The sequence below is a fragment of the Toxotes jaculatrix genome, chromosome 16, assembly GCF_017976425.1.
Source record: "Toxotes jaculatrix isolate fToxJac2 chromosome 16, fToxJac2.pri, whole genome shotgun sequence".
Lineage (NCBI taxonomy): Eukaryota > Metazoa > Chordata > Actinopteri > Toxotidae > Toxotes > Toxotes jaculatrix.
This window is the reverse complement of record NC_054409.1, coordinates 24,760,874-24,818,010: the sequence shown is the minus strand read 5'-3', so window position 1 is coordinate 24,818,010 and position 57,137 is coordinate 24,760,874. Positions and strand designations below refer to the sequence as shown.

At 46.7% G+C, this 57,137-nt stretch overlaps 7 protein-coding genes across 9 annotated transcripts; 4 read left to right on the top strand and 3 right to left on the bottom strand.

Annotated features, from left to right (window-relative positions):
* Positions 1-6,163: 6,163 nt before the first annotated feature.
* atp6v1b2 (ATPase H+ transporting V1 subunit B2) lies at positions 6,164-11,429 on the bottom strand. Its single transcript, XM_041058980.1, has 14 exons — positions 11,264-11,429; positions 10,720-10,775; positions 10,212-10,310; positions 9,905-9,998; positions 9,671-9,748; positions 9,033-9,172; positions 8,630-8,731; positions 8,254-8,351; positions 7,735-7,858; positions 7,480-7,630; positions 7,318-7,400; positions 6,617-6,721; positions 6,397-6,526; positions 6,164-6,300 (listed from the first exon to the last, which is right to left on the bottom strand). Exons 1-14 carry the CDS (start codon positions 11,427-11,429, stop codon positions 6,164-6,166), a joined length of 1,563 nt encoding a protein of 520 aa, XP_040914914.1.
* Positions 11,430-11,585: 156 nt separating this feature from the next.
* On the bottom strand, positions 11,586-15,874 carry dusp11 (dual specificity phosphatase 11 (RNA/RNP complex 1-interacting)). The gene is made up of 9 exons (XM_041059777.1): positions 15,563-15,874; positions 15,035-15,110; positions 14,822-14,953; positions 14,594-14,717; positions 14,259-14,319; positions 14,138-14,184; positions 13,960-14,035; positions 12,987-13,115; positions 11,586-12,792 (listed from the first exon to the last, which is right to left on the bottom strand). The coding sequence occupies exons 1-9, from the start codon at positions 15,601-15,603 to the stop codon at positions 12,390-12,392; spliced, it is 1,089 nt and encodes a 362-aa protein (XP_040915711.1). The 5' UTR covers positions 15,604-15,874; the 3' UTR covers positions 11,586-12,389.
* A 672-nt stretch (positions 15,875-16,546) lies between these two features.
* casp17 (caspase 17, apoptosis-related cysteine peptidase) lies at positions 16,547-18,969 on the top strand. Its single transcript, XM_041059208.1, has 4 exons — positions 16,547-16,764; positions 17,669-17,832; positions 18,027-18,153; positions 18,341-18,969. The coding sequence occupies exons 1-4, from the start codon at positions 16,569-16,571 to the stop codon at positions 18,652-18,654; spliced, it is 801 nt and encodes a 266-aa protein (XP_040915142.1). The 5' UTR covers positions 16,547-16,568; the 3' UTR covers positions 18,655-18,969.
* A 1,686-nt stretch (positions 18,970-20,655) lies between these two features.
* Positions 20,656-32,220, bottom strand: tcf7l1a (transcription factor 7 like 1a). Of its 2 annotated transcripts, none has more exons than XM_041059464.1 (12): positions 31,209-32,220; positions 30,962-31,031; positions 29,778-29,914; positions 24,642-24,719; positions 23,351-23,468; positions 23,070-23,151; positions 22,912-22,968; positions 22,429-22,545; positions 22,163-22,328; positions 21,956-22,063; positions 21,810-21,858; positions 20,656-21,645 (listed from the first exon to the last, which is right to left on the bottom strand). In XM_041059464.1, the coding sequence occupies exons 1-12, from the start codon at positions 31,383-31,385 to the stop codon at positions 21,047-21,049; spliced, it is 1,758 nt and encodes a 585-aa protein (XP_040915398.1). In that variant the 5' UTR covers positions 31,386-32,220; the 3' UTR covers positions 20,656-21,046. The 2 variants fall into 2 exon arrangements, with proteins under 2 accessions (XP_040915398.1, XP_040915399.1); XM_041059465.1 differs by having other exon boundaries at positions 20,656-21,642.
* A 4,519-nt stretch (positions 32,221-36,739) lies between these two features.
* Positions 36,740-43,650, top strand: dbnla (drebrin-like a). 2 transcript variants are annotated; one of them, XM_041058615.1, is made up of 16 exons: positions 36,740-36,772; positions 39,704-39,848; positions 39,959-40,014; positions 40,302-40,414; positions 40,507-40,581; positions 40,784-40,924; positions 41,020-41,097; positions 41,181-41,332; positions 41,677-41,728; positions 42,068-42,133; positions 42,217-42,328; positions 42,413-42,607; positions 42,749-42,817; positions 42,961-43,019; positions 43,142-43,211; positions 43,302-43,650. In XM_041058615.1, the coding sequence occupies exons 2-16, from the start codon at positions 39,766-39,768 to the stop codon at positions 43,436-43,438; spliced, it is 1,458 nt and encodes a 485-aa protein (XP_040914549.1). In that variant the 5' UTR covers positions 36,740-36,772; positions 39,704-39,765; the 3' UTR covers positions 43,439-43,650. The 2 variants fall into 2 exon arrangements, with proteins under 2 accessions (XP_040914549.1, XP_040914548.1); XM_041058614.1 differs by lacking the exon at positions 36,740-36,772 and having other exon boundaries at positions 39,576-39,848.
* A 308-nt stretch (positions 43,651-43,958) lies between these two features.
* On the top strand, positions 43,959-45,856 carry LOC121195271 (cytochrome c oxidase subunit 5B, mitochondrial-like). The gene is made up of 4 exons (XM_041058620.1): positions 43,959-44,122; positions 44,593-44,663; positions 45,034-45,133; positions 45,329-45,856. The coding sequence occupies exons 1-4, from the start codon at positions 44,002-44,004 to the stop codon at positions 45,439-45,441; spliced, it is 405 nt and encodes a 134-aa protein (XP_040914554.1). The 5' UTR covers positions 43,959-44,001; the 3' UTR covers positions 45,442-45,856.
* Positions 45,857-46,312: 456 nt separating this feature from the next.
* On the top strand, positions 46,313-49,158 carry LOC121195272 (cytochrome c oxidase subunit 5B, mitochondrial-like). The gene is made up of 4 exons (XM_041058621.1): positions 46,313-46,447; positions 47,408-47,478; positions 48,335-48,434; positions 48,630-49,158. The coding sequence occupies exons 1-4, from the start codon at positions 46,351-46,353 to the stop codon at positions 48,740-48,742; spliced, it is 381 nt and encodes a 126-aa protein (XP_040914555.1). The 5' UTR covers positions 46,313-46,350; the 3' UTR covers positions 48,743-49,158.
* The last annotated feature ends 7,979 nt before the right edge of the window (positions 49,159-57,137 follow it).

The following is a 57,137-nucleotide window of genomic DNA, read 5'->3' as shown; positions in this document are numbered from 1 at the left end:
GTGTGTTTATGTGGTCAGGAATCCATTGTGACAGCTCATGAATAATTCTAGTCCTGTGCAGGAAGCGTGTGTTTATCTACCCTTTAGACTGCTTATTGACAGAACACACACACACACACACACACACACACACACACACACACACACACACACACACACACACACACACACACACACACACACACACACACACACAGCTCCATTGGAATGATAATGCCACAGATAATTAAGAGTGATACTGAATTACAAAATGGCTGAGATAGAGCCGGTTTCAGTCTAATTAAAGGTTCCTTGTTCCTCTTTTACAGAAAATTAATTTGAATGCACACAGAAAAATACATGCTGGTTGTTTTCTGCCCTGCACACATGCACACACACACACACACACACACACACCAAAATAAACAGGAATAAATGATGCACTCCTGGCAGAAAGCAGGGGTTGCACCCGTCGCACAGTGTTCCTGACCCACAGCCAGAAACATTTATCAAAACAGGCTCACAAAGGAAACGCTGCTGAGGATTAACAGGGCTGGTATCAGTGCCATCAATTTTAATTTACAGTCTGATGAATTAAATCACATTCCATACATTTATTATCTCAATTTATACTTCGTTACCCCTTTAATGCCATTTTTATTTTCATGAATCTGGACATTTTGTTTGCCTGTAACATTAAAAACCAGAGAACTTTCTTAAACTCACTCTAAAGAATGAATGGATTATCAGATTAGCTGCTGATTCATTTTCTGTGCGATGACTAATCGATTAACTGAATAATTGTTTCAGCTGAAATCACTATGATGTTGATTTCTGAGCTCAGGGTTTCACTGTAAGGCTGTCACTCAAAGCAAATGAACAGATGATCACATGAAAAGCAAATAAAGAAGCGATACACATGTTGGTTTGTGTGGAAAGTGTCACAGACACCGGAGAGGTTTGTAACACAATCGTGTGAAGGCTCCACAAAGGAAAAGTCTGAGACCCCTGCAGCGACTTTAACATCGACTGGCTGCTGCAAGCAACCACAGACACACACACACAGACACACGCACACGCACACACAGTGACACTGTGGCAGAGGACCAGTCACTGTGAGCAATCAGAGCAGTGTAGAGAGACAGAGATGCCACACACCTGTCACTATCCATCAACATCACTGCCTCACACTCATCCACTCACATTCATGTCAACCACAGAGAAGAGAGAAGAGAGGAGAGGAGGAGAGGAGGAGAGGGGAGGAGGAGAAATAATCATTTACCAAGAAATCAGAAACAGGAAACAGATCTCATCCACAAGTAAACAACGCACACACGCACACACACACACACACACACACACACACACACGCACACACACGTGCCCCTCATCAGACCAGGCCACCGCCGCCTTCCATCGCTCCATGGTCCAGTTCTGTGGGCTCTTTTGGTGGACAGGGGTCAAAGTGGGCCATCGGACCGGTCTGTAGCTCCACAGGCCCAGAAGCAGAAGGGCCTGCCGTTTGGATGGAGTCATCCAGCCGTCACGTGACTCTGACCACGTGACTCTGATCACGTGACTCTGATCTTTGTACCTGCTTCCAACACATCAACTCAAAGAACTGACTATTCACCTGCTGCCAGATACATCCTGTCCCTCGACAGGTGCCATGGCAACAATATAATCAATGTTATTCAGTTGTGACTGATTGGCACATTTTATATATAATTCTCTGAAAACAGTTCTTCAGAACACAGAGACAGATGCAGATATATGGTTGTTTTTAATTATTTCAAATGTCAGTGGAACAGAACCCAGAGGCTGCAGCTTCACTTTGGATAATGAAAATATCCTGTTGCACGCTGTTGGCATGATGGTGAAGTGTAGCATCCAGTGAATCTGGAGCTTGACTCATACCAGGAATTAAAATTCAGGGCATCTCAGTCTGTGCTGCTTCAGTTCTGACAGTTCTTTGTTTAATCGGTCATTATGTAAGTTAGGTAATGAATAGCTGGAGTACTACTACATATATCCTGAGTAGATCTTTAAAGCACGTGGGATAGAGCAGTAACTGGGATGAGAAAATGATTTACGATGGCAGATGTAGGTGGAGCTCTCACCATCAGGTGTCCAATGAGAATCATTGTTAAACTGGCGGACCCCCCCCCCCCCCTCCCTCCTCCATCAGTTGCAGCCTTGCTACGGGATTTCCCACCGCCCCGGCCCCCCTCCAAGAAATCTGGATCGAAATCAAAAGATATTATGTCTAACTGAAGGAGAACGATTTCTGACAGGTGGCTAAGGGTTTATGCTATAAGCCCATTACCCAGCAACACCTGACAATGTGACAGTGCTGAGTTAATACAATACAGTAATTTTCACATAAAACCCAAACTCAGCCAAATGCATTGACAAAATTATGGAAACATAACAAAACAAAGCGCCATGTTTACTGTGTAATGCTTAATATTCCAGTCAGTTCTTAATTTTTCTGTTAAGATAAAAACTCTCATAACTGACATGTTGTTCACATTTTCATACTGTCCCTTAAATTTGCTGTTTTCTCTAAGTAAGGATATAATTTTCTTTTTTAAATGACTGTAGTACATTTATAAGATCCCTGTTGTATTATAATGCAGTTGTTGTCTTCAGGAGTATATTTCTCCCTGAAGCTCAGTTTGCAGCTGCAACACATTTTGGTTTCTGCAGTTTAACAAACAGAGAGAGAGAGAGAAACCTGATCAGAAGCGTTGAGACGCAGCTTTATCTCCATGTCTCTGAGGCTCACGCTCAGCATCCACACAGAGTTCTGACCAGCGTCCTGCTTTCATCTTTCATAAAGCCCCTCTGAAAAAACAGTGGCCTGCATCAGACGCTTCTGGCACTTCACCGACTTCGACTCATCTTTAAGTTGAACTTTCATGCATGACCTGGTGGCATTTTGGGAAAGTAACGAGTCATCTCAACTGAACGTGGAGTGAAATTTCCCCTCCTTTAATTTTATTACTGGATCACAGAGGAAAGATAAAACTCTGCTCAGCAGGAGGGAAACTGAAGCATCACTACAGTAATACAGTCACACAGGCCAACAGCGCCTCACTATGGCCATCTGCAGAACTGCACCGTCTGGCCCTGTGCATTATGAAACGCATTTTCAGCCACTGATTAAAACGAATAAAGACAGGATCTCTTTCATTCTGTGGATATACAGAGAAGGAAAATATATCTGAGCCACTTAAACCTCATTCAGTGATTCACCGTCAGGGTTTAACCACCTGTGATGTACATGGAATAATAAAAAACAAAGAATAAGATTGAATTTACTGCAGCTGTCACATGATGTAAGCGGTTTGCTGTTAATTGGCAGCTATCAGCTATAGCTGAATGATAGTTTGAGTAAAGTTTGGAGTCAAACATAAGTTTGCTCCATTTTCTGTTTTGTCTTTGTGGGTTTTCAATTATCAGTCAGACAAAACCTGATTAAAGAGTTCTGTGATACTGTGAGTGACTTTCCTTATTGTCTGACATCTCACAGACAAAATAACTCATCGACTGATTAAAGCATCATCACCTGATCAGTAAACAGCAAAAATAATCATTACTTTCGGCCCTCATACTGAAAACTAAAACAATGATGCGTGTTTCAAATTCATGACAGAAACAGCCCACGATGTCTGCGGGTTAGTTATCAAAGCCAATGACTCCTTACAGAGTCCAACTTCAACAAAACACAAGCAGCTGAGAGCAGACGGAGCTTTATCACAAACCGCACACTGCCACAGCTCTGATGACTTCCGGTTTCACCTGGGTTCACCTGGTTTAACCTGCAGTTTAATCAAAAACCACCACAGAGTGTGTGGTCACCAACTTCAACACAACAGCCTCGGAAACACACAATACAACACACACATTCACTTACACACTCAAACCCCACGGCGGGAAATTTAACCGTCAGGAAACAGAGTCTGACTCACCTTATCTGACGTCCATTTAACATGTTCCCTCCTTTTCTTCTTCGTTTCCAGCGGACCAGGTGCGTCTCACAGCTTCCCTCCTTCACAGACCCGACTTATAAAGTCCCACTGCACCTGCTCGTGTCCTTAGTTCTGTCTTCATTGGCGCCTTCTCTGTGAAACACCTGAGCAGGTGTCGTTAGCAGCGCTGAAAAACGAGCTGCTGCTGTTTTAATGGAGATAACGTTGTACTGTCCACGTGAGGACAGAGAAGAACGGAGAGGACTCACAGTTCACCTGCGGACTGGTGCATTCACAGACACACGGTGACATCAGGTGACCGCACCTGTCGGTTTCAAACTTTGAATCAAAGGAGCTAACGTCACCTGTGTTACCGCCTTTTCACCGGGGAGGGGCTACACTCAGCGCCTCCCCGGAAATACAGTTTAAATCACCATGACGTGAGCAATGACAGCGACGAGTCGAGCTAAATGCTAACACCACCATGCTAACATGCTAGTGATTAGCAAGACAAGCTAACATTGGCTAATCCCCACTAACCACAGGCTGCAGCTGAGGCTGATGGGAGCCGCGCTGGTTCTGCAGGTGTCTGACAATAAACCAAAGTACAGGACAAATTAAAACGTGACCTGATGATGGCGCTAAAGTCGGAGGATCACCACAGTTATTAGAGTTCATCCTGAGGGGAACATGAACACCTGAACATGAACACATGAACATGAACGCCTGACCAGCACTGACTTTCAACAAGTCACTGACATTCAAAATACTGAGGAGCAGACTTTCATGAATCACAGGTTTTCAATAATAATGAGACAGCAGATTTTATTTCATATGATACTCGATGCACCAACAGGAAACATTCAACGACAATGCATGCATGATTAATATATCCACTCCATATGCACACACTGTTCAAACAGAAATACATAATCCACAGATATTTGGAGGCTGATGTGTTTGGACAGTAGAGAAATTAAAGATTATACACTCACAGAAAACATGAAACACCAAGTAATCATCACTTCAAGCTTTTGGAACTGGAATAAAAGAGCAGAGAACAAACAACGATCGTCCAAAGAAACCACAGCAACATCAAGCGTGAAAGGAACGAGGGGACATTTTGTTTAAAGCTCACAGCATCCTCATACATTTCATCATCGTTTAAATGCCCAGAACTCAGTCTCATATAATTTAATCTCCTGGCTCTCCCACTACAGACATGGCTTTCTTCAGAAGTGTGTGTCAAAGCTAATGTCAAATGGAAAAATATTCTTTCAAACACAGTCTTGTATCTCACGGCAGTAACATGACAGGTCTGTCAAAGTGTCACAATCGTACAAGGACAGAAACGTGCTCCGACTGCTGGAAGAAAACATTTTAATGAAATGCCTGCAGAAGCCTAATGAGCACACGGCTGTCAGCAAACCTTTACATTCACTCAGAGACACTTTTTCATGCAGGGGCCGAGACGCATCTGCAGCATGTACGGACGGATAGATGCTGACTTTACTGTTGTCTGATGAGGCTTTAATTCATAACTGAGGGATAATACTGTACTGTCAAGTAGGCTGATATGCTGTATATCTACAGGATGAATTTCAGTTATAATAAAGTAAGTTTAAGAAAAATGATCTGAAAATATCAAAACATATGAATATTAAAGAGCAACTTAACACCTTCTGATACTGTTGTATAATCTGACCTCCAGTGGTTTAACTTCCCGCAACACTGCAGTGAAAACCTCCACAGTGCTATTAGTGGGTACGTTTAAAGAAACGTTTGACATGTTGGGGAATATTCTTCCTGTCTTTCTCCAGTTCAGACTGACACACTTTGTCTGGCTCTGTCCAAAGGAAGCAAACCCATCTACCAGCGTCTCCACTGATCACAGATTAACACCTTTTATGTTACTGGTTTAATCAGGGGAGTTTGTGCTGGACTGCCACAGAGGGAAAGAATATTTCCCAAACGTCCACCTGTTCCATTCTCCCTGCAAACACAGAAAAACCTCTGTGTGTATTTGAGTATCTTGCTCCTGTCTCTGGTTGTTCAAGCAGGAATGGTTTGTTGTCAAGGCCACATGAAGGTCACAAGTGTCAGGACAGTTACAGCATCACGTCATATGTGACGGCACAACATTATACTGTATGTATGCAGTGAGGGTTCACTGAAACGGATGGAAGCAGCAGGACTGGTAGCGTGGAAGGTTAATGTTTGGCTTCTCGGGGGTAAAACTCAGCTAAGGTGCTCTGAGGGATCCTCTTCAGCATCTCTTTGGGGAAGATCCTCATGAGCTGCCATCCGATGTCCAGAGTCTCAAACACACTCCTGTTTTCATAGGCACCTGGACACAGGAACACATGTGCATGTGGACTATCAGTAAATCTACCTTATGTTGACACAGTGTTGATCCAGCAGTAACTGAGTGGCTCCTCTGTACCTTGGGAGATGAAGTTTTTCTCAAACTTGGTCAGGAACTCCAGATAGAGCAGATCATCAGCTGTCAGAGCCTCCTCTCCCACCACTGCCTTCATGGCCTGGACATCCTTCCCTATGGCATAACATGCATACTACACACACACACACACACAATACATCTTCAGAGTGGGATGGAAAAGGCCAGTATATGCAGTATGAAGCAGGAGTGTGTGTGTACGTACGAGCTGGTTGGAAACATCAGAGTGGTCTCTGCGGGTCATTCCCTCCCCGATGGCTGATTTCATCAGACGAGAGAGAGACGGCAACACGTTGATAGGAGGATAAATCTGTCGACATCATGATATATAAACACACAGTCACTGGCTGCTCGCACACTTCCTGTCCTGGCACCAGAGGAAAAGTGTTTGAATATTTGGGTAGTTAATTTCCAGCAGAAGGTTCTGACAGTCAGCGTGGTTGGTTTTCTGTTGCTGTTTTATCATTGTTCAATAGAGCAACAATGCAGAATAGCAGCCTGTCGTGTGGCTAAATTAGAAGGATCTCCATGAAACGCTTTGCTCATTTCTCTTTGATGCTGGTGACAATGTGACATTTGTAAAATCTAATCCAGCTCCATGCTGATGAATTTATTAAACCATCATAATTACAGTCCTTCACGCTGCTGATGTCCACGCTGACAGGAAAAAAACAGGCTTCTAATACGTGGTTTAAAAAACAAAACTCTCAGACCTGACAAGACTAATACAGATCTACGAATGCCGTCCAATCAGCAAGCACAGCTGCTGGTCCACTGACAAATGAATTCTCTCTGCACAGTAAGTCCAACTGCAAGTCCCAAATCAAGATCAACACGTTCTACGTCCTCACCAACAAGTCAGGACCAAACTGTGACTGTGACCACCCCAAAAGTGTCTTTTCAGACCTGTCTGTTGTGAAGTTGTCTGTCCACATAGATCTGTCCCTCAGTGATGTAACCAGTCAGGTCAGGAATAGGATGAGTGATGTCTAAGAGACACGAGAACACACTGTGAAAACAGCACTACAGACATTACATTACAGTAAGTGTGTGTAGCAGTGTGTGTACCGTCATTGGGCATGGTGAGGATGGGGATCTGGGTGATGGAGCCGTTACGTCCCTCGACTCTGCCAGCTCTCTCATAGATGGTGGCCAGATCGGTGTACATGTAGCCAGGGAAACCTCGCCGGCCCGGCACCTCCTCTCGGGCTGCAGACACCTGAGACACGGGCCGGACGAGTTGCACGCGTGTGAGTAAATGCACAATTTATTTCCAATTTCCTGAAGTCATTTCAAAATAAATGCGCTGAAATTGCTGCTGACCTCTCGGAGAGCCTCTGCATAGGAGCTCATATCAGTGAGGATGACGAGGACGTGCTTCTCACACTGATAGGCCAAATACTCTGCTGATGTCAGAGCTAAACGAGGCGTAATGATTCGCTCGATGCTGCAATAAAGGAGGTAGTTTATGAGACTGGGAGCTTATTCCCACCTGAACTCCTGATGTAAACATCTCAGAGTCGTGGTTAATGGCTCAACTGGAGGAAGAAACTTATACAATTAAGTGTGAAAACACAACTTTCACTGGAAGAATTTAAAAATACTTCAGACAGTGAACCTGCGAACATCTGACTTATAAAACTCACTCACTCACAAACTTATATTTTCTGGTTCCCAAGCTTCTTGTTCACAAACGTACCAGAGCTGAAGCTGACATGTAAAACAGTGGACATAGGCGTCTTTTGTGTGTCTAATCTGTCCAACTTCCAACATTTCAGGAAAAAAACCTTTTTCTTTAACATATAACGTCTTGGAGCTCATGATATTTGGTAAAGGTCATACGTGGGGTCGTTGGCCAGGTTGAGGAACAAACACACGTTGTCCATGGAACCGTTCTCCTCAAAGTCGGACTTAAAGAACCTGGCTGTCTCCATGTTGACCTGTTAGCAGAGGGAGAGGAACGTCACTTTCTCTGATGAGAAAACAAATCGCTTCACTTAAAGCTGGAAAATGTGTTTTGCTTCTTGTTCTTCCACTGTGTGTACAGCTCCTACAACACCTGGACATACCTGCAGGGTTTATGACATCATCACTAATTTGGAGCCAATCAGAACCCAGTATGAAACTTAAACAGTGTGAGTGAGTAAACAGGGAGTTAACTTTAAGCTCGCTCTCCGCCTTCAAAGGGTCTGAATTTACTGGGGAAGTAAGCTCTCACCCCCATGGCTGCAAATACTATGGCGAAGTTGTCCTCGCTGTAGTCCATCACATCCTTGGACTTCTTCACCAAACCGGCCTGGCGACAGATCTGAGCTGCGATCTGCCGAGGGAGGAGAGCAGGAAGAGGAACATGGAGAACGTCGTGCACATTTCACACTCGCTAACATCATCAGACCAAAGTCATTTCTACATCTTCAGCCTGATTTACACAAAAACAGCTCAAGAAGCGACACAATTCATTCATCAGTGTAATTAATCAAGTTTAATGGGGATTTAGCTCCAAGGATCTGAGACACAGGACGAATCAGTCATCAGTCACATTAATAAGCTTCCTTCCACTCTGAAACAGCAGTGTGTGTGTGTGTGTGTGTGTGTGTGTGTGTGTGTGTGTGTGTGTGTACCTCATTGTGCGGCAGCCCTGCAGCAGAGAAGATGGGGATCTTCTGCCCCCTGGCGATGCTGTTCATGCCGTCGATGGCAGATATTCCGGTCTGGATCATCTCCTCAGGGTAGATGCGACACTGAGGGTTTATGGGCTGACCTGTCACATGAAAACATATTCACAGATTTCTACACATGGAACATTAAAGCAAAATTAAAGCAAATCCTGAGCCACTAGAAATTCTCATGATATTATTCAGGTTTGATTTAAAACTGTCCACTGAGGAGGTTTGGTTCTCATGCATGTTTGTTTGTTTGTTTGTTTGTTTGTTTGTTTGTTTGTTTGTTTGTTTGTTTGTTTGTTTGTTTGTTTGTTTGTTTGTTTGTCAGCAGGATTTCACTGAAGCACTGAACCAAACTTGGTGGAGTCAAAGGAGCAGATCCAGGATTTTATCACTTTCCTTAACATTGTTTCTCAGGATATAATGTTTGGATCCTGATAATGATCTGAATCAGCTGGAAGAAAATGCTGAATCCATGTCACTTAGAGTTTTACTCACTATGTTTTATAAGATAAAACCATAAATCAGTAAAATTTGCCTCATGTTCAGGGACTGACTGACAGCTTTCCTGCAGCCAAACTGGACACTGGACGTACCCATGATGTCCAAGAAGTCTTCAGCCAGGACTGCTGGTCCTCTGTCGATTGGTTTACCAGATCCATTAAACACACGACCTGCACACACACATACACACACACACACACACACACACACACACACAGCATTATCTTACTCTCAAACATCTATGTTCAGTTCGGTTTGACAGTTAAAGGTGAAGGGAAGTTTGCACCTGAATGAACTGGACTTATATATTGTTTTGTGTGTCGTACCCAACATATCCTCAGAGACAGGTGTCCTTAGGATGTCCCCTGTAAACTCACAGCTGGTCTTCTTGGCATCGATACCTGCAGTCCCCTCAAACACCTACAGGGGGCCCAGTGGAGGCACAAAGAAGAGAAGGAAGGACAGAGACAAAAGGACAAATCCCACGTTAAATCTTCTTTCTCTGTGATGTCCCATCTACTCTGTTCTTTCTTATTTCATTTGTTCGGTTTAATGTTTAAGTAAAATTCTGCTCAGATAAACTGTGGAGGAAAGTGAGGAAGGAGACAGGGACAGGGTCTGGGAGCTTCGTACCTGCACCACAGCTTTGGACCCCGTGACCTCCAGCACCTGCCCACTCCTCTTGGTACCATCGGGCAGGGTGAGATGGACGATCTCTGCATACCTGGGGAACTGATGGAGCACAGCAGGACCACGAGCATCAGAGACACGATGTCAAGAGATGGCGGTTACCAAACTGTCACTGTGCGTCAGGAGCATGAGTGTATATGGTGAGAAAGAAGTCAGTGTGTGTAAAAGTGTAAAGTGAGTGTACATAAATAATAATGTTGGTGGTCAGAGCTGAGACAGAAGGAGATCTGAAAAGCTCTGCCAGTCATTTTCCCACTGTCAAGTCTTCAGTGGGATCATGGGTAACAGCTAAACATCAGCGAAGCTTTGACCTGAGCCGAACACACTCCTCCATGTTTGGCTGCTTGTCGGTCCTTCTCCCTCTCAGACTGTCTGAGGTTACCTCCCCGTGCTCTGCTGAGAGGGGTCGGCACTGCCGAGGCCCTGCTCGGCTTTGAAAGATCATCCTCACCTTCACCTGGTCCAAGATCACCAGCGGGCCGTTGACTCCAGACACTGTCTTATAGGCTGAGAAGACAGAACACGAGAGCATGGAGACTCAGTCAGAGCTTGGACAGAATTTCCACGACGATCAAAACAAACAGTGAGTGAAGTTTCGTTTCCCTCCTGCTGTGTGAGCGTCAGCTGACTGGCTGATGGAGATCAACATCAGCCAATCAGCTGGTGATTCTCCTGGTGTTTCTATTATTTTGTCCACCTCATTTCTATCAGTGAGACTCAAACCTGCTCCTCAGTGAATCTACAGTCTCACTCCTGGGAATCACAGGAGAAGCTGCTCACTGTGAACTTTGACCTTTTTCCTGATCGATCAAGACACCTGTCGATGCTCAGTCAGTGCGCACACACTCAGCACGTGACTGACAGGGGGATGAGTGACTGATGATCGGTGATCGATCAGGACAGAATGCTGCTGTTCTCATTCATCTGTCCTGACAGGCTGTGCTGCAGGACTCCTACCTCCGCTCGTGGTGATATGCAGGCATAGAGGGACTCACTGAGGCGGGGCTGCGAGATATAATCCCGGCTCACGGCCATCACATGCTCCCGGGAGGCGGCGGCGGCGGCGGCCGGAGCGGCGGCCGTTGGTCTGTTCCCGCTGACGGCCGAGGAGAACTCGCTCATGGCTCCGTTCACCATCCCTCTGAGCGCCTTCATCGCCATGTTTCCACCTGCCGCAGCTGCAGCAGCGTCCGAGTCGTGACAGCCTCGGCGCATGCGCAGTAACCACACCAGTGGTTTCTTGTCCTATAAATAAATCTCTAAATCAATATACGGCCTCAACAAACGGAGAGACACACAACACAGCACAGCACAAACCATATCAAACATTTATTTACTGAATGTCCCTTTACAGCAGTAAAACCACAGAAACACTCAGATGTTTGAACCATATCCATTCATTTTATACTCAGAAAACCAAGGTCCATCCTCTGATGGAACTAATCGATTAGTTGGTTGGCAGAAAAATTAGCGGTCAATCATTTTCACAGTTAATTAATGATTTAAGTCCATTGTAAACAAACTGCTCCCGGAGGAAATCTTTAATGAGAATAAACCGAACGTGGCTTTTTCTTTTTGAGTCACACGAACTGAGGCGTGAAGTCGTCTCTGATCATTTCTGCCTTCTGATAGAAAAAACTACAGATGAGAAAATATTAATGAAGATGATCCTTAGTTACCTAACTGCAGGGGAAAAGGAGCCACTGGTAAAAAACTGTGGAAAAAACTAAATGTACACTAAATCTAAAAGAGTCCAGAGCTTTAAACATCCCAACATTTATTCTCAGGCTGATCTGAGGTCAGTATGGACGAGGCAGCGTGAGATCTGAACGGACTGAGGGTGGAGGACCAGCTCAGACTCATGACCCTCAGCTGAACTCTGCGTGGGCATCTCCACCTCCACCCTCCACCTGCTGTTTGGGAGTGAAGGTGAATGATGATGATGAGAGGACTGTGTTAGGACGGACATTCTGTAAAGTGAGTGAACTGAACATCTGAACACACAGATCAATGAGAGCAGCTGATGTGCAGCGTAAAACCATCATCACGTCAGTGAACCAATAAAAGAGTCTGATCTGTGCTGGACTTAAACCTCGGAGTCCTGGTCCTGTCTGGGACACGCTAACAGGGGTTATATCTGTTCATTCCGTGTCTGTGGTGGTGTCTCATTTTGGGACCGGCCCACCCCCCCTCAGATCCATCATAGCTGTTGGGCTCATTGGTCCAGCGTGGGGAGTACTGGGGGAGGGGGGGAGGCAGAAGTCCTCTTCCTCTGTCCTCCTGCAGACGGGGGGCTGGACTACTCACTGGCTCGTGTGGGGAGTATCTGGACCTGCTGTCCTCTGAGCAGGGGGGTCTCCACCACTGACTGTCAGGATGGGGGGGCGTCCATTGATACGGGTGGGGAGGGGCTCCCATTAATGGAAGAAAAGGAGGTGGAGGGAGGAAGGGTGGAAGGGGGAGAAGGCCGCCGTGGGGACGGTGATGATGTCCATGCTGTTTTATTCCTGGGGGAGGGAAAGATCTGCAGGAGGAGGGAGAGAGGGAAAAGGTCAGGACTGAGAGAAAAGAGCAACTTCTCTGTAAACAAACAAATAAACAACTAAAGGAAACAAGTGCGATGTATAAATACACAGATCCACCTTAAAATAAAACGTATCTGTATAGAAGGGACCTTAATTACTGTTGGAACCAAAACAGCTGCTTGCTCCTCCTTACCTGTGGCTCCAGGTGTCACTGACGTGTGGTCTCTCCTCTCTGCTGCCAGAGTCCAGTGAAGCGTAACGTGGCCGATGCACGGCACAGCCTCTCGTCGGCTCCTGCTCCGAGTCGTCCATCCCTTCATTACTGAAAACAATCACACGGGACAAATCAACAAACCAAACCACAGAACAGTGGTGGAAATCATGCGTGGCACAGACTCTTCATCATGGCACAAACATGAAGCTGTGGCCTCTGGTCAGAGACGCGTGTGAAGACGGAGGATTAACGTCCTGTACAGATTCAGTTCAGTCTTCAGGGTTTTACAAGTCCAGACTCGTTTAATGTGAAGAGGTTACGACAGCTGATCCTCTCATTCAACACAAGAAGAAACGCATCAACAGATCGAATCACAGAGCTGTGTTGTATCAGGGTTGTCCAGCAGGGGGCAACACAGACACATACTACAGTGCAGTGTGGACAGTGGGACGTCTTCCTGGGACCACCGCCTCCCACGGGCCCACCACCGCCTCCCACGGGCCCACCACCGCCTCCCACGGGCCCACCACCACCTCCCACGGGCCCACCACCTGGGGGAGGTGCTGTGGGACTTTGGTGCATTGTGGACTGGTCAGGTTGCCCCCGCAACCCAGATAAGCCGCAGATGATGACATGACATGACACTGCAGTACATGTACACGGGACCTGATCAGGCTTACTTTAAATAAAAAATAAAAATAACCAGGCAAGAAATAGATAACACAAAAGAAAAGCAAGATAATACAAGTAAATACTGAGAAAATACTAGAATGTTAAATGATAAAGTTGAAGGGTGCAAATGTATATTTACCATACAGATATATAGTGTGAGCTTAAGTCACTTTCAGTATATGTGATGATGTTGCACAGTAAGGGGATATTTCACATGGTGGTGGTAAAAACACAGTAAAACTCTGAGTATTTACAGTGAATATGTCTGAGTCTGCATCACCTCCTCTTTGGTCCACGCTGCAGGTCTTCCAGATAGTTCTGTCTCTCGATGGCGTGGCCCCGGGACGAGTTGAACACTGAGAGCAAAGAACGTTAAAGACGTTTTACTTCTTTTCTCAATCGCGCAGCAACGAACTGTCGGAGAGGTTCGCAGAGAAGACTCTGACGTCAGTACTCACACTCTACGGCCTCTTTAGGATCCATCCCATCCACATCGATCAGATACCTGCAGATCAGAAACAGCTGTTTAACACGGTCCACGGCTCCTGCTGGAGCTGACACCGTGCGGCTCATACTCACCTGCAGATCAGATAACCGGTGCGGTTCAGACCGTGGGTGCAGTGGACTCCGATCAGCTTGTCTGTGATGGAACAGCCAGTTAGCAGGTGCATCCAGGTACAAAGCAGACAGTCACATTAAAGGTGGTAACAGAGCTGCTGTGCTGAAGTCTCTGTGTCGTCCAGACATCAGAGCAGGAGTGTTAGTGTTTCTGTGAATTCAAATATTCTGAGACACGGCCCTGATGTACGGAGGCGCTCGGTCCTAACCGAGAGGGACCTGTCCACCAGTGAGAAAACAGACAGGGAGCCAGGGCAAGGACGCTAACACTGAAAAACCTGTTCCTGTGTCCTCACCATTGTCTGCGTTGTCTCGTAGGAAGCTGCGTACAGCTCGTTTGAAGCTCAGGATTGTAGCGTCGCTGGGGACCTCGTGACCAGCTGTGAAGATCTTCACAAACAGCAGCGACTCTGGAACGTCCTGCACAAAAACACACGCCCCTTATTTCACCGTTACCCACTGAATTTAAAGAGAACCCTTTAAAATGCCGGCTGAGATCTGGCCGAGTGTTTTCCTGAGTTCACCTGCACTTTGTAGTAACGTGTGGTGAAGGTCAAGTCAATGATCAAACCCAGTTCCTGACCATCTTTGCTCAAAGCGTCCAGCAGCTCCCACGGCCCGAAGACGTCCGAACACGCAAGCTGCTGGTTCAAAGACTAAAGACAACACACACATGTTCGTGAACATCCGTCTCACTGTCCACGTCACAACAAGCTGCTGAGTCTCTGACCTCTGACCTGTTTCAGGGGAACTTTGAAGGCGATGAATCGTGTCCCGTCGAGTCTTTTCCCAACAGCTTTATAATCCAGCCACCTGAGGACAGGTTACACACACACACACACAGAGCAGAGACACACACTGTGTTAACTCTGACAGATGTAGAGGAGAGTCTGAAACAGCGAGCGTGGACTGAAGCTGCAACACGAACAAGACTGAAACTGAATCTGCATTTTTCCTCATGTCAAACAATGAACATACAAACAGGTTCAGCCTGATCAGCTGAGCCTGTTGATGCATCAGCTGATCGGCCTGATCAGCTGATCCATCTGATCAATCGACAATTAAAACACTTCAGTGAGACACACACACGTTCATTCATCACCATGAACGAACACACACACACTGCTGTTTTTTATGTTTACCTGTCTGCGTTCAGCTTGGTTGTTGTTTTGTTGTGTTGTTGTTGTGTGTGTGTGTGTGTGTGTGTGTGTGTGTGTGTGTGTGCCCCCCGCGTGTCTCTGAGCCGGTCTCTCCGCGGTACTCACCGGTCCGGGACGCCGTTTTTCTTCTTACTGTGTCGGGACATTTTCAAACTGTCAATCTGTCGCTGTTTGTTTGTCTTTGTCGGTTTTTAACAAACTATTTTAAAAGCAGTAAAAAAAAAAGCTGAACGCCGCCACGTGCAGCCACAGACACGGGTCACCTGCCCACAGGTGTTTACCGACCGGAGACGGTGCAGCGTCACAAACACGGACGACAGGTAGAGAGAGAGACCCGGGACTTTCACACCGCTCACGGCCTCACGTTTACCGTCTCCGCATCTTTTATTCTCTCAGTTTCCTTTTCTCAGAAACAACTGCGGTCGCGTGGTGATGATGTCACGACACGTAATCTGACGCACGACTGCGGCTGGGCGCCACCTGGTGGCCTCGCAGCGAAACACAGAGAAAAGGACAGAACCTGAAAGAAAGGACCAAAAAATAGAGAGAACACTGTGTTCATTCATTTCTGCTGAATTCATATATTTATACATTATTGTGATTTTTTTACATTAATTCACAATCTTCTATCAGAAACAAGAAATATGTGAGAAACATGGAGATAAACGTAGAAATGTAAATAAGAATCATTCTCTTCACTCATGTTCTCGAGTCCTGATTTTACATTAGAACGTGTGGAGAACAGGAAGAGAACAGCTCAGGATCAGTGATGGAGGCGCAGCCTATCAGGTCTATGGATCCTGACATTGTTCCTGATAAGATGGTAGGAATGGCTGAGGTGTGAACATCTACACCTGAATGACCAATGAGGAAATTAGTCTGTTGAGAATGATCATGAGTTATGGAAAAGGAGGAGGACCATGACCTGAACAGCGTTTTTTCCCAGCACAGGAATGAGAAGGATGAAATGACATAACTCTGAGTGACGCCAAGCAGAACAAGAGGAAACTCCATATATGGTCACACAGGGGAGACTGAAGGTGTGCCTACAACTTTATAGCTGTGCAGGGAAAGGTTCAGAGACAGAGACTCAGAGTCTAACAGAGACAGGATGGATCACAAAGGGCAGAGTAACAGAGCCGTGCTGGTGTCGGTGGCACAGTTTGACCACGGGGTGCAGCTGGGGAGGAGGCCTGGAGCTGAGAGGGACGCCAAGAGACTCCACCGCATCCTCAGCAAACTGGGCTTCAAGGTGGACATCCACAGTGACCTGAGCAGTGAGGAGATCTACCAGCTGTTTCAGAAAGGTAACGCAACACACACTGTGCCCTCTGCACACATCAATACACAACATCCATGTAACACAGAGACATTGATGGTCCATGGCTGTGCAGAGGACACGAGCCTGGACCTCTGCTCCTCGTCCTCAGCTCCACTGTCAGTTTTCCTCCTGTCCTATTTCCTCACAATCACCGAGGAAAGACTCAGATTCCTGTGAGATGCACTGATGGGGAAGTGGTGTTTCACTCAGTGGCTTCGTCCTGATCAGGAGCAGGAAGATGTCAGAGATTACTGTGTGTCCTGTGTCAGGTCGGACTCAGCTGTTGTCAGAGGCTCCACAGTTTCTACAGACTCAGCTCAGCTTTTGCACTCAGCTCTCACTTTATTAGTCCACGTTTAAAAACAACTACCTTTTAATACCACAGAGAAGAAAGCAGCCAGACGATGAAGGAGAGAGAGACTCAGACGTTTCCTCTGTGTGCGTCTGGCATCCTGCCTTCATCTTTATATAAGAGCCATTGTGTAATCACTGCTGAGCGTTTAGCATCAGGACAGACAGATAACCTGTGAGTTCAGAGTTTCATGGCTAATTATCACTAATAGATAAAACTGTCACATAAAGATGATTGGTCACATGATGGAGCTGTGACGGAGACGCTCGTCTCTGTCAGAAAAACATCTGCGTTGTGTGAATCTGAAACGTGCCACAGTAGAAATCCTTGTACGAGCCGTGACACACAGAGGCTGAACATTCTGTTCACACCCTCATCAGTAAACACACACTTCAGACTGTGTTGTCACACCTGTACTTTGATGACGCTGTGTAAAGTCAACATTTGATTACATGTTCCTCTCGTCTGTCTGCACTGTGACTAATAAAGAGCAAAGGGTGTAATTGACTGTGTGTGTTGTTGTGTGTCTGTGCTGCAGAGAGCCGGAGGCCTGTGAAGGATTGTTTCCTGGCCGTCTTGTCGTCTCACGGGGAGGAGGGCTGCGTGTTCGGAGCTGACGGGAAACCCGTCCAACTGTCTCGCATCTTCGCATGTTTCCACAATGAGTCTATGGAGAAAAAGACCAAACTCTTCCTCATACAGGTGAGACGCAGCAGCAGGAGGAGACGTTACTGTCACCAACACAAAAACAGCCACACAAAGATCATCAGGCTCGTTACTGTCACAGGAGAAGATCAGGGCTGGTTGGCTCACTCATCAGTCAGAGTCAGACTGAGACCCTCACACAGCCGAACGTCTCTACATATCATATCTTTGTCTTGTCGCTGTCTCTGCAGGCCTGTCGGGGAAACGGTCTGGATGGCGGCGTGGAGGTGGATTCAGCAGCTGATACCACAGTGGGCAGCTTCTCACTGCATCACTCACTTCCTGTAGATGCAGCTGTAATGTACGCCACGGCACCAGGTAAACACCGGTCCATCCACCACAACCAGTTCTTGGAGAACTAGAGACATTTATCTGAGTCTTTGTTCTGCCAGAAATGTAGAAATGTAACTTCAAATGTCAAATCACATCCTTGCTTCCACGTTCTTCCATGTTCCATTGGATCTTCTCCTCCGTTTAAACCCTCCTCCCTCCGTCCCCTCCTCAGGTTACGGAGCTTTCATGCACCCACTGGGATCAGTCTTCCTCCAGACTTTCTGCACTTTGTTAGAGAAGAAAGGCAACCGTGACCTGGAGCTGACCCGTCTGATGACCCGCCTGTCCCACAGTGTGGCCTACACCTTCCAGGCCAAAGGTCGCCAACTGGCTGGGAAGAAGGAAATGCCGTGCTTCGTGACACGACTGACCAGGGAAGTGTTCCCGTTCGCTGAGCCGGGGAAAGACAGCGGGGCCTCGGGGCTCTCCGCCACGTCCCTGCTCGGCCCTGAACACGTCAGAACACGGACTCCTTCCATCAGTTAGACGGCAGCGGCGGAGAGTACGTGACTGCGTCTGAATGTGTGTAGACAATAATTATCACCACAGATATTCACACAATGAGAGGAGATAAGCTCCCACACACTGACGGCAGCTGATGTCTCTGGGTTTTTCTCCTCACACACACACACACACACACACACACACACACACACACCTCTGACTTCCTGCAGAAAAACCCACACATGGCATCAAGGAAACAGCTGCTGCACATGTGCACATACTGTACATACCTCTGGGCTAAATGCCATGGATTTAAATGTGACATATAATTTATTGCTGTTTTGTATGTGAATAAATAAAAACATCATATTCTAACTTATTCCAGTGACAGTGTGTTTCTGTCTTTAGAGAAACAGGTCTCAGCTGTGCTGGGAGAGGTTCAAGTCTTAACATGAAATTAATTTCGGGAATGAAATCGTGGCTAAAGCTCAAACAAAGTGAAAGCAGAAACTTCACCTGTTACTTAAAACAAAACTTATGACCAAAGGCCAGAGAGTGAGTTTACTGATGTTTACTTCACCAGCAGCTGAGTAAGAGTCATGGGATCATATCAGCCTGATGTCCGAGGTCCAGTCTGATTACACCTGTGCTTTATGGCTCCCACCAGCAGAAGGTGACACCGCAGTGACTCCAGAAAATAATCTGATCCCTTCACTCTCTGCAGATGTTACTGTGATGTCCATCAGTCTACACCTATTAATCAACAACACACCCAATAATCAATAATGATAAAGGGAAAACATGTTTATAAATGTATTAAAAATGAAAGTGTGGCCTGAACTTTCTGTGGACTCAAGATTACTGACGAACAAATGCAGATAAGATGATTCATTAAATGTGATTAGAAAAAGGGTCAGAGTTTATCAGAGATGTGTTTATGAAATCCATCAACACGATCCACACAGACTGTATAAGATGGACGAAACACCCGTGACGTCACCCACTGGTTCCGGGGAGTCGGTTTTGTGACCAAACCATGGGCATTGGAGCTGCGCCATCTTGGATTTTAGTGGGAGAGGAGGCGGTGACTCTACGGGTCAGCCGGCCGAGAACCCGGCCACTTAGCTCGGAGCAACATTTAACATTTACCGGCTTTCACCGCTGCCTCCACCCACTATCCACTTACAGTTACAGCAGCACACAAACAACAGCAGCCGCTGACTGACGGTTTAAACAGAAAAATGAGACCAAATAAAACTGTAGCCTAGTATTCCCGCAATAAACAGACTCTGAGAGCACGGAACACACCGCAGCAGCGTTCCTAACATTAGCTGCTCCGGTCCTCTATCTGTATCGACATTGAAGTCATAAGCTAGCGGCAAAATATGCTAATACATGCTAATTAGCGCAAACATCCAGGTAAAATAATGAGAAATTTACTTACCGAAAAAACTGCAACACAGACTCCTTCGACGGTCGGTTAGTACAGTCTACACTAAAACAAGCCATACTGTCACAGAAACCTATCCGAACACTGGCAAACAAACACGGACACAGCAGCCCGTGTCGACCGCTGGAGGTAGCCGGAGACCTCTGGATGTAGCCGCCTAGCTCAGCCGATGCTTTAGCAAAGAGCTAACTGCCAGTGCCTGTCTATGGGGCTGTCACTCAACGTAACCACGCCCTAATTTATGTAAGAATTTTAAGCCTAAATAACACTAAAACTGGTTAGGGTTAGGGGTCAATGGAGCATTGCTCACTTCTGGAGCCAGCCCCCAGCGGCAGCCGAGGATCCTCACTGCTGAAACCTCCCCCCTTGTTTCCACAAGAAACTGGTCAGATTTACTACAGCTGAAGAGTCTAAGTAACACTGAGTAACATGTGAGTCGTGTGTGTGTGTGTGTTCAGACTCAGAAACAACCTGACTTTTGTTTTAAAGTGACTTCATCACCTCCCTGAGCTGTGTCCCAGGAAACACTGTCACAAGCAAGTATCACTTCCTGTAGGTCGAACTCCAACTCCCAGCACCACACAGGCAGCAGGTCAGAACTCAGTGAATATTTATTAACACAGAGGAGGAACCAGAAAATAGACACTCATTACTACCAAGTGAAAAAAAGCATTTTGAAAGAAACAAACCCCTGTGCCACACCTCGCTTTCACTTACAACAAGATCATTTGTAAAAAGTCATTAGAAAAAGTGAGTTTTCAAAAAAATACAGCGTTTCATGTTAGATGCAGTCAAATATTGACCAATTATCTGCCCTGTTCATACTAATATAAAACGTGATACATCTATAAAAAAGCTTAGAAAACAGGCTTATTTACAGCATTAGAAACATGGTACAAATCACTGAAGTGTGTGTGTTATGTGATTTCATTGTGTTTTTTATTTGTTGTAATGATTCACACAGTGAAGGCAGCACACAGCTCCTCACAGCTGATTGGTTCTTTTCAGTGAGAACGGCTGCGACTGAGTTAAGGCACCGTGAGAGCTTGCTGCTGATTGGTGGGAAGAGGTAGGAGGCGGGGCGAGGAAGGGCTGAGACAGGAGAGGGGGAGGAAGGGGAGAGCTCCTGGAAGAAGACGCAAGGGGGGAGGAGGTGGGGGTGTCGGAGGAGGAGGACGGCGTGGAGGGTCCTGGGGTGACGGTGTTTCGGCTCAGAGGGTGGGGGGTCCTGTGGGGTTTGGTGGTGAGGGACAGCGGCTGCAGCTGCTCGGTGTAGGGCGACGTGTGTCCGCTGTGGCTGTAGGACGAGTGTGTGTGCTCAGTGTGCGTCGGGGCCGGGGCGGCGGGCGAGGCCAGCGCTGTGGTGGGTGTCGCCGGGGAGTCCAGGGAGGAGGCGGGGCTGGCCTGGGACAGGTGTGTGTGCGTCAGGTGGGAGATAGTGTGCGGCTGTGTCAGGTGAGGGCGGGCGTGCGTGTGTGCAATCTGTGAGTGAGGCTGCATGAGTGCGGTGTGTGCGGGGGGCGTGTCCTCGGGTCCAGGTGGGGTGCGAGGTTTCTTCAGCTGCGGGGTGAAATCCTCTGCTGCTGCAGGAGAGACAAACACACTCATCAGTTCAGTGGAAACACACGTCCTGACAAACCAGCTCACTGTTGACCGAACCTCCCGCTGCCTTGGTGCTGCTGCGGCGAGGCAGCGTTAGGGAAGCTGTAACCACCGTATCACAGACGAGCTCTGACTCCTGACTCACCTTCAAGCTGAGTTTCACTCTTCGTCCTCTTTCTCTTCTTCTTTTTACCCTGAACAAAAACACAAACACGCGGTCAGCTGATGGACTCAGGGCTCAGCGAGGTGAGTATGAAACAGTCTGAGCTGATGAGAGCAGGATGCACTCACGTAGTTGTCTCTGGCCGACCAGCCGGGGTACAGCTTCGAGTGGAGGAGCCTCTCCTGGCGAGCCAGTTCGTAGTATTTAGCCTGTTCCTCCTTGGACAGAGAGTGCCACTGTGGAGAGGAGACGACGACACACCGTCAGCTAACACACACACACACACACACGATACTGTCACTGCAAAGCACACAGTGAACTGTGAGCACACTCACCCTCTGTCCCAGTATCTGGTTGATGGTGGCGCTCTCCTTCACTTTGCACTGAGCCACCACCTTGGGCCTCTCCTCCCTCATGTACAACATGAAGGCGTTCAGTGGTTTCTTGATGTGAGGCTTCTTCTCCTCCTCTTTCTCCTGCTGGGCGTCAGACATCAGCTTCCTACAGAAACACGGAGGTGAGGAGGAGAACGCAGGACGCTCACTCAGCAAACGGCTTATCCACAGAACACAGAGAATTTCAGTCACTCTGATGTTGTTACCTGGGCTGGCTGCTGCATCCAGGCTCCTGCTTCACCCCCGTGGGGACGATGGCCGGGTGGGGAATGGACGACTGCGGGGTCGGCACCAGGCGTGGGGAGAAATTACTGGACACCAGACTGCAACAGAACACACAGCGAACCTTCGATTTAATACCACTGATCATGAACCTCTCTGCACGAGCTGCAGCTGCTGGAGGTTGAAACCACGATACCAGGGCAACGATCGTCTCACTGATCCACACAGAAAATATCAACGGCCCGGACACAGCGGAGCTGTGAGCTGCTCTGAAATGCTAACATGCTGATGTTACGCTGGTACATCTTAGTTTAGTATGTTAGCATGCTAACGGTTGTGGCGTCCAGCTCAGGCTGGTGGGAACGTCATCAGTTCTGCAGGCGCCTGGTCAGAAACCAAAGTCCGGGGCAAACTAAAATGTGACCTGATGGTGGCGCTGGATGGAAAGTCAGAGAACACACACTTACCTTGACAGAGCAGCAGGTGTGAACCCCCCGGCGATGGGATACATCGGCTGCCCCTGCCTGCAGACATACAGACACACACTCAGGTGCAGCCAACGGTCGTATCAAGGTCACAGATGCTGTGTATTTGTGTGTATTTGCAGTTTGTGTGTTTCACTCACAGCCATCCAAGAGCGTGTGGGATCTGAGCCATGCCTCCAGGAGAGACGGGGTAGCAGGCAGCATGAGGGGTCCTCGACATACCTGCAGCACAGACAGCCACGCAGGTGAGACTCACACAGGTGAGGTATATTTACCTGTGTCTGTGAGCTGACGTCAGCTCAGAAACACTTAGCATTAGCTCTGTATTGCACAGATGTATCTGGTAGAGCACAGCAAAGTAAAGTGTGTTTCCAGGTCTAATTAGTGTTCTGAGGATTTGATTGGAGGACAGTCTGTTTACCTGTGTCAGGAGGGAAGCCAGGTGAGGCCCTCTGAGGGGAGAAGGCCTCTGGGCTGTAGGACAGCAGTGGATGGAGGTGGGTCATGTGGGGGTGCTGCACTACCGGCACACTGTTGGACTGAACGCACACACACACACACACACACACACACACAGAGCAGGTGATTACTCAAGCTGCACTGTAGTCTTCTGTCCACCAGGTGTCAGAATTCACCTTCTTTTAGTTAGTTTTTCTCCACCTTTAACTGTTTATCATCAGGTAAATGATCAATAAAGATCATTTACCTGATGATCAATAAAGATCATTTACCCCCCCCCCCCCCCCCATCTGAACTCCCCCATGTCCAGCCCACAGCTCTCCACGTGGGTCATGAACAGCTGCCAGGCTTCATAACAGATATCAGATCAGAGTGAATGTGACTCTCTCTCTCTCTGTGTTAGATAACCATCTTCAGTGAGTGCAGCTCGGTGGCATTTCACTTTCCCAAGAATCACTCCTGTGGAAGAACACTCCGCCTGTAGATCACACTTTAAAAATCTGATTCTATTTACAACTCACAGCAAAGCTGCTGCTGATGATTAACTGTTTTTCAAGGAAGTAAAATATTCCAGGAAGTTGAAAGTCCCAGTTTGATGGAAGTCATAACATCACTGATAACATTCAGTCCAGTTCATCTCTGCTCTTCTCTCTCAGAACTGTGCTGAGAGAGCTGCTAATCACCTGGAAACTGCAGAGGAACTGGACTGAGCAGCACAGAGCCAACTGTCTGCAGTGACCATCAGCTGCCATCAGAGTGAACACATGAAGGAGTGACGTGAACAGGAAACACAGCTGAGGAGAGGGGACCACGCAAACTTCATCCCTCTCCTGAACAACACGCCGGGTCTCTGGCTCTTTACACATGAGCCTGTGCAGGACGAAGACTTCAGCACCACAGTGACATGAGGCCCAGTGTTTAACTGCCAACCCTGCTGGTCTGTGAGCCTCTAAATTAATGATGAGATGAAGATAAGGTTTTATTTTCTGTCATTCATCGGCTTTGTTCCCTCTGCTGTCACTTCCTCTCTTCATTCACTCTCTAGCTCGCTCGACCAGCGCCACTCTCTCTCACACAGCTGAACATCAGTGAAGTGATGAAGCAGAGTTTTGCACATGAAACAGCTGAGATAAATTATTTATGTCGTGACTAAAGTCAGTGGTGCAAGTACGATGCCTGCTGTGTGTGTTACTTTGTTCTGCCCACCCAAACTGTGTGTGTGTCTGTGCGTGTGTGTGTGTGGTTGGTCTTACCAGGTGTGTAGGAGTAGCAGAGTCTCTGACAGCTGATCTTCCAGGGACGTCGAGCAGAGGCCACTGAAACGGCAGGTACTGAGGAGAGAGAGCAGGAAGGTTACCAGCCATACGACGCATAAAAACAACAACAACAACAAAAACAACACACATCTTCCAAGCTTGTACAAACACAATTTTACCTCTGAACTGGCAGAGTGCATTTTCACACAGTGATGGATGAAGGAGACAGTGAGTTACGGTGTGTCTCTGCTTACTTCACAGGTCCATCTTTTACACAGTCTGTGTAGGTATCACAGTATCACCTGGGTCATACTGACTGATGTATTGATTATCTCTGATTGGTGCGTCCATCTCTCAGGGAATTTAACAGTCACACACACCTCAGACACACACGCCTCAGACACACACGCCTCTGACACTGAGCTGAAGGTTAAATGGAATGATCAACAGCACACACACGTATGAAGTTTGGAGACGGTGTGTTTGCTTTGCGTCTCTGTGGAAGCTCTGGATCTTGAGTTGGACAAAGAGTCCAAAACATCTGCCTTTGTCCTTCTCCCATCCCCCACACATGGACCAGACCACAGAGTCCCACTGCTGACCAAGCTGTCTGAAAACAGGGACCCCCGCCCTCTCTCCCAGACACAGTCAGACCCCGCAGAAAAAAAAACGAGGCCTTTGGTGCTCATTCAACTGTGAGTGACGTCAACAGACTCACAACTGTGACCTCTGACCCCAAAGAAGAGGAAAGAATCCGAGAAAACATGGGTCACCTCCAGACTGCTGAGTGATGGTGTTAATGAGCGTTTCCATGAACTCTTATCCCTCAGTGTCACGGTGGTAACTAGTATTACACAATGAGACTTTATTAGCAGCATACAGTGCAGCAGGTAGAGCTGGAGGCTAATGACAGGGTCACTGTGAAGACAGATGTCTTTTAAAGGGCCACGCGTCTTCAGCGTTATCTCAGCTGAGGCCTGGAGACTGAACGGAGTGGCCTTTGATCAGGCAGGGAGGATTTAATGAAGGACGATGTTGGCTTTGCATTATGGGAAATGTAGGATCTGGTGTGTTACAGCTTCACCTACACCACTGATTAAAAGTCAGCAACACTACAATTCAGACAAAGATTCTGTTGATGTATAAGAACATAGTGAGAATCCTCGAGGCCTCACCAATACATCTCCTCCTCGTTAAGCTGATTCTGTCTTAAGACTGAAGCTGCATCGTTTACATCCATCCATCTTTGCTGCCATATTTCTGCACACCTCAGTGCGTCACTGTGAAACCACGGTGCCGTGCATCCTCACGCTCTGTAACCAACAAAACTGCGAGTGGCCAAAGACGCCACCGTACACGTGAATGAGCTCACTGCTTAACAGGGAAATAATAAATGTCCTCAGTCAGCACAACAAGGAACCGAGCAGCCTTCAGTTCAGTGGGAAACTCATTACATATCTCCAGCTCATCTTCCTCCGCTTCAGACGTGCACACAAACACGCATGTGCGCGTCACGCCTCCCCCTCACTGCTGCGTAAAACCCCAGGACATTTGTGGACCATGCTGGGACATACACACAGGCACAGCACTGTATACATACAAGGGTGCACACGCACACACACGCACACATGCACGCACACACGCACACACTCCAAAAATCCTCTTCGCTAGAAATACAAACACAGCAACTCCACAATGCAGCCTCACCCGTCCCCCATTCAGAGGCCAGAGGAAGCTCTGGCTGAGAGTGCTAACTGGATCCAGCTGTTGGAAATACCAAGGAAATCAATGTGTATACACACACACACACACACACACACTCCTGCACAGTCTATTACAGAGGGAAGCATAAAATCACTGTGGCGCTGTGTGTAGAAGGAGAAGTTATTAGGCTTACTGCTGTTTACAAAACACTGCATGGCGCGCACACACACACACACACACACACACACACACACACACACACACACACACACACACACAGAGCTCATATTCAAGACAAAAGGACTGAAGATCAGGCCACTGCAGAGCAACAGATGTGAAAAAACACAACTCATCATTCGGAATCAGCTGAAGCTTCAGTTCACTAAATCTAAATCCTGAGCAGATAAATCCAGGTTTGTGTTTAAGGTAAATATAAAGGTGACATGTCAGAGAAAACCATCATCTGAATCTGACTCTGAATCTGGATCTGAATCTGAATCTGCAGGAAACACTGCAAACAATCGTTACACATCAGAAAAACACAAAGTGCAGCTACACAACATTTAAACAAACAAAGCTTTGTACAAAACCATTTACAGTTATTACAGATATCCTGCTTCCAGACAAACGTGAGGTGAAAGAGTGTGTGTGTGTGTGTTTGCATGTATATAGGAGCATGTGTATGAGGCTGTTGTTTTAGACAGGTCACCCTCCCGGTATTTTAAGACTCTGGAGACAATGTCGAGTAAACAGTGGAATTCTGGGATTGTCCAGCCTGCTGAAAGGGTCCTACTTAAACTAAACAAGCACCGCTACATTCATACACACACACGAACACACACAGGCATGAAGAGTAACGCAGATGGTCAGCTTTGTCAACACAAAGCCGGGAGTCTGCAATCTGCAGCCTGATCAACACTCACACAGACCAGTTCGCTTATCTGTCCTCAGCCCTCCGCCTGCCATTCACTGCTGCTCAGGTGTGACACTGGTATGAACGCTGGTGCTGGTGCTGGTGCGTGTGTGTGTGTGTGTGTGTGTGTGTGTGTGTGTGTGTGTGTGTGTGTGTGTGTGTGTGTGTGTATGCATGACTGGTTTAAAGATTCGGCACACCTCTGAGCCAACTAGGACTTTTTCCTCCTTATAAAAGAGGCAGCTCCAGCTCACTGGTGGAGTAAAGGTGGACACACACTGACTAACTTAATACAACTTAAAACACAGTGTGTGACCGGCTTCAGATGCTGATGAAGCTCAGCTCACTGCTGCACATACAAACAAATCAAACATGGGCAAACACAGAGGAGGAGGAGGAGGAGGAGGAGGAGGAGGAGGAGGAGGAGGAGGTGGAGGTGGAGGTGGAGGAGGAGGAGGAGGAGGAGGAGGAGGTGGAGGAGGAGGAGGTGGAGGAGGAGGAGGAGGAGGTGGAGGTGGAGGAGGTGGAGGAGGAGGAGGAGGAGGAGGTGGAGAGCAGACAGCTCGTCTCTGCACGCTGCCTTCTGCTTCCTGCCTGAGGTACATGAGTACAGTAAACAGCCTGTATTATGGTTCAGGTAGCGTCCAGCTAACGATAGCTTGTTTACCTTGACTTGCCTTCAGACTGGCAGGCTCATCTCCTCCTCCGCTCTCTCTCTCATAAACACACCTCACACTCTTACTGAGAGAGAAGAAAACACACAAGGTCTCCACTGTGTAAAGACAAATGTGAGGGAGGACTGGAGCCGAGGGAGACGAGGAATAACTGCGTTGTCTCGAGGCAACACACAGTCAGAGCACAAACACTGGGTGAGACAGTGTGTGTGTGTGGAGAGGCCACGGGCAGCGTGTTAGGTATAATGAGAGGTAACGACCCCCCTGTGGAGCCCTGCATTAGGACCATTCAGACCCTGCTAATGACAACAATGACCCATGAACACAGGGGAGGGCATTACAAAGCTGAGGAATGCAGGTGTGTGTGTGTGTGTGTGTACGGTGTGATTTCCCAGAGTCCAAGCTGACGTCTTTACTTGTCTCTGTACTTTGTCTGACCACTGGTCCAAATCCCAGAGATTCAGTTTAACATCATATTTGTCCAAGAAAGAATCAAATCATTTCAGCAGTTATCGACCCCTGAAAATAAAAAAGGATTTCAACTACGTGGCTTTGTCACGTTTACTTCTTTAGTTAGCTGCTGAACATATACTTAATAAACTTGATTTTCTAAAGGATGTGCTCCAGGAACAAACTCCTCACAGAGGCCTGCTGAAGCCATCGCCGAGGTGGTTAAAACTCACAAATTCACACAAACACACAAATAAATGAAAAACACGGAGGACGTGACCTCAGTGTCCTCGGTGGCAGCTGCAGCCCTGCCCTCTGCAAACCTGAGTCCACAGAAGAATCCTGTTGGTTTAACTGCACATCAGGACCACACCACCCTAAAGACATCAGACAGTGAACTCCTCACACTACCTCAGCACGACATTTTATTGCCTGGGGCAAAACATACTCAAATGTCCTCTGTAATAATATGTTGCTTAAAATACTCTTAAATTCCTCACTCTGCTAACAAGGCAATTTTTAGATTAGCAGCCATGAGTGTTAGTTTATTAAACCATCACCCAGTATCCCTATAATCCAGGCTGAGCTTCCATAAAGCTGCAGGAACTGGAAAATTGGGCAACACACTGTCAATCCCCGCTGTGCAACTTCCAGCTAAAGCAGCTAATCTGCTGCACAGCTTCAGCCATGATGTGAGCTCGTTCCCTGCTGCAGGCAGGCAACTCCACCAACAGACTGTGTCCAGGCCTGTCTCACCCTGCTCCATCAGAAACCGCCTTATCACAACAGGCACGCACACACACACACACACACACACACACACACACACACACACACACACAGGTATCCAGGTCTCGATCTGAAAAACAATAAAATCCTCACAATGTGGAGCAGCTAGAACCTGTTGCTGTCTGGGCGAGTCGGGGTTTCAGTTACACCTGTGAACAGATTAATCTACGCGATGTCAAACAGACAAACTCTGTAACACTGAGCACTGAACAGGTTTACGCCAAATCAAACAACACTTCAGACGATCACACCTGCACTGACAGGAAATCTGTGAATTATGATTTTAGGATCATTTTAGGAACTCTGACTATATAATATATATAATAAACAGACAAACGGTGAGTGGATGAGTGTGCTCCGTTTGGGACTTAACTTTCCTGCCGGGTGATGCAATCAACAATGACAAACAACACAGAGATAGATGCAACTGCAAAGCCACCAAACCTCAGAGCAACTACATCACTGGCCCCTGTGAAGCTGAAGATGTGTGTGTGTGTGTGTGTGTGTGTGTGTGTGTGTGTATGTGTGTGTGTGTGTGTGTGTGTGTGTGTGTGTGTGTGTGTGTGTGTGTGTGCGTGCGTGCGTGCGTGCGTGCTGTCCTACCGTCCGGGCACTTGGTGTGAGGGCCCCGTTGGTGAGGTAGGGACTACACAGGTCCCGCAGGTCTGGGATCATGAAGAAAGGATAGCCAACGTATGGATTGGGCTGGAAGAGACCTCCGTCCTGCTGCCTCCTCAGCACTGGGAAACAAGTCCAACGTCAGTGTGTGTTACATTTAAAGGCGTCACTGCAGCGGACTTCACACATAAGGACCAGTTCTCTCATCACGGAGAGCGCTGCTCAGCTCGGGCTGATGCGGTCTGAGGCTTTTAACGGGCAGAGAAGATGCTGTTGAGTTCTATAACTGGAACTAAGCATCACTGCAACTATCAATTCATCTTCACTTTAGACTATTAAATGTCAAAAAGTAGTGAAAAGGTAGGAAGTAAGAAACAACGTGTAGAAAGTAGTAAAACACTTTAATATCAAGTTAAACCTGTGTTTGACACAGGAAGTGGAACCAGTGAGAGAGAGAGCAGAACATCCTGCTTTACTTGTCCTTAGGAAACGATCGTTGGTTTATTGATTAGAGGTGATCTATGTACAGCTACAGTTTGATGCAACAGTTCCATCCAACCTCTGCAGCAGAGAGCCATTAAAATGAGCCTTTCTTCAAAAACAAATGTTATTTTACTTTTTATTTCATTGATTAAAACAGAGAAAATATTAAACACCTTACGAAGTCACTACTTGGTGTCTACAGGACATCAGGACACCAGAGTCTGCTGATGTTTAGCTGAGTCCATCCGTCCCTTCCCTCGGTCTGTGCACTGTTTCCTGTGTGTCTGGCTGCCACACACCCCCAAAGCCAAAGGACTGAGACCCAAAAGAATACTTTGGGTATAAATCCGTGCTTAACATCTGGCAGGCAGTCGTCAGTACTGACTGTTTCTCTGTTTCCCTTTTTTTCTGTTTTTTAATTCCATGCTGCAGGGGTTTGATTTTCTTGCTTACATTTCAACCGTTAACAGAGTTTGTAATTTGTTTCTGTACATGACAGAGCCTCCGGCAGCACCGCCATCACCCTCCAGACAAGTATAACCCCAGCCTAATACTCCAGAGCTCCAGCTCTGCTCTCAGTGTGTTGACTTTACTTGTACAGTCAAGTCTGGGAGACGTGAAGGAGACATGACTTGGAGGGAAACGATGACAGGCATTGTGAGGGATAAACCACCGGGAGTACATACCTTCTTCAAACAGCTGACTGTGTCTGGCCCTGCTCTCCAAGTCTGGGTCGGGTTTGGTTCGTCTGTCTGCCTGCACGTAAACCACACACACACACACACACACACAGGTAAACAAAGCCAGGCGGACACGGTGGAGATGGTGGAGATGGTGGAGGAGGCACACAAACCAGCTTTGTGTGGGACACACTGACAGGACTGTGGAGAAAAGTTGGTGTGGAGCATTTCTGGCCCCGGTCACTAAACTCACCTCCGAGTCCGAGCTGCTGTTGGTCTCGGACTCGTTGACCAGGGAGGACTTGACGTCGTCCAGGTCCCTCTCCGCGGACACATTCCGCTTCTCCTCCTGCTCCCCTTCGTCTTTAAAAGCGATCAGTTCGTCGTTTGCTCCCAAGTCGTCTCCGTCTCCCCCGTTTAGCTGCGGCATGTTTGGACGCTAGCTCCGCCAGCTAACGTTACAGGTTGAGTTGTTAGACCTAACTTACAGTTTGTAAAAAAGAAAAAAACATCCACAAGACCAGAAAGCCTTTCAGGAAATCTTTAGCTAACGTTAGCGGTGTGCCAAACGCACCCCAACCAGTGGCGACGATAAGGCAAACGATGCTGTTTATCTTTTATTTTGTTTAAAAAACAATAACTAGCTAACGAGCTAGCTAGCTGCCTGCTGCGTTCACGGACGCTTCAGTTTCTGGCGTCGAAATTCCTGAGGTGTGGAAATCCTCCTTCAGCTCGTTTCCACCGAGACAAGAGTCCGTGAAATGCAGCGCATTGACAGGAAAAGCTCCAACCGATTATAAAACGGTAATAAAAACCACTCTTATCCCACTCAGTGCCGCTGACATCGTAAAAACCGAGCGCCGTCCGCCTGCACCGAAAAGTTTACGTCCCCTTCTCTGTGCAGTTTCTCCAGAGGAAAAAGTCGAGGCCCCTCTCTGGTTTAATTCCTACATCGCTGGTCCGGTGTGAAACGTGCATAATCCCCACAAACGCTGTTTTAATGTGGCCGTTTCCGCATTTCACAGCCTTTGCTGATTCAGGGGGGTTTGGAGGGTTGTGGTGTGGAGGCGTGGGAAACGGACGGACCGCTCGGTGCTGCCGAGGTGGACTGGAAGGAAAAGACTGACGGGCTGTCGGAGTACACCGGAGGGAGGGGAGGGGGGGTCCCTCACAGACCCCGGATCAGTTCAGCGGCCCTGAAACCCCGCACGGGAGAGCTGGCTAAACTGATCCCTGACCAGGCACAACAGGTTGATCCCATTTGTTTGCTGAGGAGGCACAAAGAGGAGGGAGGGAGGAGTTTAGATGGAGAGAAGGGAGAAGCGTTCAGAGCTTAAAGGAGCAGTTAGACACTTTTCTGAGCCGGGGAGGGAAATCAGCCCGTTTATCTGCTGCAGGTAAAACTTCAGTGAAACAGAAAAGTCAAAATCTAACAAGCTTCACTTCTTCTCCCAAACCTAAGAATAAAAACTATTTATCAGACTTATTTGGACTTTTTCTTGTTTGATAATTAAAATGATATTAAAACATTGGATAAAGTGGTAAAGTTAAAGTAGTTTATTTGCATTTGAACATTTAATGGGACGTTACAGAACTTTTTTAGTTTTCCTTTTTGTGCATTAATCAGGCTGCAGACAAAACGACCCTGATGTGATTTACAGTCTGTCTGAACATCTTCACTGTGTGAACATCCTGTTTCCTGTTATTTCATTCCTGTTTCTATATTTAGACATAATGAATATATTAGATTGTTGTTCATTATTCCTGGAGTTTTAACAATTTCACACATGATATGAACTTTTTAAAAATGATAATTCCACAGGTCGAAAACAAACCAGCGAATAAAGAGATCAGATTTTTAAAAAGGATGCTCAGTATGGCAGATGTAGGGTTGATCTATACCTCTGATTGGTTATTCCCCCTCTGATCAGACACGTGATCGATCATGTGATCAGTTGAGAGCTGCTCTCTTGGCTGTGAGTAGGAGGAAGTCCCTGATGGATGTGTCTTATTGCTCAAACTCAGACAGCAGCTGTTTCACTCTGGAGCTGGATCTTTAGACACGCCTGTTCTGTCTGTGTTGAGTTAAATTTGAGAAATCAACGTCCAGGTTCAAAACTTTTTACTGATTTCCAGCTTCATATGTTTGCAGTGGTGGAGATGAAGTAGTTGCATCATTTACTTGAGTAAAGATAAAATCACCTCTCTGTAAAATGACTCTTACAAATAAAACTCCTGTATTCAGAGCAAACTTCAAAGATCCAAATTTTTAATGTCACTTCTTTAATTTCCTCAATCTTATTTTCTGTTATTTGATTCATACAGCTCTTGTTCTCCTCCCTGTGCTGTTACAATATGAAGCAAAACAGAGACAGAAAAAAATCAAATCCTCTGAGAAGAAATTACTAAAACAAACTGTGAGCATACATCAGTCTGCACAGTGAAGCACAAACATCAGTGACCACCAACGGGAGAACGAGCACCTCAGAGAAACTGACATGCAGCACCGTTTCTACAGGTCTACGTCCTGTAAATCTCTGAGTTTGTCCACAGTGGTTAAATCACAGCTAACAACTCCACAGTCAGTGTCAAGTGATTAACCAGGTACTGAAGTTTTATTTTTTAAAAAGGTTCAATAATTTCCTGAAACAGCTGCTCACAGGAGGAAATGCTGCTTTTGCCGGGGACTATTTTCAGTGATAATCCACATTTGGTGCTGCAGTGAGTGTTTGGGACAGCAGGACGGTGTGTATGTGAGACTGAGTCAGAATAAACTACAGTATGTGTGCGTTGATGGTGATGAAGGAGCATGTGACCCAGTTTGTGGAAACAATGGAGCTCCATGGCCCGGAGGACTCAGATCCATCGGGCTGTGATTCACACACACGGCTGGTTAACAGGAGGCATTCAGTGCTGGTTCTGATCACGACTTTTCCTGACACAAAGAAAAACCAGTGAACGTCACTGGAGTTACACTGTGAAAACGTATTGTTTCTTTCAACATTTGTTTTATGCTGTGTGGAAGAAGTGTAATGTGTTACAAGAGACTGTTCCCATTTGTGCACAAAGAAACACGCAGGAACATGTATACTTAATTACACACACACACACACACACACACACACTCATAAACATACACATTACTGCTCCCACTTGCAACTCAATAGTGGCTTCCCTGTGGAGAGCAACCTGGTGCCAATTAGGATCCATTGCCTCGTGACCCTCCCTCTGTGTCTTTGTGTTTGTTTTCTCCTCTTTGCTCTGAACTCTCTTTGTTCAGCTCCGCCTGCAAGAAATTTCATTTCTATACTGCTCATGTATGTGGAAGTTAACGCTGCCTGAATTAAGCTTTTGCTAGTTTTAATACTGAGGAAAAGTTTCGAGAATAGCACATATTTTCAGACAGTCTCTCCATGTGTGTGTTTTTAACGTGAAAAGTGACCAAACAGTTGACAGAGCTGAGAGGGAAGTGCAGTCCTCTGCTGCTTTCTCACCTCCACACAGCTGAGCACTCAGCAGCCGTGGTTACACGCACAGTTATTCAGTCTGACTGAAGATTTTTGGGCAGCTGTTCACGTGGGATGTGGTTTAACACGGTGTCTGGTGTTTACATGCACCCGCACAGTTCATCAGAAAAGCTGAGTGACATACGTAAAAGTGATGAATATCTCATGCATTCATCGTCCTCAGCAGCTATCTCATCTCTTTGCCTTGTGTTTGATCAGGTGAACGAGGAGGACATGGACAGGTCAGGACACAAACTTTGTGTTTCCACCGTCCACTGTGGCCACGTCCTTACAAACAGCAGCGCTCACTTCAAAAACAAAAACGTTTCCACTGAACATGATCCAGGCAGCGATCGTGTTGTCATGTTGTATTTATCGAAACAAACTCATACCAGAAGCGTGGTCCCCGGGAGACAGGGTTACAACATTTGGCAGCTGGAGGTGCCTCTCTTCAATACTTTCTCTTTCTGTCTGGTTCCCTGCAGCTGTCAGACCGACTGAGGCACATATTCATCCTTCCGCCTCGACCTTCTTTGAGTTTCCTCCATTAAACACACAAAGCATACACTTGGCTTCCTTAGGAACAAAAGAGGGATTTCCTCCCCATCGACAGGCTCTCAAACCTTCACACACACCCATGAATGTATACTATACAAGCACAGATGTGTCTGTATTCTCAGATAAACGGCAGACTGTGTGGTGGAGGTCAGCTACATATCCTACAGAAGGAGGCAGATTTGGGGGTTACGACTGAACTGAGGTATGCAGCCTCTTCCCTCTTCCCCCATGGTCCTGCATAGCTCTGGGGGAGAGGATCATCAGAGTCTGGAGCTGAGCCAAAGACTGAACCCTCTCTGTAACCCCCTCCTACTGATACACACAGCTGCTGGTGTGTGTGTGTGTGTGTGTGTGTAAGTGGAAGTGTACAATGGCTGTTTCTAGCCACAGCTTGTGTAATAGATTTGTAAAAATCCTTCTCTGTCACGCCTCAGTCTGTCTGACAGGGTTTTGTTTTACTTTGTTTTACAGTGCTGTTACCGAACCCTCCACCAACAGACGTCTGTGAGCGCTCATAGGCTTCAGCGTCGTAACCTCTGTTCCTGCTCCTCATGGTGGAAATGAAACTGGAGACCTGGGCATATTCCTGAGTGCAGATGTGGGGATTCTCTCTCTATATATATATTTTTTTTCCTCTTCAGCTGATTAGAGACAAAGAACACCTTTAAGAAAAGTCCTAAGGCTGTCTAATATCTACAGGTACGGTGAAAAAAGTCAAATTGAAATGAGATGTAGCTCTTGTTAAAAATGAACTCAGGAAGATTTAACATGCAGGGGAACGGACAGGCGCAGTATCTGAACTAGTCTGCATCCAGGACCAGTGATGGAAGCAGCACTCGGATCCTTCACTTGAGTCAAAGTACCATTAAAATAAAAATGAAATCAGTAGAGTATAATCAGCTGAATGCAGTTAAAGTGTCCAGCCTCTCTGTTTTTGGATTTTACCTTTGGCCTGGTTTTCCTGCCTGTTGGTTGTCGACCACTGCTGACCCACTCTTTGTTGCTCAGCTTTGTCCTTAATGTTTGGAGTCAGTCACAGTTCAGGCTGAGGTGTTCACACACTGTTTGATTTGGGAAGTTTCTGTTAAAGGGTAAAAAAAAAAAACCAGAAGTGAAAAGGGCAAGAAAAAGGTCAAAGATTTGAAATTTAATTTTAGGAAACAGAGGTCAGTGAAGTGTTCACTTCCAAAGGAGCAGCCACGAGCAGTTAGTGATGATAACTCTCCAACATACAGAACATAAACTCTGTCTTCTTCTTCTACAGTGGTTTCATTCTCCACCAGCTGTTTATCTCCATGCACCCAGCCCTTCATATTCACATCATCAGTTTTACTGGACGACCACCCCCCCCCCCCCCCCCCCTCAGGAGAGGTGCATTCAAATGAATAAGAGGGCTGCATTGTTTGGTGTAGTGCTGTTGTGTGACCATGGTCTTATGGTAATAATTAATTAAATCACTAATTAACTGCTTCTGTTGTGTCTCTGAAGTTTAACTTGACTCGATTCTACTTTTTTTAGTTTCTGATCACGAAAAAAAAAGAGTTTCAAATGTTTTTCGAGATACAGTCTCATATCAAACCAACCCGGTCCAACTGGTTCACATTACTTCTGACGGGTGGAGCATCTTACAAACTACACGCATGTTGCATTACATTTGCTCAGAAAGTCACCTCTGTGTGTGTGTGTGTGTGTGTGTGTGTGAGTCTGTGTGTGTGAGTCTGTGTGTGTGAGTCTGTGTGTGTGTGTGTGTGTGTGTGTGTGAGTCTGTGTGTGTGAGTCTGTGTGTGTGTGTGTGTGTGTGTGTGTGTGAGTCTGTGTGTGTGAGTCTGTGTGTGTGTGTGTGTGTGTGTGTGTGAGTCTGTGTGTGTGAGTCTGTGTGTGTGTGTGTGTGTGTGTGTGTGTGTGAGTCTGTGTGTGTGAGTCTCTGTGTGTGTGTGTGTGTGTGTGAGTCTGTGTGTGTGAGTCTGTGTGTGTGTGGGGGGGGGGGGGGTTGGATGTGTTGTAGCTGAGCATGTTTACACAGCTCAAAGCTCTTTACAGCACAGAAACAGAGGAAATGAGACAGTGTAAAAGCCAAACTCAGTGTGAACACACACTCTCTCCCACTGCACGACCGCAGCTCATTTACAAACTGTCTCTAAAATAAGGAAACGCCGTCCTCACAGTTTTTATGATTTAAAGTTCACCTTTTGTCGGGGGGATATGTGAGATTCTGACTTCTGTACTGAGTTTAGTGGAAGAAAACATGCGTGTACGTTAAATGAAGTGGTTGAGGAGTGAGGTCACCTCCAGCTGTTACTGCTGGAGGAAGACAGCTGCTTAAAGAGGCTCCGTCTGCACCTGGAGCTCTTCGTTAATGTCATCACATACAACAGGAAGTTTGGACAGTGACTCTCTTTACTCTTTAATCACACAGCAAAACGTCATTTTAACACATTTAACTCAGAACGGCAGCTTCGTTTCTCTGCGGCGTTCATTTCTCATTTTCTCTAATTGTTTCTCCGTTGTTCCCCACGGTCACGTTTTCTTCCACTGTGCCTACATTCAAATCCCAGTAGGAACCATTAAGTATTTTACTGGTTCCTGATTCATGTGAGTAAATTACACTGTAAACTACCACACACACACACACACACACACACACACACACACACACACACACACACACACACACACACACACACACACACACACACACACACACACACACACACACTCATAGCTGAAGAGCAGGAGAGGTGTGAAGGAGAATGTTCATGTTACCTGTGACAGCCACAGCAGATAAGGGAGGGGGGATCAGGCAGAGAGGGGAGCAGGGGGGTAAAACTTTGGTGGGGGTGGAGGTGAGGCTGGATGGGGGGTTGCTAAAGAATTGACAAGGGAGAAGAGGGGGGGGGCTTATAGCCCCAGGAGGTAATTTGCTCATGAGCTTCAGTCCATCAATCACCCATTCATTTACTAACAGGATCGTCTGCCAGCCCCTCACACACTGTGAGTGTGTGTGTTAAGGAAAACACTGCGTAATTAAATTTATGTCAACAAGCAGTGTAACACTGGAAAATTGGATTAACACCTGAGAGCATGAGGAGAGCAGCGTTATGGCCCATTCACATGGATTGGACTGTAAATGGAAATGAAACGGGAACAGGAACTTTGCATGTTAAAGTTGTAATAAAACCAGAGTGGACTCGTGGAAAACCTGGATCACCACACAAACTGACTGAGCTACACACAGAAGCAGGAGCAGTGACGATGATCACACTGATCCGATTTTATTCCTCTGTTTGAATCTGTAACAGTCAGAGATCAGAGGCAGAGTCAGAGGCCGGGGTGGGACACACACACACACACACACACACACACACACACACACACACACACACGCACACACACACACACACACACACACACACACACACACACAATGCTATCACTATCAGTGCTCCAGGCACTGTTTCACTGATCCTTAAAGGGAGTGATCCCTGTTCCTGGTATTGTACACGACAGACGATCCATCACTGATGATAAGGACAAAAATATCATCACAGTATTTTCTCTGACATTTAATTCTGTCAATGATGAAGAAAACACGTTAAACATGTTTGTCAGAGCCGAAGGCTGCGCACCGTGTGTGTGACACGCAGGTAACGGTTCACAGATGCAGACAGTCTGTGCTGGGAGTCCTGTATGATGGTGGACTTGGGTGTTTGTGTTAGGTTTTACTCGTTTCAGTGACCTGGAGGAGGCTGATGAAGTTCCTACGTGCTGTACGTTGGAACTACATTTAAAATTCCCTATGTTAAAACTCCCCCTAGTGGTAAAATATGTAGTTTCTGGAAATTCAGTTAACAGCTGTGTTAAACTTGGATGAAAACAAAAAACAAAGAAAGAAAGAAAAGAAACAAACAAAAAAAGTGTGTCAGCACACCCTGAGAAAGGCCGGTGTGCTGACATGAGTCAGGAATGGTTCCTTCTCTTCCCTTCCAGGAGCAGCTGCAGCTGTAGAGGAACCCAGACTGCATCATATCATCATGTGCATCCATCAGTGAGCATGTGTTTGGTCTGTGGGGGGAAACTTTCCCTGGACTGGCCCCAGACCATCGTGGAGAAGCCTGTCCCCTGTTCCCCTGTCAGCAGCAGGTGTGTCAGTTTCCTTCTGCTGTTCTGTTTTGAGAGGAGCCGCCCTCCACCTGTGCAGGTTACGTTTAAAGGAACAGTTTGACCTTTTTACACAATAAATACAAACAATCACATCCTGTTAGCTGTCATCCACACACACACACACACACACACACACACACACACACACACACACACACACACACACACACACGCATGCACACACAGACACACACTGGTTCTCACTGAGGCCGTACAGACAAAAACAGGGAATCATATGAATAAATGTAGATGTTCTCGTACAGATACGTTACTCTGCTGTTGATGAATGAGTGAGTGTAACTCAGAGGTGAGTAGCTGCTGTAAGAATGTGGCTGATCAGGTTTGGAGTTTCTTCCCCGACTGGTTTGACATGTGAGAGGACGAATCTGTTCTGGGAATCACAATAAATCAGAGTCACAGTGATTCTGCTCTGATCCCAGAGACTCTGTTTTCTTTTTATGCTCCTGGAGTTTCTTCTTTTTCTGTGGGTTTTCGCCTCATCTCCAGAGACTGTTGACTCGTCTGTGTGAGTTTGTGGATTACTGGCAGCCTGGTCGGACAGTGGATGAGGAAACCTGGATTAAAATGGCAGTGAATCTGAGTAAGAATGGTCCTGAACTCATGGCTGCGTATAAAGAAGTGGTGGACGGCAAGTTGAACACAAACTGGTGAGTTTAATCTTTTAGAGCAGACAAACTTCACTTGTTGACAGAGATCTGGAATCATCTGTCCATCCACACCTGTGCTTCATGATACTCTTCTATAATGATGTTTTCAGGGTGCTGTTTACTTATGAAGGGAACAGTAATGATATCCGTCTGGCAGAGAAGGGAGGTGAGTAAATCTCTTTTGAATTTATTGTTAGGGTTTTCTGTTTGTCCAGTGCTCACTCATGGATTTTCCCCTTCTTTTAGTTTAAGTAAGTCAGATCTGTACATGTACACATCCAGGGGGCCTCTGGATGAGAGGCCAGACCAGTCGCCCTATATCCAGAGTTTCTCTGAGAACCATGAGCTGGATGACTGAGAAATGTCACAGCCACATTCAGACCAGGATCAGACATTTAGTGCAGGAAGTGTCTGATGTGAGTACCTGCCTGCTGCATCTCTGTGTGTGTGTAGATGGCGGATTAGAGGAGATGGTGGAGGAGCTGAACAGTGGGAAGGTGATGTACGCTTTCTGTCGTGTGCAGGACCCCAACTCTGGTCTGCCCAAATATGTCCTCATAAACTGGGTAAGATATGCTACACACACACACACACACACACACACACACACACAATTCACTTTGTTTGTGTGTAATATGTGTGATCGTCTGCACAACAGACAGGTGAAGGTGTGAAGGACTCTCGGAAAGGAATATGTGCCAACCATGTGAGCTCAATGGCCGGTTTCCTGAAGGTGAGTCTGACTTCATGCTGACACCAGTTTACATCATACATACATCTCAGCGTTGATTTAAAATCTCCTCTGCACACTAAATATTTATGTTTCAGATCATCTTTAAAGTGTTTTAACAAAGTGTCCATGTCCATCTCCTTTCTGTCTGCGACACTGTCAAACCCGGAGCGGCTGATTATCCCTGACATGTGTGTGATCACAGGGAGCCCACGTGACCATCAACGCCCGGGGAGAGGAGGACGTGGAGCCGGAGGCCATCCTGGAAAAAGTGGCCAAAGCATCTGGAGCAAATTTTAATTTCCACAAACAAACGGAGTACAGAGACGCACCCAGAGGACCTGTGGTGAGGGGACATGACACACACGTGTGTCACGTGAGGCAGAAATGTGTGTGTTTAAGCATAAAACTCACATCGTCGTCTTTCTGCTGCTTTCTCAGGGTTCAGTGTATCGGAAAGTCAACGCTGCAGAGGAAATTCAACAAACCAAGAAGGACGACTTCTGGGTCCAGACTCAGGTTTGTCATCATGCATGTAAACCACTGCCACACACCCTGAGTACCTATAGTTTAACTGAGAATAACACGACTCTCTCCCACAGAGGGATGCAGAGGTCCATCGACAGGAGGAGAACAAACGAGCAGAGCTGGAGAGACAAAGGTTGGAGAGAGAGAGGAGGGAGATGGAGGAGAAGCAGGCGAAGGAGAGGGAGAGGAAAGCAAAGGAGAGAGCTCAGCAGATCGAACAGGAGAAGTGAGTCAAACACAATTTGTACAATACATACAACAACCTGAACTCTGACGGGCCCTCCACCCTCCATCCTCCGCCTCGTGGCTCTGGGGCTTGTGGATGGACTCTGTGTCAAAATGTTCATTCATTCATTGTTCCAGTTTAAAGTTGTTGTAAAGTCTTTTGTCAGCTTCCAATTTTTCTATGCCTCAAGTATCTGACACACAAAAAACCTATGGTGAGGGCGTATCGCTCCATCAGTGAAGAACTGTAAATGTGCACACACAGCACCACCACCACAACAACAACAACACAAAACCAGCGAATCACAGCCACTGCTTTGCTTTTTGTGTTGATGTGGACGACAGGATTCAGAGGCAGAGAGAAGAAGAGGACAGACAGAGGGAGGAGCAGCGGCTGGTGAGATGACTTCAAATCAAACACGCTGCTTAGAAAGTCGTGTTTGTTGCTCTGGGTCACACTTTCCTTCATCACCATCAATACACACACACAGACAGACACACACACACAGACACACACACTGTCCTGCTGCCCCAAACACTCACTACAGCACCAGATGTGTATTAATCCGCTGCTGAAAATAGTCCCCAACAAAAGCACAGTTTCCTTCCTTCTGCCATCTTGTGGCTTGGATTCTTATTTGATTACACATCTTTAACACTGTGGATACTGCAGGTTCCACATGTTTGTATATCAATATACAAACAATGTGCAGATAACATCACGTGTCTGTTTTAGAACCAGCAGGAAAAAGAAAAGAAGAAAACAGGCATCAGCGCTGCTGCATCTGTACAGAAAGCTAACGTGAGTATGAACAAAGCCCCTGACGGAAGAATCATTCCATTATTTTGAGAAGTTGCTCAGGAAAATCTCGCTGTCGTTCTCAGGAAGCCAAGTCACTGATTTCTCAGAGATCGTTTAATCCAAGAGACATTTTCAGACAGAGGGAGCAGAGCTTTGAGGCCAACGACAGACAGTCTACTGCTGCGCTCAGGCCTGGTAAACAGCACAAATCCAACGTGAGTAACAGCTGGTGAAACATGAAGTGATGAACTTTATTCATGGTTTCACTCTGTCCTTCAGGGAGGCTGCAGAGTCCGTTTCTATCTCAGAAAACCTGTGAGGAAGAAACAAAGGTGCAGCCACAGAATCCACCAGCTCCAGCTGTGGCCCGCCTGTCTCCTGTCACACCTGTCTCACCTGTGCTGTCTCACTCACCTGCTGCACATGTGTCCCATTCACCACCAGAGACCACAGGCTCACCTGTTCAGCCTGCAGGTCAGACACAGAGATTTCTGTTTGGGTTGATAAACATAACAACACAAGTGAACGGCACAGTCCACTGAGCAGACTCTGTCTGTCCCCTCGTATGGACAGATCAAACAGACATGTCTCTCTTTCTGTCACTGATCCACACAGACACAGCTTTCACAGAAGAAGACGAGTGGTCCGATGAGTTCGATGACGATGCAGATGAAGGTGCTGCAGGTACCATACATGATCTGTTCTCCTATAATTTCAGTGATGCTGAACATTTGAAAAACCAAAAGAAATTTTACAACCGAAAAAGTATTTCCATTTCATGCTGTTTTATTTCACACACGTTTCTCCGCTGTCGTTTCTTTACACAGATGAATTTCAGGATGATCTGTATCAGGCAGAGAACCTGTATGAAAACATTTACCACACAGTGAGTGGGCTCTGACCTTGTCTGTCATCACAGCATCATCGTGTGAATGTGAACGTTTCATGGTAAAATGATCAAGAGCCAAAATAATGTGAAATGTTTTTATGATTTATCTGAAATAAAAGGACGAAGAACACGATGCAGACGCCAACGGGCAGAACATCTGTGCCAGAGCTCTGTATGACTACCAGGCTGGTAGGTGTACACACACACACACACACACACACACACACACACTCCTGTGTATTTTCATGCTGTTCTTTTACCATCACTTCTCTTCCACAGCCGACGACACTGAGATCACCTTTGACCCCGACGACATTATAACCAACATAGACAAGGTGGATGAGGGTTGGTGGAGAGGTTACGGACCTGACGGACACTACGGCATGTTTCCCGCCAATTATGTGGAGATTCTCTAGCTGTCGTCAGCCTCTTTCCTGTTAATCACAAAGTTCTGGCACAAACATTTGTATAAAACTGAAAACCTCTCAGGTGACAGACAGGAGATGATGAAGATGATGAAATATTTCTCAGAAATAAACGTGTTTGTTGTGTCTCTGTTCAAATCTCTCGTTGTTTAACATCATGGGATTGACAGACTGTTGTAAGAGTCCCAATAAATATCTTTAAATCAAAAAAACAAAAAGTTCTGAAACTTGAATGTGTCGTGTCTGTTGAAGCGGGAGAGTTTCAGACTGTGTGCTGCAACACACACAGAGAACACCGTGTAAATTTCACATGAATCAGCTGAGAAACGTGCAGAGTCACACAGCGTCCCTCAGGAAAACACCGTGAATGAGACCGTGAATAAAAAAGCGGAAGTGGACAGAGAGGAGGCGGAAGCAGCGGAAGGACAGAGGAAGAGCACTCCAGTCCAGCTGGTGGCGGTAACGCTTCATTACCACCACAAAACACCAAGAAGAAGACGAAGACGGCCAGCTGCACCTTCCTGCCCCAGCGACCGGAGACTACACAGGGAGAAATGGCTGCAAGGTTACTGCTGCGCCCGGCCCTCAGAGCCGCCACCGCCTGCCGGGCTGCCCGGGTCCCTGGCCGGGTCCCTGCCCTGGTCCCTGCCCTGACCCGCAGCATGGCGACAGGAGGTGAGGACGAGACCAGCAGGGGACAGGGATTTATCAGCTGATCAGTCAGTGGCAAGGACAGATAAGATTGACGGCGGAAGACGTCCCGGGACGTCCCTGTGACAACATGGTCTTCACAGCAGAAGATCAGACCAAACTTTATTTAAAAAACTGCCAATTTAAAGAGAACCGGCGCAAAGTTTAAATCACAGCCGACGTTTTCGGCAACAGAACTGGGATGAATGAGTTTGTCTCCGCAGGCTTAGACTGAAGTAACCGTGTGTTCACAGCACTGATCATATGTAATGTAAGGAATCCAGCTTTCAGTTAATCACAGCAGCAGGTTTCATTACGATGAGGTGTCATCATGTTCGAGGTCTCCTCCGCCTCTGTGCCACACCTGAGTTCACAGGTCTGCTGGATGTGATGTGTGTTTGCTTTTTGCTGATGTGGTGGATTTTTATTTACAGCTTATGTGATTTTGTTTGCAGGGATTCCCACTGACGAGGAGCAGGCCACAGGACTGGAGAGGATCATCATGGAGGCCACGAAGGAGGGAAAGGTGCCACAGCTCTGTTACCACAAGCTTCATTAAAGTGAAGGATTTCTGTTCTGTTCTCTGCACAGGACATGACTGAGATCAGTTTGGGGCTGAAGTGCTCTGCTGAAATTAGGAAAGGAACTTACAACCTAGAGATGAACGGAGGAAAAAGAGAAAGTGTAACCATAAAACTGCTCCTGAGCTTTTAAACATTAGAAACTTTAGACTTTAACCTAATCAGCCATTCAGTAAATGGAAGGCAGCCATTAACGTATGACCCATACAGATTCCTGAGTGGATAACATTTAATGAGTTTTACTGATTCTTTAGTTATTATCTTGCTCCACCCGGATGATCAGTAACCCTGACCTATTCCCTGTCTGTGCCTCAGGATCCCTACAATGTGATGAAGCCAAAGTGGTACAGTGGTACCAAGGAGGATCCAAACCTGGTTCCCTCCATCACAGACAAGAGGATTGTGGGATGTATCTGTGAGTTCTGAACATTATTTGGCTTCTTACATTTAGTTTGGCTGAGTGAGGTTAGATTCAGCCTGTGTGGACCTCAGTGTGTTTCATCAGACCACACAGGAGAGCCTGCTGTTTGTATTCAGTCACATCAGCAGCTTTCAGACGTGTGCTGGGGACTGTCACTGTCTCTCACTTTGTCTCATCTCCTGTCTGCAGGTGAAGAAGACAACACGGCCGTGGTTTGGTTCTGGATTCATGATGGCGAGCCCCAGCGCTGCCCGTCCTGTGGGTCCTACTACAAACTGGTGCACTATGATCTCCCGCACTAACTTATGAGACAGCTCTGTTATTACCGACATGTGTCACACCGCTGTGTGTCTGCACAGCTTTAGCTTCTCTTTGAAATATTCCTTCGGAACGAGATGAAGAAGAATCAGACGGCGACGTTCCCATTGTTCAGTTTCCAGGAAGATGTGTGGGCCTGTGTATTTCCTGGTCCTATGTTAGGAGTCCTTGTCCGATTGGTCTTTGACCCGTTCTGTCTCAGTACTTGATCCACCTGCTAACCTCATCAGTCTTTGCTTTACATGTTACCTTTACAGAGGGATCACATGTGGTTTGGGACACAACTGTTTCTTTGAAAACATTTCCATTCAGCTGCAGTTTACATTGACTCATGTACTGTACACTGTTACACTCGGTCCACCTACTCCTTTTATTGAACCAATAAAGTTTCTGAGCTCCTGTTTGTGGACGTCTTTGACTCTTTGGACACTTTTCTCCCTTCTTGTCCTAACTGTCCTAACCTTTGTTTAACTGCTTTTGGAGTTTCACTCCAACAACCTCCTCTTCCTGGCTTTGCTGGGATGATGGTGTGTGAGTGGGGAAGGTGTTGCCAGGTGACAGAAACACTGAAAATATAATTCATGTGATTGTTGTGCTTGTGTCTGTGGAGTCGTTCGCATGTTGTTGTTCCTTTATTAAATTAACCTAACGCTCTGAAAGCACTGCAGGCTAAAACAACAGTCCTTCAACAAACCTCCACGAAGCTTCACGAAGCTTCAGGTGTTCAGGTTTTGTTGGAATGGGTTCAGAGAGCTGCAGTCTGTTACATTCATTCATCTGTTACACGTTTTGTTTCTCGAAGGCTATAAATGACGTTAAAACTGAGCGACGGCGTTATAAACTCAGACGTCACCATCGAGCGACCATATTGTGGTGTCAGTGAAGAAGGAGAAATGGCTGCAAGGTTACTGCTCCGCTCAGCGTACAGAGCCGCTACAACCTGCCGGGCTGCCCGGGTCCCTGCTCTGACCCGCAGCATGGCGTCTGGAGGTGAGGACGAGACCAGTACCGAGACATTAAGACCCGAAGGAGCGGCGAAATCTGACTTTAAAACGGCGGTTTGTCCGCGGCCAAGGCGGAAGATGTCCGCCCGCTAGCCGGTTAGCATTAGCAGCGTTAGCAGCGCGGGGGCCGTAAAAGGTCAAATGTGATTTTTAGTAAATGGTGTTAAATAAGAGTTTCAGCGGCTGCTGCAGGCGTTCAGCTGTGTCCGGTGTCTGCGGTGAGTGGTGTACGGGGCAGGAAACGGCATAGAATGGAGTCATATAAACAAAATCCCGCTCAGGTAACGTTAGCTGAGCTATGCTAACGATGGTCGATGACTCGACTTCAGATATGAAAAGTAAAAGTGTGAAGTTCTCTGTTAATCAGCTGTTTAGACTAATAGTTTATTAGACCAGGCGGTTTAACTGAGCGCGACCTTTCCACGACAGATCACGCAGAGTGACAGGAGAAGTTAAAGTAAGAAGAAAACACAACTGCACAAAATAAACGATCCAGCAAAGTTCAGCTGAATAAAGAATAAACCGGAGAGCGAACAGTTACAGAGCTGTGGGGAAATGAACACGCTAACTGTCAGAGGTCAGTCAGTCAAAGCTTCTCTGCAAACGTCTGCACCGGTTTCATGTTGGAGAGATTTCCGACGGTAAGAGAAGTAAAAACAGGAGTAAGGTGAAGAAAAGCTCAGTTACTGTCTGTTCGCTGCGGAGGTTGGATTCACTGCCTTCACCTTCAGAAAGCAGCGCGTCAGCGTCATTAACCGGGAGCTGAGCTGACTCGGTTAGTTACTGAACATCTGTCAGATGTTGAGTTTTAACCAGGACTGTTTTTAGAACAGAATGTTTCACAGCATTGGTGTGTTAGGTCGAACAGCGTTGTAGGCTGCCTGTAACACTGTGCATGTTAGAGGACGGCTGCTGAAGAAGACCTCTGCCCTGTTAATGTTTGCAGGGATTCCCACTGATGAGGAGCAGGCCACAGGACTGGAGAGGATCATCATGGAGGCCACGAAGGAGGGAAAGGTACGATAATACCTGTGAATAAGCCTGGATCTGGTTTCTGTCCTTTGGTCTTATCAATCAATCAATCAATCAATCAGTCACTCAGTCAATCAATCAGTCTTTACTTGCACCTCTCATACAGATTAATACAATTCAGAATGACAGTTAAACCACGGAACAATTTGAGACGAATGCACATGAACACATGAGCCGGCATGAATGACACAACCCACCAAAGTGTTTGAGCTCATTCGTAGATAAAGATCTCAGCGTGTGGACTGATCAGTGCATCCACACGGCTGTTACTGTGCTCTGGGAATGGATAAGCTGCAGAGGACAGATATGTGGGCGTCCACACTGTGGCCTGTGGAAGCAGCGTGTTGATCAGAATCTCCTCCCCCTTCGGCTGAGACACTTCACACAAGCTGTTCCACTTTTAAATAATTAGTCTTTTAGGAGATGAGAAATGTCCACGGCCAGTTAATGGTGACTGTGGAGCGTGTTATCTGTGCCCAGCAGGCGTGTTGTGGGACAGGCTGGGAAATGAACTTCTGTTATCTCAGACATTACGTATATTACTTGTTGTCAGGATGTTTTCTCAGCACGTGGAGTAATGAACTTCGATTGTCACAGTTAAATCAGCGTCAGTCTGTTGTGTCTGGGCCACGGTTTAAGTGCAGCATTTATTAAATAAAATAATTCATAGTGGTGAGAGAACGGGGGATTCAGGCTGTGGCTTTGATAGGCCTCATAAAATCTGACATTAAATGAAATGTGAACCTGGCACAGTTACACAGGGATGTTCAGGTTCTCGTGTCGTTTACCTTCAGAGAAGATCAGTTCATCTGACCTGCTGTAACCCTTCCCTCTGTTTCAGGATCCCTACAATGTGATGAAGCCAAAGTGGTACAGTGGTACCAAGGAGGATCCAAACCTGGTTCCCTCCATCACAGACAAGAGGATTGTGGGATGTATCTGTGAGTTCTGAACATTATCTGGCTTCTTACATCTAGTTTGGCTGAGTGAGGTTAGATTCAGCCTGTGTGGACCTCAGTGTGTTTCATCAGACCACACAGGAGAGCCTGCTGTTTGTATTCAGTCACATCAGCAGCTTTCAGACGTGTGCTGGGGACTGTCACTGTCTCTCACTTTGTCTCATCTCCTGTCTGCAGGTGAAGAAGACAACACGGCCGTGGTTTGGTTCTGGATTCATGATGGCGAGCCCCAGCGCTGCCCGTCCTGTGGGTCCTACTACAAACTGGTGCACTATGATCTCCCGCACTAACTTATGAGACAGCTCTGTTATTACCGACATGTGTCACACCGCTGTGTGTCTGCACAGCTTTAGCTTCTCTTTGAAATATTCCTTCGGAACGAGGTGAAGAAGAATCAGACGGCGACGTTCCCATTGTTCAGTTTCCAGGAAGATGTGTGGGCCTGTGTATTTCCTGGTCCTATGTTAGGAGTCCTTGTCCGATTGGTCTTTGACCCGTTCTGTCTCAGTACTTGATCCACCTGCTAACCTCATCAGTCTTTGCTTTACATGTTACCTTTACAGAGGGATCACATGTGGTTTGGGACACAACTGTTTCTTTGAAAACATTTCCATTCAGCTGCAGTTTACATTGACTCATGTACTGTACACTGTTATACTCGGTCCACCTACTCCTTTTACTGAACCAATAAAGTCCTCAAAGTATATTTTTCTGCTCTGACTCTTTTTTTTGTTCAGTCATTTCTCTTGTATCGACCAAATCCCTGCACGATGGCAGACCTCAGATCAGTGGCTGAGACGTGTTTGATGATGAGACTTTAAATATGTTGTAAACTTCCACTTCACACAGTAGCTTCATCTGTGAAGCAGTCAGTGCCACCGTTGACCAGCAGAGGGTGGCGGTTACAAACAGTTTCTGCTCATGGTGCCAAAGCTCCCAGTGAAAATTCATAAATACAGTGAAATGTAAGGCTGCTTCAAAGTGGCCACAAAGGACGTTACATGTCATCCATCTTCATTAAAGTCAGGGGTAAAAGGTTCTGGTTTTCAGACAGTTTCTTCCACTGTTGACGTGTCTTTGTTCTGAAACACAGACATACAGAACGTCCCCAGACTTCAACAGATGAACTGGAAAATAAAGTTCAGCCCAAAGGCCAGAATGAAAAAGGAGAGAGTTCATGAGAAGGAGCAAGGTAAACAACAGAAAAATGCAAACTCCAGACTGGGCCTCAGAAATGATCCACGCTGTGCAGCGCTCTGACGTGTTCTGAGCAGCAGGAGAATGAAGTTCATAAACTGTAATTAACAGATTTATTACTGGCTAATAAATCATTTACTAATGCTTAATTGATCAGCTGTAAGATATTAACAAGAAAATGCTCATCAGGGGCCCAACAACCAATTGTTGCCCCCAGGAGCTTAATCCAGCTGTGATCTGAACCTCCCCAGCATCCACCCAGTGGTGAATGACTGAGCGACAGACCAACACCACCATCCTTAGAGCCTTGCTGCTGCCGTGGATAAAACAGGTGTAATAAATATGATTTTGGCTTTTAGGAAACGTGGCTGACTGCCCCAGGAGAGATCGGCCAAAGACAGACTTCAGATCAGCGCCACGCTGAACGGTATGAAGATCTGTTGGTGTCAGGAGGGAACGCTAACATCGACTTCCCCCAGATACCCATAAACCACTGATCCCTGTGACCTTTACACACACACTGCAGCGACATTAAGAGCAGCAGCTCATTATTCTGTGTCAACACCTTTTCTGAACAATGAACACAGAAAACCCAGAAGGCTTAAGTCTCCTAAATCACCTGAATATACCCGAGGACCTTCTCAGCAGAATTCTTCATCTTTACAACCTTAGTACAACTCAGGACTAACAACCACTTAGTTTTCATCGTCTGGATCTTCAGGTTTTCAGAAATGTCAAAACAAGTCAACACTAACTGCTTTTCTCAGAACATGGATCTGAGTCTAAGCTAAAAGCCACAGCAGCTACATGAAGCAAAGACACGTCCACTCCTCAGTCTTGGTGAGAGTGAACACACGCAGTGTGTCAGATCGTTGTGTGTTTAGCTGTAGACAGGCTAATTGCACCTTGTCAGTTCAGGTTGATCCTAAATGGACTCCACAGTTTAAAGGTTTCTTTTTGCCTCTAAATGCAAAGTGGTTCTATGCTCTCAGCTTTCAGTGAGAACCTGGCTTTGGTCTCAAGGATTCAGTAAGAGTGAAAACCTCAAACCGGTTCAGGGGAACCAGAAAACAATGAAGTACGCCAAATTAGCTGCTCCTGTCAGTGCATCACTGGATTCCTGTGAGAAAACACGAGGAATCTCTGGAGTTCTGCAGTTAGAAGAAACGTTTATCTGTGGCTTCTATATGAGCAGTCGCCACATGTGTTGATCTGCTCCAACAAAACAAAAGAGCAAACAAAACACTTGATTAAACTGTGTGGAGTCTGAAGCACCAGCCTCACTTCAGCATCCAGGTAAAAAGATTTCACGCGGTGTCGTCATGCAGAGCTTGGAGCCCTGAAACCTCCTGCTCTCAGGCACTGGAGCTGATTTCACAGCGTCTGCTGATATTTGTGCAGCTGTGGCTGGACGTCTTTTCCTCTTCCTCTGGAGGAGGGGAGTCCTTTGGCTCGGCCTTTTGCTGTTCTCGACAGCCTGACTTCAGCTGGCACACAGAACAAAACACGGTGGGAAGACAGCCCAGTGCCTCCAGGTGCACAAGGTAGTCAGTGTATTTAAAACAATGATTTTTCTTTCTTGAGTTCTGGAAAAGGATCACGAGTTCAGTCCAGCAGATCCACGAAGGCGTGGCGCCTCTGGCAGACGTGTGCAGCGATCTGATGAGGCACGTCTTCTTTTCTGTTCAACCTTTATTGTGAGGCGTGCTGTAAAATGTGCTGTAAACAAACCTTTTAGTTCAGTGAAGGCAGTTTACATGTTCCTGATGACGTGATGAAGTAATGACACTATAATTAGCCACGGCCGTGTGTAGCAGCAGCTGCTCTGCTCTGCCTCTGCTGAAGAACGTCGACACGGACGTGAAACTCTGCTGCTTCTTTGCCGTTTGGTTTTTTTTTTTTGCTCCTGGTTTTAGACGGTGGGGAGTTTTTTTTAGTTCATATTTGCTGAGTCTGGAGCAGCGTTCATGTCAAACAGCAGCTCTGAGCAGCAGCATGCCGAGCTGCACCACAGCTCCTGCACCACACTTCAATGAGCCCCGAACAAACTTCAGATTGAGAAACTGACACTTTGACAGTTTCTACAAACTGAAGTTTGAAACTCAGGAAACACTGAAGACAACATGGGACCAAAAACACAAGTCATGTGTTAATCCTCTTATTGCTGCTGTTGTACCGATCCACTGAACATGCATTCGACCCGTGTTGGGCTGTTCATGTGAGGCAGCTGTCACCCTGCTTCTGTTAGCAGACTCCATACATTTAATTGTTGGTATCACTGAATTAATTTCCACTCCTGGTTGGGAGGAGGTCCCCCCCCCCCCCCGTACAGCACCTGTGTCACTGTCAGTCTGATTGGTGCATTATAAAGATGACAGTGCAGAGATGAGAGGAAGTGAAGGGAGAGGCTGAAGGGGGACGACATGCATCGAAGATCCTCAGACTGGGGATGATGCCTTTCATGGTTACCACGAGTCCAACCACAGAAAGCTATGGTGTAGGTTTGATTTATAGACACAGATTTTCCCTGTAAAGTCAGTGCACGCCATCCTTTAACAGCGAGGACGAGAACTGTTAGTGGAAAGTTCTCCAGGTCGAGGTAGAACAGAAGAATCAGGGTTTTTTTATGTGCTAATAAAAACAGGTGCATGAAAGAATGGAAGAAGAACACAGGACGCGTAAACTGCAGTTTTTTCAAGGTTGCAAACGAATGATCTCATCCAGAAAAGAAAAGTCAAACACTGATATCAGACTTCAGTGATATTTAAATTCAAACAGAGTAATTGACCAGTTCTTGGACTTGCAGCGTCTCTGGTGGCAGCTCATGGATTCCCTCTGTCACTCACCTCTGCAGCCTCTCATTAGTGACATTTGACTTATAAAACTGACATGCAGTCTCTTTCACTTTATTTAATTGGCTGTGCAGCTTCCTCCCACCTCGTACTGCGCGTCTGTCTCTTTCAAGTCGTCCTCTGTGGCAGCGCTCTCATCTCGACTGTCAGTCAGAGGCTCTTTTCGACTGCCGATCACTGTGTTACGTCTGTGACAGCGAGGTGTGGGTGTACGCGGCGAGCTTTAAGGCCTGCACATTTTCATCTGGTCGACCACAACAGATCATTGACCTTTCACGTGTCCATGTGCAGAGACTATCTCGAGGTTCTCAGATGATCAACCGTTCCTCTGGACCGTTCGTGTACCGGGGGTCACCAGTTCGACTCTTTTGATTCACTGAAGAATAAAATGTATTGATGTATTGATTGGTCTCCTCGTGTGGCTGCACTTTATTTGGGGTGCACAGGAAGTGATTTATGTTGTTATCTACACATTGTGAAGAATGAGGTAAAAGATCTTTACATAATTAGTAGTTAAACAACATCTGGTGCCAGTTGGTTAATTATGTGTAAAGTCACAGAAACTCAACACCATTGGCTGAGAATCAGCTGTTGTTTCTGCAGAGAACGAATGAGACTCCGTGACCTTAAAGCATCGTTCACTTCCAGCCACCTGAAACTAAACTGAGTCTAAAACGAAAATAAAATATAATTTCTCCTGAAAACCACAGTGGTCAAACAGCTGAGAGGAGTACTGAAGGTTGAGGACGACGACTGCTGCTGCCTCTCGTCTGGTGCACGGTTCAGGCAGAGGATGAGCCAGAGGAGGCATTCTGGGTAATTAAGCGTAACATGTGCTTTCACAAACAAATGATAAGACACAGACACACACACTCGTGTATGGAGGGGAGCAGGGAGGAGGGAGGAGGTGCGGGGATCACGAGCAATTGAGCATCACTGTCCTTTCGGTTGTCATAGAAACCCTGTCTCCCGAGGGATTATGGTGTTTCAGAAAGCTCTTAAGTTCCAGCAGCTCATCGCCTCTCGCCTCAGCTGCACGTCACCCATCATGTTTGCAACAAGTCACAGGTCCTGCAACACGTTTGGTGGAAAACGCTGCTGCAGACTCACGACAGCGTTACTGACCCTCGTCTGCTCCTCTGATGGACTCGAGCTGTGTGTTGTCCAAGGTCAGCTACAGGTATCAGGAGGTTAAACAGGAGCAAAGAGAAGAGACGAAACATTTCTGGGCTGAAGACGAAGGTGGAACACAAACTAAATCTTTAACCGGCTCAGACTCCTGACTCTCACTGGCCTTGTCTCCCATCAGCCTTCACTCCCGTCTCTCTCTCTCTCTCTCGTCTCCTTAATGGAGTGTGAGTTTTCATGCCTTCAGGCTGAGACAGCTGACACTGAGCTACCTTCTGGAGACGCAGCCATCGAGCCTGACCAGTCAGACGAGTTTCTTTCTGAGCCCCTTCTGGGTCAAAGCACTGTGGAGCTCCGGGGGCCAACACAGAGTCTGATAGAGTCTCTCACCCGGCTGTCAGGGGGGGTCAGCTGGAGAGGGACACACAGACATGGACTGTCCGTGTGACTGTGTGTCCTTTTACAAGAAACGCGTGTAAATTTATCACATGTAAAATTCATCTCACAGGTTCATCACGAGTGGATGTAACTGCTGCAGACACCTTCGCCCTCGTCTGACCTGTCGAAGTTTCACTCGCAGTGAAACCAGCTCAAATAAACGAGACTCAGAAATGTAAGAAATCTCAGCGGAGGACCACAGTGTGCTCACATCAGCCGGAGATAAAGTTTATTGCAAAATTTATTGCCTGTAATATTGGAGCTTTTAAGTGTCTGTCAGTGTTTAATAACTCCACAAACTGGAGCAAACTATCACTGTTATATGAGAAGTATTGATTTTTCTGAGGGTCGGTCAGATGAAGCTGGGGCAAATCAAATTTCAGAGATCAGCACAGACCGAGCTGAACCTCAGACAGTCCGCTGCTCCGTCCACAGAAGATGCTCCATCACAGACACAGTGATTTCCACGTTTCCTCACGATCGACAGCTTGATGATCAGAACCTCAGAGGATTCACCACAAGATGCGAAGCCCCTGACAAACCTCAAAAACAAAAAGGCCAGACTGCAGTTTAAAAAACAGTAAATGTATTAAACTAAAAAAAATATGAGTCTGTATTTTTATGAAGCTTTTATTGCGACGACGAGACGAACGCTCAGAGAATTGATTCGCAGTCATTAGCTCCACTTACTGTAAAACTCCAGGGACGGAGGTGGAGCTGAGGAGGCATATTTCATGTCATTTCTCTGAAAGCTCATTATTTACTCTTTAGCTCGTGGAGCTGAAGTGGTGCCACTGCTTATGTAATGGACCTGCTGGAGTCTGTAAGACACACGACTCTGAGGGTCTGAGCTTCAGATTTACAGGCTGCACTGTAACCCTGCGGCGGGATACGTACAGTAGCTGCACCTGAAATTACACATTCACACATGCACAGAAAAACGAGCGCTCGCATAAAAGTGCTTGGAGAGTCGGAAAGCACCGCGATGAGTGTTAATCTTTAATTCAGTTTGAGTTGGGAGAGGAGCCCCTGGCCACGAAGGCGCTGCAGCAAACACTCGCTGAGTCTCTTTCCTGTTTCTCCCTTTTTTCTTTGCTCCTCACTTCTTGCTTCAAGAATTTTCTCCGAGTTTGAAACTCCACCTGGACCCAGGTCCTGACAGCACAGCCCAGCTGCAGTTCTACATGGACGACTGTGATCGCATGAGCTGTGCACAGAGTCCACTTCACTGCTTTTTAAGTTGTCAGCACTAAATGAATATTACATCTTGCAGTGTAAATGGCTGCAGGGCTAATGAGCAGAAAGTCTGTTAGAAGCTTCAGGGCTGATCTGCTGCGTGGCTCCGCTCTCTGCTGTCCAACAGGACACAACTGAGACATATGGAAAAAACATTGTTCCAGAAACCTGATCTTATCTAAAATTCACATGTAAACCCTAAATGAATGAGTTATCAGTTACACATATGTGATATAAATATGAATGAGTCCATGGACTTGGAAAATAGTTCTGGTTCTCACTGACATCTGTCGTAGTTTTCTCGGTATAACTGAGCATCAGGTATTAAATTGACTTTAAACCCTGCGGAGACGCTGCCACAGCTGGAGAGAGAGCTGAGGCGAGTGGGTAACGATGAATGAAAACATGAATCACTCAGATCTTTAGCATAAAGCGAACAGTTTGAAAAGAATGTGAATCTCCGTGTTTTCAGTGGCTGGTCTGACTCATGTTGGAGGACGAAGTCTGATGCTGGTGTTTAACTGATGATTCTCTGTAGGTTCATCACTGTCACACACTCATGTTCTCATTACATCCATTGTTATTATATAAATATGAATTATCGGTGCATCGATTCGCAGGACGCAGGCTGGAGGATGGTGGAGGGCGGAGCTTAGCTGAATGGGAAACACCTTGTGAGAGTGGTGTGGCCTTTATGACCTGTGATGATCAGGTGTGACAGAGATGATGTGGTGAGATGCATTCTCTCCCTCTCTCCCTCTCCTCCGTCCTCCTCGACTTTCACACGCCTCCACACTGACACACAGACACACACACACACAGACACACACAGACACACACTGACACACACAGAATGTCATCACCATTAAAGAAAATGTCACGGCCAATCAATGGCAGCCTCTGGTGTTCCAGTGAAGAGCCCCCAGTATTTTACACTCTCACACAGAGCGCCGTGGCGTGCTTCCACACTGACGAATGACTCAGTCACAGGTTTCCTCTGAGCCTCACAGCCCGACAGCAAATTGAAATCCTGTGATGAAAAAGATGTGGTCCCCAGAAGGGTCATTTCTGATAATGTCAAAGAGCATTCCGAAAGGTCCATCTCTGATAATGTCAGAGCTGTGAAGGTAAAAGCATCTTGAGAGCGACAGAGAGATAATGAGGCTGGCAGTGGAGGATGATGGGAGTCTCTGAGATATAATTGCTGTGGTTTTATCGTCTGACAGACACTGTTGGTCCAGTCTGACCAGTCAAAGGTCAGTCAAAGGACAAACTCCAGTTTACAACTCGCGATGGAGACATGATGGAAATGTGACATCAGTGTGAGTTTGATGTGTTAATGTGACGAAGGCTCAGTCTCCTCATCGCTCCACACACACCTGATGTTTTCGCCTCTTCACAGGAAGTGACGAGTGGCGTTTAAGTCACATGATTCATATACGTCAGTGTTTATTCGCTCAGTCCGTTTCTGTTTAGAAACCAACTTTTCTCCTCAGTCACGTGGAAACGTTTCAGAATTCTGCAGGATGTTTTTTTTTTAGAATTTCCTGTTTAATGCACATGTGCTGCATCACCCCTCATCAGTCCGGTCCAGGTTTGGAGAATCTGGATAATCTGCTGGTTCTGTTTTCAGCCGTCTCATCGTGACGTTCCTCTGAATCTAACCAAGCAGTTTGCCTAAACCGGACCAAAGCTCAGGGTCATGATGAGTGAGTGTGGAAGCCACAGCCACCGTCTCCGCTGCCTCGGGATGAGAGGACGACTCCTCAGGTCACTGATCATTTTCACATTAAAAGGAGCTGATGGCTTCATCAGTAACTGAATGAATCGAGCC

What these genes read in the sequence shown, in the direction of transcription:
- dusp11 (XM_041059777.1), bottom strand. Translation starts at nt 15,603, where the DNA reads ATGTCCCGACACAGTAAGAAGAAAAACGGCGTCCCGGACCG. An exon ending in AAAAACGGCGTCCCGGACCG is followed by an intron (nt 15,111 to 15,562) that starts GTGAGTACCGCG and finishes ACCTGTCCTCAG; the next exon opens with GTGGCTGGATTATAAAGCTG. An exon ending in TCAAAGTTCCCCTGAAACAG is followed by an intron (nt 14,954 to 15,034) that starts GTCAGAGGTCAG and finishes TGTTGTCTTTAG; the next exon opens with TCTTTGAACCAGCAGCTTGC.
- LOC121195271 (XM_041058620.1), top strand. Translation starts at nt 44,002, where the DNA reads ATGGCTGCAAGGTTACTGCTGCGCCCGGCCCTCAGAGCCGCCACCGCC. An exon ending in CCGCAGCATGGCGACAGGAG is followed by an intron (nt 44,123 to 44,592) that starts GTGAGGACGAGA and finishes TTTTGTTTGCAG; the next exon opens with GGATTCCCACTGACGAGGAG. An exon ending in GAGGATTGTGGGATGTATCT is followed by an intron (nt 45,134 to 45,328) that starts GTGAGTTCTGAA and finishes TCCTGTCTGCAG; the next exon opens with GTGAAGAAGACAACACGGCC.
- atp6v1b2 (XM_041058980.1), bottom strand. Translation starts at nt 11,429, where the DNA reads ATGGCGATGAAGGCGCTCAGAGGGATGGTGAACGGAGCCATGAGCGAG. An exon ending in ATGCAGAGGCTCTCCGAGAG is followed by an intron (nt 7,631 to 7,734) that starts GTCAGCAGCAAT and finishes CCCGTGTCTCAG; the next exon opens with GTGTCTGCAGCCCGAGAGGA. An exon ending in GACAACTTCACAACAGACAG is followed by an intron (nt 6,722 to 7,317) that starts GTCTGAAAAGAC and finishes TGATGTCGACAG; the next exon opens with ATTTATCCTCCTATCAACGT.
- tcf7l1a (XM_041059464.1), bottom strand. Translation starts at nt 31,385, where the DNA reads ATGCCGCAGCTAAACGGGGGAGACGGAGACGACTTGGGAGCAAACGAC. An exon ending in TCACACCAAGTGCCCGGACG is followed by an intron (nt 24,720 to 29,777) that starts GTAGGACAGCAC and finishes CTCTCTCCTCAG; the next exon opens with TACCTGCCGTTTCAGTGGCC. An exon ending in TGGCTTCCCTCCTGACACAG is followed by an intron (nt 23,152 to 23,350) that starts GTAAACAGACTG and finishes TCTGTGCTGCAG; the next exon opens with GTATGTCGAGGACCCCTCAT.
- casp17 (XM_041059208.1), top strand. Translation starts at nt 16,569, where the DNA reads ATGGATCACAAAGGGCAGAGTAACAGAGCCGTGCTGGTGTCGGTGGCA. An exon ending in CTACCAGCTGTTTCAGAAAG is followed by an intron (nt 16,765 to 17,668) that starts GTAACGCAACAC and finishes TCTGTGCTGCAG; the next exon opens with AGAGCCGGAGGCCTGTGAAG. An exon ending in AATGTACGCCACGGCACCAG is followed by an intron (nt 18,154 to 18,340) that starts GTAAACACCGGT and finishes TCCCCTCCTCAG; the next exon opens with GTTACGGAGCTTTCATGCAC.
- dbnla (XM_041058615.1), top strand. Translation starts at nt 39,766, where the DNA reads ATGGCAGTGAATCTGAGTAAGAATGGTCCTGAACTCATGGCTGCGTAT. An exon ending in AATATGTCCTCATAAACTGG is followed by an intron (nt 40,415 to 40,506) that starts GTAAGATATGCT and finishes TCTGCACAACAG; the next exon opens with ACAGGTGAAGGTGTGAAGGA. An exon ending in CTCACCTGTTCAGCCTGCAG is followed by an intron (nt 42,608 to 42,748) that starts GTCAGACACAGA and finishes TGATCCACACAG; the next exon opens with ACACAGCTTTCACAGAAGAA.
- LOC121195272 (XM_041058621.1), top strand. Translation starts at nt 46,351, where the DNA reads ATGGCTGCAAGGTTACTGCTCCGCTCAGCGTACAGAGCCGCTACAACC. An exon ending in AGGCCACGAAGGAGGGAAAG is followed by an intron (nt 47,479 to 48,334) that starts GTACGATAATAC and finishes CCTCTGTTTCAG; the next exon opens with GATCCCTACAATGTGATGAA. An exon ending in GAGGATTGTGGGATGTATCT is followed by an intron (nt 48,435 to 48,629) that starts GTGAGTTCTGAA and finishes TCCTGTCTGCAG; the next exon opens with GTGAAGAAGACAACACGGCC.